Raw genomic sequence first — 72,089 nt, forward strand, 5'->3', positions numbered from 1 at the left:
ACATGATTGGCATACCTTTGTCAAGATAAGTCATGTTCTTTATTTATAGTATATTTGTAAAATTGAATGTACTGCCTATTGCATTATTTAATAATATTTTGAAATTATCATTTTTTAATTATTGTAGCATGTCGTACCTCTATCCCTCCCACACCAATTTGACAACAATATTAAACAATTTATATATGATCTTGAAAAATACACGAGGTTAGAAGTTTTTTTCTTAAATTTTTTGCACATATAATATATTTATGACTTGATTTACTTTTTATGTAATCTATTGTAAAATCTTATCTAAAATCTCATTTATATGTTCTTACGTGTTGAATCTCTTTTAGGTGGTTATCATCTTAAAAAATTGATAGTGAATTTACAATGATTAATACAAGTTCATTTGAGCCAATTGGAGATGAGCCCTATGTTCTTCCAAGCCAATGCAAGCAAGTGTTTTACTTTGGTGTTCCACACAAACTAGGTTGGTCATTTGTTGTTAGACATGATCCAAGAGGAAGGCCAGTAAAGTATAATGTGATGGAAGACGAAGATACTAAAGAATTAGAAGATGAAGTAAATGATGATCATGAACAACTATTACCCAATTATGAAGAAGAAGAAGAAGAAGATGGTGATGATTTTGGTTATGATGTTGATGATGATGATGATGACAATGATCATGATCATGCTGATGAAGATGGTGATGACCATGGAGATGATGGTCATGATGATGATGGTCATGATAATGGTGATGAATATGAAGATAATGGCAATGAAGATGGTAGTGGTGATGATGATGATCAAAGTCACAAGTATGATGATGGTGATGATGATGACATGGATGAAGATGATGATCAATGAAATGTCTGTTGAGGTATGATCAATGTCAAGTATGATGAGGGCATAGTTTTTATTTATAGAAATTTGTTTGATTTCGATGAATGCATCATGTAATTTTTTTCTTCTATGTAATTTTTAGTTTATAGAGTATTGTAATTGGACAACTTTTCATTCATTACAATATGGGTGAATTTGATAATCGAGGTGACCAACTTTTTCTTTCAAAACTATATGTGCAGATATAAACATTAAGTACAACATGTCCAATATTTTTTTAGATATACACATTAATTAGACCAAATTTTTTGCTAACATCAAATAAATGATTAGCATATGCAGGCTATTTAATGCCTTTAACAAGGATCTTGCACAGTCACATGAATCGATAGGTATATGTTAATAAACCCTATAGATACAATTTTTTATTTGCATATCTTCTCTTTACTATCAACATAAACTTTTGTCCTAGTGTGTCTCTTATTTTATGGATTGCAAGTATCACCAAATAGGTATTTTTCTAATCTATTTTCCTCAACTGAGGAAAATGTGATAATAGAAGACAAAAGTGAGACATCGAGTAGGTTTAAAATAGGGAGATCAACTAGAGGTCAAAAGACTAGAAGAAAATTCAAAAAATGAATATATTTTTTTCTTACTAAGGGGGATTCATGTTCTTATGATAATGAGAGTGAAGGTGATAAGGAGGTTCCCTTAAGGTACACACATTTTTAGAAAGAATGGGTACCCAAGGAACTACCTCTAGCTAACACTGATTTTTCTATTAATGAAAGGATATATCACATAGTTTCATCTTCATTACATGGTTTGGGCCTATTTTTCATGGATGGTATAAAGTTATATTACAATAAAGTTATTGAATTGATGGTGCATATAGGACATTGTTACAATTACAACAATTGGATGCAGATTGTGTAATATATAAAAAGTATGTGTAGGTATGCATTGTCACCAAATTATATACAATCTAGGTAGATTGATGGAATGCCAAAAGAAATAGGGAATATTGTAGGATTTATAAATATTTCTCAACCTGTGTCAACTAATAATTTGGTGAATTTTATATTCAAGGCACACAAGGGAAATCGTTTTTTTATATGTGCAATAAAATCAATAAGTACAACAAAAGAGCTTCTGATAGATTACAATTTGAATTGTGTAGTTACAAAAAAATTCCCTATCATGGGATTGGTAAGTATAACATTTAAACCAATTACCTCCAATTAATATTGACTCCAATATTCAATCTACTTTATTATTAATGTTTTTTTTGGGAAGTCTATTACTTTCATTTTGTTGTTGATTGCTAAGAATTAGTAATATTTTTCATAGGGCAACATGGATAGACCACCATCTATAGGCAAGGATGCACCATCTCACACACCTTTAGTGAAGGTAAACCTTGATTATTGTAATTGTTCAAATTATATAGCAGCAAATATCATATTATTATGTTCTTTTCTTTATGGCTTTGGAGTTATTTTGATAGAATTTTACTGATATTGAATTTTGCAAATATGCACATTAGTTACACCAATTTTTTCTTTGAAAACCATATGTGTAGATATTAACATTAAGTTCAACATGTCAAATACTTTCATTTCATTTTTTATTGCTAAGAATTATTAATCTTTTTCAAAGGGTGACATGGATACACCACCACGCACAGATGGGGGTGCACCATCTCACACACCTCTAATGGAGGTAGACCTTAATTATTTTAATTGTTTAAATTATATGGAAACAAATGTCGTATTATTATGTTCTTTTCTTTATGGCTTTACTATTATTTTGATGGAATTTTACTGATATTGACGTCAAAAATGATAGGGAAAAGGTAAAATGATAGTAGATCAAATGCGATCTAAAATATGGGTGTTATTTCTACATGGCATCGCCCTTAGTTCTAACCCTACATTCATAGTCCAACAACTCAAACAAAAAATAGTGATGAAATTGTTAAAATTATCATTGAGGGTGACACAAGTGAGGAGAAAGAGGCACTAAAAAAAGAATTGGGTCATAGGGTCGATACTTTGAAGGTAAGCAGTAATTAATCTCAAGTAAGAATAGAAGTTCAATAGATGTGTATATTTTATAGTATCTTATAGATCATGATCTAAAATATTATATATTTTTCTACAGAAATATGTGACAATTGTGACCTTGCGTGATGAACATGGTGAGGGTTGTAGCGCACAACCTTTGTGTAAGTAACACTTTCTTTTTACAACATCACTTATAATTATAGTACCATTGTACTATTGAGTTATTCAAGGCAATTACTAAGTGTTGAAATAGGGCATCTAATGTTGAAAGTGAAACTGGTGCAACATTGTTTGTTTTCATCAACATTATAGCACTTTAAAAAAAAATTGATGCTTCTAGCTAGTATCCCATTTGATCTTTATCCATTGCAAATGTCTTTGCTAACAATATGTATTCTTCATCTCATGATGAAGTGTGGAAGCATCCTTCAGTTAGCGGCCTGATATTGCTAAGTGCATTGTCGGCAACAAGGAACATGAAAACATCCCCTTCTATGCCCACTACAACTAGTAAAACCTTATTTTGCTAAATTTTGTAATGTGCTAGTCGTGAATTTTTTTTGTTGGGTGGATTTTATACTCATGTACCTATTTTGTGCACTAATAAATATACCTTTAGTTGATAGAGCAACAGAGACCAATACTACTAAAGTTGATCCATTTCTTGGAGCAGTCTGTGTGACTAGTATTGGTTCATTTGTTGGGACATTATTGCTAAACAAGAAAACTATGTTTCTGTTAAAATTATGAAAGCTTCTAGGTGCTTAAAATTTTTATTATTTAAAGTGTAATTTTAGTTTACTTATACATAACTCATTTTGGACTAATAATCCCTTTATATTTTTGTAGGAGATAATGTTTTCTTTGATCATCTTTTTGATATGACATTGAGGCTATTTGGACCCACCATACATAAAAGGTACATAGTTTCATATCATTTCTACAATTTTTTTTTCTTCCATTTATTTTACTATATTAAAGTTATTGATCTAGCAATTCTTTTTTTTAAAAGGTGGAATGAACAGGGTTCTAAATTAAAAAATCAGTTGATTACATCTTTTGAGGACCTATTTGGAAAAAAAACATTTTTGGCACTGCCCTACTTTTGAAAATAACATCAAGACATATAAAGATTGTGAGGGATTAATATAGAAGGGGTCTAAATGAGAACCCAAAGTATGATCATCCTTCTATGATTCCACCGATAAAGTGGAATGAAATAATAGAAGATGTAAAGGACAAAAGGCTATGTGATAATAAAGGAAATGAACCAAAACAGGGCAAACGAAGGTATATCATGATAGTATTAAGTAGAATGTAATCATGAACTAATTAGTGATCTTTGTAAATATATAATATAACATGTTTCAAACTATTCATAGACTACAAGACACATCAATGGCTACAAAAGAGAGACTAGAAAAGGTTGGCCAACACAAACTTGGTTCTAGTGGCTAGATGAATCTTTAGTCTTGACTTGTAAGTAGCAGCAATGGAATTTCATATAATTTTTACTATATAATTTTGCAAACAATTTTGTTTAATCAAACCGTACATGCAAAATTGATGATATTAAGAAAAAAATACAAGGCACAAAATTCAATGTGGAGCTCAAGGATGGAGATAAAAAAAATTCCTTGAAGGAAGGCTATAAAGTCGTGGCTACATGCCTATGCCAAGAATCTGAAAGCCATACCCAAAAATCTAGTGCACCAAATGAGACATAGGTAAATTGGTCAAATGAAAAGTAAATCAAATTGAATAGTTGAGAAATTTCCTTTTTGGTGTTAGTTTTGAACATAAACTGACTACAATGCGCATAACATTGCACTATAGCCTCCATATCCTATCATAGAACCTTCTTAATTTTCTATTGGAAATTCATTATGCAATTATGAATACAATTTAACATCTTCAATTACAATTTGGTTTGTTACCTTTTTTTAAATATTTTAGAGCATGTTGAACATCATGGTGAAAAAGTGGAGCATGTTCCCAGTGTTTAGTATGTTGATGTGGCAGAGGATCAAAATGTTAATGTACATGATGTGGCATTGTCAGGTAAGAAAAATGCATGTTATGTTCTACTACTTAATTAAATACTTGTAAAAGTTAAAAAAAGAAAAAGAGTATGCCAATTTATTCCATTTACTTGTTCTTACAATAGATACCCTTTAGTGCAACAACCTCCTACTCCTCCAAATAAGAGGATGCATCATAATTTGGCATAACATGTGCCAGAAGAGGAGGATAATGAGGAATATATCAATGCTCCTATCAATCTTTTTTTTAACAGAGCTAGGAAAAACAAAAAGAAGAAATGATTTTTTTTTAATGTTGTTTGTTAAACTTTGTTGATAATGAAAGAACTTTGTTTTGAGTAATTATCTATGAATGTTGTGTATTAATATGATTTTTATTTCATGTTAATGAATAATGTTATGTGTTAATGAAGTCTTGATTAGTATTGTGTATTAATGAATTTTATATCATATTAATGAATGTTATGTGATTGTATTGATTGAATTTTATAGTTCATAAATGGATGAATGAATGATTGAATTATGTAATAAGATGATAATGGGTAATTTAGATTAATGTTAGGGGGGATGGGGTGAGGCCAGATGAGCTTTCACCTTTACATGTTTGGCCTTGTTAAGTAGAGAATATTAAAGTATTCTTGAAACCAAGTGAAGCTCAAACTAACATACCAAGGAATCTTAAACTCAATCTATCTACCTCTCATCTTCTCATCCCACTAAGTCATTTTTTCTGCCACTTTTTGCATATTCAATATTCTATTATTCACAATCTTGATAATGGCAGCCTCCATCTTGTTGGTAAGTTGTTACTATCCTATCCTTTTATTTTAAAAAAATGTGTCTATTTCTCTCCTACCATAACTCCCATATGACAATAGATGGCATTGCATTCCACAAGACACCATACAAGTAGTCCTTATTTCGAAAAGAACAAGCTTGAAACATGCTTAGGATTGATCTTAGTACTGTTGAGTTTCGTCCAAGTTTGTTATGTAACCAGCTCCAACATTGGTGAGAGTATTTGAAGGTTAGTAATATGCACCTTCTTGGACCTGCATATCCTTTTTCTCTGAATGTATCAACTAAGGATTTTATTTTGTAGTGTTAGCTATGAGAACAATCTTGCCTTTAGTAAGCACTTTTTATCCCAATACAGTCACAATTAGATTTTTGTCTTTGGTCTTAGTTTTTCCTAATTAGGTAATTATAGCCCTCCTTAGTGTTCTAGTTTCCATTCTTTGAGCCATAAAACCAATTTATCCTGCCTTGGATGAAATGTGAATTTTTTAGATCCTAAGATTCTGATCAACTCCTCTTTTTCTCTGTCTAGGATATTGATGTTGTCTAGAGACTTCCATCCCCATACTTTCGCAATGCCCCCATCCACTACCTCAACAGTCTGACCAAAATAGGTCATGTTCTCCATTATCAAAATTTTGCATCATTGATGCAACAACAAGGCTTGCTTCCTTACTTCCTAGTTCTTTCTAGGTGCTTACTAGATCACTTATATGACCTTGATGGTGATTTTTGGCTCACCAACTTAGGATCAATCCAAGATCCTTTTCTTTCACCTTTCTACCATCACATGCATACAAATATTTTGGAGTATCTTTAATATAATTATTACATGGAAAGATTAATGTTGAGATTCATGGAAAAACCCATAATTATGACCTGTACTATGTTTGTCTCAAGTTCTACACCATAGTTGAATTGGTAACCTTGTTCCACTTCCCTCTGACATGGTTAATCTCATTGAGTGATGGAAGATAACACTATTTTGAAATAATAATAACTAATATAACAAAGTGTAATTCTTCAAACTTCTATTTTTCTTCCAATGCATCATCCTCTTATACAAAATCCATTCAATTTCAGCAACAATATCAAACTCAAAACATAAGTTAGGTTATTGGGTCCTCATTGAAAAGTATGTTGAGTGCCATATTTTCTCTATAATATTCTATACATACATGACTCATAAATAATTCCTATCTATTCTTCTCACAATCATTGTTTCAAATTTTTAATTATTAGTTATAACTTAAATAGTATCAACATCAACAAACACATTGGAAATAATGACCTTTCCTAGGCCAATTCTCCAAGGGTTTGACTTAGGATCCCTCTTTAACCTACTTTCATAAAAGATCCTTATTATCTTGGATAGGCCACAACCTCATCCAACACCATGAGGCTTGTCCAACCTTTAATTTCATCTCACTAGGTTAATAAATGTACGGGTCAGTGCTTTGAATACTGATATTGTAGTTAGCTACTCTGAGTACTTGTTGATATTGTAGTTAGCTCCATCTATGGGAGCAGTAAATTTAGTTCCTCAATTACTTTTTATTCTTATAATATTTTACTTGTCAAAATCAAAATTTATTCTCTCTGATGAAATCAAGTTAGCTCATAGATTGCTTTAGTAGGTACATATTGAAATGATTATTGTTGATGTGGTAGTAGTGGAAATGATCTAGTAGCACAACATGTTTCAATGGTTGTGATAGTTCAATATACTACTAATGGTTGTGACTATAAAGTAGTAAGTGTTGATCATGTCATGAGTACATTACTACCTGTGAATTATTTTTGCAAAGAAGAGGTATGGCAAGAGATAAAGCTATTGGCATTGCTCTGGGCACCACCTATAGTTGTGTGGGTGTTTGGCATTTTGATAGAGTTGAAATAATAACAAATGACCAATGAAATAGAACTACTCCTTCCATTTTTGCCTTCACTTAAACCAAGAGACTCTTTGGGGAGGGTGTTGGATGAGGTTGGACAAGCCTCATGGTGTTGGATGAGGTTGATCCTTATTATCTTTTTGCCTCAAGAATGACTTGGGATCCCTTTTTAACCTATTCTAATGGTGTTTGCATGCGAGAAGGAAAAATTAACATTAGACGTTAGTAAGAAGCTTAACTTAAGCTAGTGCCACAATTTTTCATAAGCCTAACAAAAGTGAACAGCTTCTATAACCTATTGGTATAACACATGAACTTGTTAAAATACAAAGATGTTCATTAACCTTTTAATTGACATTTGTATTATAAAATGTATAATTAAAATGTATTCATTTGATAGTTTCTCTAAACACCTCATGTCCTCCATTGGTTCCATTTACCTCAACCCTACCAGAAATCTACAAACCATAGTCAATGAGGACTACTGGAACAACCTTCATTACTGCATCCAAAAAAAGGTAACCCATTTACTTTGTATTTATATACCATGGAAAGACTTGTAAACTTATATCCATATTCCAACTTTATTAAACCATTTTCTCCTCTTTCTCTTTTGGTGCTCAGAATTGGTATTGTTATTCAAAGTCAATAGCAAAGAAAGCAGTGTGAGTATGTGATGTTTAAAGGTAGCCTTCATTTGATAATGTTTTAAATTGCTTTTAATTTGAACAATGGGCATATTAACCCATAATTGGGTGACAAAAATTTTACTAAATTTGTTCTTAAAACTAGATTTATATGACACATTTTAGATTTTGATTAGTTCAGATGATTATGTAAAATTATACTAATTAACAGGTTTTATTAGAGAAACTATTATGATTTCATATGAATTGGTTAAACAAATCAGCTTAAATTTGTGTATTTCTAATAGGAACTATTGTTTCCTATCTCACCATTAGAAAAGAACAAATATTTTTTATCATTTGGTCAAGTGCAGGGATTAATCACCTACATGAAGAGTGCAAGCCTACCATCATCCATAGAGACATTAAGCCTAGCAATATCTTGGTGGACAATGAAATGGAAGCAAAAGTATCTAATTTTGTTTATGGGTCAACTTGGACTGAGGTGTGTTGAAAGAAGTCCTAAAGATAAACCCATCGTGGGGCAAATATGTGAAGAGTTAGAGTTCCATCTATACTCTCAAATACTGCAACCTAGTAGATCCTTAGTTCATAGATAAGGAGAAAATGTTAGCGATGAGGGGGATGAGAATGAGAATTCTATACATAAGCTAAACTAATATTAGTTTTCTTTATCTAGGAGATCCTTAGTTCAAAGACAACCACATTAGTTTTCTTTCTTTAATACAAAGACAACTATCTTTAGTGATTTAGATATATTTAATATTTTAAATAAAATTTTGTAGAGAGCAAATTGTTTGTACATAAAATCAGTGAGAATGGATATATTAATTATAGACAAATATAATTTTTTCTATCTTAGAAGGTGCAAAAAAAACTTTGTTAAGATGAACATTATTATGTTTGATGTGGTTTACTTTGAGTGCATGTTCACATAGAGAGACATGGTAAGCAGTTGTATTAGTATAATATTGGTAAAGAAGTAAGCTATTGAATTGGGATGAATCAGAAAAATTTGATGAAAATAGTAAATATATTTTTCAAGACATAATACTTCATCAAATCTTCAACATCATCTCTTAAATGGAGGCCATAATTTTTTGCAAAAAATTAGGGATCCATCACTGCTAACTCTTCAATATCCTTCTAAGAGAGGTGACATTATATTATCAATCAACTAAAATTTGAGTCCAAAAACCATTCTTCGTTGCATTTGCAATTCAATGTGTTCATAAAATGAATAAAAATAAAGATCATGTCACATTTTAGGGATTTGTCCACCTTTTACATGTTTGGAAGAGTAGAAAAAGGTCATAATATGTGTGGATGGTCTAAATTCAGATCAAATTTGGAACATTTCATACTTCGGTGCAATAGGTAAAACATCTGATTTGGCAACATAAGATACTTGTAGTCATTTACAAATATTTAGAAATTGCTTGAACTTGGGGCAATATACTTTTTTCCTAAATTGAGTTAAAAGGTGGGCAAAAGGTAAAGGGAAGCTTTATTTGCATCAAAGGGAATAACTATGGAAAGCATTTTCTAATATATAGAAATTGGTCAATTTTTTATCTTTGGCAATATACTAATGAAACTAAACTTTCAGTCTAAATAATTTTTAGAAGTTGATTGAAGACTTGATTGGTGGGTGGGGAAAGAGTAATAAAAGATGGAATGAATGTGGATAACAATTTTTTAATATATAGAAATTGATCAAGTTTTTCAGGTGTATTTCATTTGTCTCATATATTCATTCATATGCATTAATAAATTAATTATAAATTATTTAATAGTGTCTACTTCTTGCCTCACTTCTTAATTCCATAAAAATTTATTGTTGTTTTGAAGCTTGATGTATAATTGATCAGAATTTAGAAGGTTTTCAAGTTTTTGATTACTTGTCACATCAGATCTTATGTTGGTTAAAGTTTATTATACATTAATCCTTATCTAGCTTTTCTGTTATCCTTAGCTTAAGAAGTTTCAAATGACAATTTTTTTTGTTGCACTTTACATGATCACTGCTTCCCACCTATACAAGTCATATTCCCCACTTTCTTTTAAATGTCATATGAATGCTATGTACATATCTTTACATAGATTTTTTGTTTTCATTTTCTTGTAGTATAGTCAGTCCAATAGTTTTTCTTTGTACAAAAACGTCCCAAATAGAAGTATCTAGGAAGAGTAACATACATTCAAATGAGTGTTGAAGAGGCTTGTGTGATTAATCTAGGATCAAGGAAAGATGTATGCATCCAAATTTTTCACATTAATAATCAAAATAAGAGAAAATAGGGGATTATAGAGAGTACAAATATCCTGCTTGGTTTTGTATTTGACACAAAAGAAGCAGTTGATGAGCAGGCTTTGTATAGAGATAGTAAAACATTCTTGATAATTTCAAGTATTATTATGTCATCTAATTATAGTACCATCACATCTCTTCCAAGAAATCTTGAAAATAGAGATGAGAGTGTTCTTCAGGGTGTACTAAGAACAACCATCTTATCTCTAATGACAACATTATTTATAATTGTTGTCCAAGTGATCATGTCCATTTTCTATTTTAGGAGAGTGAAGATGTTAATAGCCCTATGTATCATTTTCACTATTTATAGCTACATAGGTTTTGCTTCCATAGAGTTGGGTCCAATCTCTCAAGGTGCGATTGTTGCCATCATCATCTCTATATATGTTTTTCCTAGAAATTTTATTTGTTTTCCTTAAATTTAAAGTTGAGACTTTGACATATATGTTTTTTTTCTTTGTATGAATGTTATGCTAATTTAGTACATAGTAATATGTCAATATTCATAAATTTTTTGGCCATGTATGCCAAAAAATAATGATTTATGTTTCACTTGGCTTGTTCATTCAATTATTTGAGCATTGGCTATAACCTAGAATAGAAGATTCTTCCATCTTCAACTTCAACTAATATTTCCTTCATATTCTAATTTTAATGCATGGACTACTCTATAATTTGGATAATTATTAAATAACATATGGTTTAGATATGAGTATACATGGAATTTGGATAACTATTAAACATTATATTAGTACATTCAAAATAATGTGAATTTGTTTTGGTGCATAGAAATAATCTATAATACATGAGACCCATGGAAATATGACTTACCTTTTGTCTTTTCAATCATGTAATTTATTAAATTATTTTATACAAATACTATAATGGAAAATGTATTCTTTTAGTATCACTCAATCAGTTGGATTAACACTAATGGATGATACATGTTATGTACACCAATAACACCCATAATTTGCATAAATGTCTATTAAGATGGTTCATTATAGTTACTAAAAAGTGGGGAATATGAAAATTTTGAATCAAATAGCTATGAACATGTCCTACCTACCAGTCATGGTTGACAGAAAGAGAGGAAAAGACATTACAAATTACTTACCTCGATCAACGTTAACACCTGGCTCATAATACACAAACTACCATTCTCTCCTTCCATCAATCAAAATCATGGTTTTATATAAGCCATGGTGCAAGGTTAATAACCTATACATATTCCATTTTCATCATCTGAGGATGCATATTTGATGCTATTATCAAAATTTGTCCTTTCAATTGCTCATCCTGTCAAGACTCAATCAGAAACATGAAAAATGCCTCTCTTTTTTATTTATTTGTAGAAGGAATTATCCTACATTATGTAAGGCTTGATTGAGTCTTCAAATGATCTCTTATGGAAAAATTGTGTGGTATTACTTGATACAAAACCCTCAAAGTCAGAATCCAAACTTATAATTGGGTGTTGCATGTTTGTGGACTTTATACTTATAGGTGATAGAGGGTTTCTAGAACTTTTGTTATTGCTTGCACCCTCTTTATTATTGAGTGTCTTACAAATGATTCCAAACCACTTATGTATACAGCTAGTAACCTCTTCTCTTAGGACATCTTTCGTTTAAAGGGATAATCTCATAGAACCATAAATATAAATATCCATTGGTGGTGATTTATTCAATCATTCTTCTAAATTTAAATCACTCAGAGGAGTGCCTTTACCTCCAACATTCCATGTTAATGTAAAAATACCCTAAAACATTGCACAACTATTTCTTGGGAAACATTAGTTTCTATTCTTCCATGCTCTATTTTCTCAAAAGTCTTCTTCAACCATTTTCTTGTATTGTCTTTTTGAAAGGAATATGAGTCCTTCTAAAGAACAACTCCACCTTTATCATAAAATGCTTCTTCCCTACCTCTTGTTGTGTATCCTTTTGGAATATCATTTGAATGGAATTCATTACCTGTTCTCTTTATATTTAAATATTTCTTGACTAAAATTTGTGGCAAGGAAAACTTGTTATTCTTCTCATTAGCAACTTCCATTGTTAAGCTAGCATTTACAGATCCCTTGTTACCATGTAGACTTCAAATTTGAAAACATTTATGATAATAAATAGAGTACGATCATGCCAAGGAATCTTATACACTATTCCATTATAGAAAAGGGCAACCAAGCCTAATTTTCCCAGCAGGAATAATAGATAAAGAGAAGGAAACAGAATAAGGGAAATCTAAATCCTCATTTTTGCATATTTGTGTGCTCCCTATCTCTATGGTTCTCACTTGACCTCCATCCTACTACTAGAAGACAATGACTTCTTTGCCTTGTCAATGTTATCCAATGACAATCTAGTAGCTTCAGTCACTAGATGTTGTAGAATCCTTGGACTCATTGATGTCTTCAATTGGTGAAGTGCCCTTAACTACTTCATTGACATTAACATTTGTGGGCTCTATCTTTGGAGGCTCAGAGATAATTTGCACAACTTCTCTCATTGTTGGTCTCTCCACACTATACTCCTCAACACAAAGCATTTCCACATAAAAACACATGAATCATCTCATGCAATGGAACACTAGAGAGCCTTGCATCTAAGATCTTGGGAACTCCTTCAATTGTAGATTATGTCATCATTTTCACCCATTGAACAATGTTCACTTTGTCACCAAATTTGTCAACATGCATTCTTCCTATAACCAGCTCTAAGAGAACCACATCGAAGCTATATACATCACTCTTCTCATCCACTTTCAATACATATACATACTCTAGATAAAACATGCATGAATCAATAATTATAGACTGACTCTTAAAAAAGATACATTGTACATAACTAACCAAGACTTGATATATTAACAGTATTGTACATGAATATTTCATGAACCCATAGTTAAAAGTGTTGTGCATCAAATCATAGTTCATAAATCCTACAAGTATTAAAGATCATGAAAGATAGGCAAACACATTTGGAAAGAATATGCGAGTAAGTGTCATGTGAAACACTAAAAAAAAGTTACCTGGTGCAATGTAGCCATAGGAGCCTACTATTGCAAACATGCATTCAAATGCTCCAAAGTCTTGCAAAATTGAAGGTAAATAGAACTTAGCACATTGAAGCCATACGTGTTGATTCTATCACAGAAGAAAGTAAAAGTGATGAATTTGGTGCAGTGTTGCATCAACCACAGCTAGCAGATTGTTATGTACAATAGAAGACATAGCTATGAGGGTCACTCTACCACTTTCACCCTCATATTTGAAAAAATGGGAGGCATTTGGTTAATAGATTAATGACTCACTTTAGTGAAGATGATGTCTCCTTGGACAAATAAGGCTCAATAAAATAATTTGAATATTATTTTATTGTGGTTTACAATGTAATATGCATGAGATTAATGTAATCATGTTGTTTACAATGTGTTAAAGATTGGAACACAAAATGTGATCAGATTGTGCAAGACAAAAAATTGCGACAGTGAATGGAAAGTTTCCTAGACCCACTAGATATGTTCATGAAGGGGATAATCTTATTGTTGATGTGAACTATAATGGACCCTATAATTTTACTCTTCACTGGTAATTATAAAGTACTATGCTCCAAATTATACTACCCATGTCCTCATTATTTTTATTTTTATGAACATTAGATAGATCTTTTGTTGAGATTTAATTATTTGTGATTATTGTAGGCATGGGGTGAAGCAGTTGAAATCATGTTGGGCATGGACCTTTGTACATAACACAATGTCCCATTACACCAGGGAACAAGTTTACATACAACTTTACAATCACAAAACAAGAAGGGATGTGGTGGCATGCACATATTACATACTTGAGAGCCACAATGCATGGAGCTTTGGTCATTAAACCCCAGCTTGGAAAGGCTTACCCTTTTCCTGAACCGGCTATTGAGTTTCCCATTATTTTGGGTAGGTTTTTCTTTTCATATTGTCTATACAAAGATCAAAATGTGTACTAACCCCTTTTATTGTATTCTCGTTTAGATAATGTATTTTCATTTAGTTAATGAATAGAAAATTTCATCTCTACATATGCATTACCTCTTTCTTCAATGTAAACCTCTTTTACATTTTATGTTCTCTATCTAAAAGCTTTACCTCGCTAAAAGTCATATATTTTTGTTATTCATTTGTTTTGCCAACATAATAAATGATATAAGAGATATTGTATTGTATAACTATCCCAATCATTTTAGACTGAAACTTTCAACAAAGTCTCCTGTGAATATCAGCTTATGAAATAAATTTGGTTGATTGTTAAAGTCCTTACCAATGTTGAATTATAAAGTAAAATTGGTTTATTGTCAAAGTCTCTTATTGAATGTTGAAGTATGAGCTAATTAAAATGGTTTATCTATGGTGTGTATAGGGGAATGGTGGAATTCAAATGTGGATTAATGGTACAAGACACAACAAGAAAACATTTCAATGTTGATTAATGGTCATGTACAGTTAGATGAATGTGCATACATTTTCTATCTTTGAGGATATGCTGAGAGCGGGTTTTCAACCTAATGTTGTGATTTATAATATCATTATCAATACATTTTGTAAGCTTGGTAATCTTGACCATAATGTTAGAATTCTTGAACGAATGTGCAAGTAAAGGAAAAAGCCATTAGCTCAAACATTTACCACCATAATTTATGGGTATGCAAAGTCTAGAGATATGAAGATGGCTTTAAAAATAGTTAAATAGATGAGGGGATATGGTTGCATTCCTACTGTACAAACATTTTTTGTTCTCCTATGTGGTTTAATTCAAAAAAAGCATGTAAGTTCCCATTCACCTTTGATTATTTGGGACACATTGGTGTTAGAGTGTAATATAGTCAACCCTTGATTCAATGTTATTGCAGACAAGTACTAGATATTTACATAATTGAGTATTGACATCTTCTCATGTAATACAAGAGACAAACGATTCATCTTATATTTAGGATTGCCACAACTTTTCTCTTTTGTTTCAAATAGGCAAGTAATTAAATTGCCTTTGATAGATCATTGAAATTCTATTTCAAAGCAGATGGATAATGCTCTCAAGATTATTGACGACATGTCATTGGTCGAGGTATCTCCAAATGAGCATACATACACCACTATAATGCAATGTTATGCATCTGTTGGTGAGATTGGTAGAGCTTTTGAGTATTTTACAAAGATAAAGAGTGAGGGTTTGAAGCTTGAGGAAATATCATATGGAACCTTGCTTAAGGCATGTTGCAAGGTAGGAAGGATGTAGAGTACTCTAGCACTCACAAAGGAAATGAATTTGGTTGGAATCAAGAAAAATACCTATATTTACAACATTCTGATTGATTGGTACTTAATTTTTATTCCTTGTAGTCCTTATTATTTTAAAATTGATTTTTTTAGGTTACTAGAAAGACAATGGCATTCAGTTCGCATTGTTCTAGATAGTACTTTATAAACTTCTTAGAATATTATCAAATTTTGTTATATATAATTTTGTGAGGAGGGTATTTTAATGTCATCTAGGACTCATTCTTTTGAAGAAGTTTTTCTTGGTGAAAAAGCATTTGGACTGTGGCAGTATGGGAAAATAAAAGATGTTGATAGTATCATTATTTTGTTACTACATTTTTTGGATTTCATTGGTAGCATTCACCTAATATTAGTTGGGCATATATAGTTTAGGGAAGTTTCATTTAGTCTTGTTCCAAATTCTATTGATGTGATTCCATATCAATTGTTTTTGTGCTTTTCTAGTAGGAAAGAGTTAAGGTCCTTCTAGGGCCATTTGCAGTGCCCTGGGAAAATAATTAGGAAGCATCTACAAATAGGAAGAAAATGCTTTATTTTAAATATTTTTAATGAACTTCTTAAATATTGGCATGATAAATTATTACCATTGTAATGCACCTTTGTCAACAAGATGAGCTCTTATTGCAATCAAGTGAAAGCCTACAACCTATGATCACAACAATTCCATGAAGGCACATGTCTTGCAGATACATTAGCCTAATAAAGACACCTAACCTAAACATGTAGTGATCCAATGAGAATTTAAATTTTGAGGATTGTGATAACAATGATTCCATTTATGTTGAAACCTTGCTCTCATGGAAGATCTTCATGTGCATCCTTGTGGTAGTTGATTCTTTGAAGGGACTCCCTGAGAATATCAAATTTGACACCCCTAATGGTTTGTGGATTCAAACTCTTCTCTTAATGATTCGTCTGTGGTTGTTGATGGTGCCAATAGCTCTACTCTGTCTAACCAGGCTTGTACAATAGAAGCTCCCCTACTCACTTGCACAAACATGCCAAGTGCTAGATGCAAGCTCTACCCTCAGCATCTCTTTCCAGATCATTGCAATGAAACATTGGAATGACAATTGCTATCGAACTACATTCCTAAATTTGTGCCAATGGAGTGAGAAAGAAAAGCATCTTTAGGGAGCCAAACATAGCCAATAGGCTACTGCTTCATTTTGCTCTTACAGATCTAATGTCATTGATTTCATTTGGAATCTGGGACTCCATTCATCCTTTTCTCACACAAGCAATGGCTTTTTTTGATGGCCATGGGGAGCTTCCAATAACAAAAGCTCCCTGTCACTCATGATAAGCATCCCAACTACTAGATGATGGCTCGCCCTTCAAATCACTTTCCAAGAAACCACAATGACATGTTGGAATGACAACTATTATCAAACCATTCAGTAGATTGTTCCAAAGAAGTTGCATAGAGATGACTTTGGGGAGCCCTCACATAATAATTAGGATGCTTCACAACCCTTCAATAGAAAGGATGTTAGTGCCAATATTCAAAATCCAAAAAGCATGTCTTTCTTGAACACCAACATTGATTCTATTGGAGGGTCATTGGGAGCTTTTATTATCAAATCTCCCATTAGCCATGATAGGTTTGTAACAAATTTATAGAGCACCAAGCAATGACCTAATGCTAGATGAAGGCTCACCATTAGATCAACTTCAAAATTGCTAAACAGACATGCTACAAAATGACAATCATTGCCAAGCCTCTTTTGAAATTGCGTTGGTTGAGTAGTCAAAGAAGATGATCTAAGAGAGAGTCCACACGTAGGCATTCATTGGGAGATTCACGCATATAGAAAATTTATATAGTAGCTACAACCCACTATTTTTTTTTTAAACAAATTAGTTTGGTCAAAATTTTGACCAACCCTTTGGTCATGACCATGGAATCCTGGTCGTTGGATAGACTAGAATTGGTCAAAATTTTGAACAACCCTTGAAATTTTTCCACAAAGATTTGGTCAAAATGTCGACCAACCCTTTGGTCATGACTATGGCATCCTGGTCATGGGATGGGCCAGAATTGGTCAAAATTTTGACCAATTCTTGAAATTTTTCCACCAAAATTTGGTCAAAATTCTGACCAACACTTTCGTCATGACCATGGCATCCTGGTCGTGGGATGGACAAGAATTGGTTGAAATTTAGATCAATTCTTGGAAACTTTCCACCAAGATTTGGTTAAAATTTTGATAAATAATGACAAATCAGACTCAAAAAATATATAATATTTTCAACCAAAGTGTTGGTCAAAATTTCAACTAACTTGAGTTTTGGTCAAAATTTTGGTGAGAAAAATTGTGACATATTGCTTGGTTGCACTTTTGACCAACATGGGTTGAAATTTCATCCAAAAAAATTGGGTCAAAATTTACTAGTATGAGATTATTGCTAAGACATTCTAACAGATGAATCAATTAAGCCTCTTAACAAAGTAGTCCTAACAAGTTGTTGTAAATCCTTTAACAAGGTGCTTGCTTCATTATAAGTTTAAGTCCTTTAATGAGGCACACTTCTAACAAGGTGTTGAAATCCTTTAATAGGGTGAGATCTAACAATCTTGTAAGCCTTTAATAGGGTAGACGTTTCATAAGATAGATCATAGTTTATGATCAAACATTGCAACCTTCAAATGGGATCACTTCATCCAATGGATCAGGTGATCACATCACCTCCAACTAGGAAATCAAGAGGTATGTGTGGGACTGATATTTCAAAGTTCAATTATACATCAATTCCAAGGATTCAGTTCTTAAAAGATCATATATGCATGAAGTAAGATGCAAAGTATTGGTTAGAACTTAGAAGAAATCTATAATTTTCATTGTTGTTGTATAGATTGGAGAATACATAGAGTAACTTGGAGATAATTTTGAGACTATAGTGACAAGCTATTTTAAAGACTTTAAGAAGTCAATGAAACAAAGACTAGGAATAGCAGTATCACTAGTAGAGAAACATTTCCATGATTTTTGTTTTCTATTTGATGTTGATTTCACTTATTTTCAAGTTGTTGTTCCAAGGGTCAAATGGCTCAAACCATTGCCTTATGAAATTAATGCGGATGAGGCATCTATAGTCATCACTGCTTTATTGGTAGAGGAAGTAGATAAGAAGGCTACTACATTTGGAAATTATGATGTAGCCAAGTCTAGAATCACAATGGACTTGAAGACAACTTTTGTGATGAGGAAGAAGAACAAAATTGTGTAAAAAACTCAAAGAACAATTTGGTGAAGATGTAGAAGGAGATGAAGAAGAGGATAAAGAAGATGATGAAGAAGATACACCTACCCAAGAACCACTTGCTCTCACACAGGGTCAAGGTGAGGACCAAGGAGAAGAAGAAGCAGAATTTGATGAAGGTGTTGAGGGAGAAGAAGCCAATGAAGCACCTATTGCTACAAAAAAAGAAAAAGAGAAAAACAAAGAAGCCAATAGAAAGAAAACCCAAGAAAGTTGTGAAACCTTCACAACAAAAACCTACACTTCCTATCACCAAGGCTAGCACAAGAGCTACTGCAAAGAAGACTCAAAAAGTTGAGAAGCCTAAAGGCAAGAGAGCTAGAACAGCTACCAAGGAAGATGAACCTGGGCAGAGGCAAAGGAGGAAATATATATCTCTAGCTAAATCAGATGAGGAGAGGACCTAGTCAGATGAAAATAGTCAATTTCAAGTAGTAAGCTACAACCCCTCTTCTGATTTGGACAACTTGTGTGATAATATCAAAAACAATGTTGATTTATTAGGGTTCACACATGTTGAGTTTGACAAACTTGGTAAAATAGATATGAATAAGGTTGAAGAATCTATTTATAAAATGATGGCCACATTCAAGAATACCCCTATTGAGTTTTCCAACTCTTTATCCAAAAGCCTATATGACAGAGTTGAAAAAAGATGGCAATTTAGTTTAAATACTAAAAGGAATATTAGGGAGACTACTCTTGCTAGAGTAATGCCAAAATTAGATAAATCATCTATGACTAAGGCCATTAATAAGTATAAGGGGAGATCCACTCCAAAATATAGAGCCTTCAACATTTTACAGAACAACATTAAGAAAGCTGTCAAACAGAGCACCCAAATATGGAAGGTTATCAATGGGTTGCAGACAGAACAAGCTATTAAGCAAGCACCTGTGGAAGTAGGTGAAGACAAAGTTGAACAAGATGTAGTTGAGATAACAAAATATGAATCGGTAAGGGAAGGACATGAGGAAGGCACTATAAAAGAAGAAAATATAGAGGCTACAGTTGAGGGAGAGCAACAAGATTATAATGTACCAGAGGTACATATGTTGAGTGTCAGTCCCCTTCATGTGGACAAAGTGGATCAACAAGTAGAAATAGTACAGATCAAAGATGTATCTGACAACTCCACTCTAAACATCAATCCCTTAATAGAGAATGATATCAATAAGATATTGATTGATAACACCACCAAGACAAAACTATGCAGTCATCCTGTATTGGTGAATGTGGATGAGATTTAGAAGGCGAAATTGGCATCTGCAAGGGAGAAAACTCAAGAATTGTCCATTGCCCCTCCTCAATCTCTAGAAATGCAATCTACCATGCCTATTGCAGTATATCAAAGGAAGGAAAATGTCATCACATGTTAGCACATTGGTGCCAAATGTTTTAGTACATGCAGTTTCAATAGTTGAGAAGGATGGGACACCAATCCAAAAAGGTCAGGAAGTTAGTCCTTCACCTTCAACATAAGCACAAGTTGACACAGATCACAAAAAAGGAGAAGGATAGGATTGAAGATTTAGTCTTGACTACAAAACTAGAGGAAGTGATACCAATTTATAAATTGTTTATCCTACCAAATACTACTTCTCTTATTCCTTGTCAAGCACTTCATAGGCCGAGTATAGAAGCTACACCCTTATAGTCATCAAGGCCTAGTCCTAGTACATCTAAGGTTGATGAGGTTACATCTTATGGTGATATCAACTTAGATGAGGTGATTGAACTACCAAAGTTTGATCTTACATCAATTGCCATAGAGAGAATGAGCATATTACAAGATGCTCTAGCCAGAAAGAAACAAAAAGAATTTCTTAGAAGGGAGCATAGGTAGAAACAAGAACTACATGACACCAAGGACATATTTCTTGATGCATTCAACTTACCTACACCTGATGAAGCAAATCCAATCATTAAGCAATTATAAAACATAGAGAAGGTAAATGATGAAGATCTTGACACAAATGTCAAATTACTAGAATGATCTAAGAAGAAATTTCATGCCAAGGTAATTGAAAAGATATCTAGTGTCATTGAACTTAGTCAGGTTGAGTTATAAACCAAAATTTATGGTGTGAAGAAAGTCTTGGAGAATATTTTCTCTCTTTAAACCAAGTTGTGTGATGTACCTTTGTTCACACAAGAAGTTCAAAGACACATTGACCACCTAGAGGGAGATTTGAAATCAACATGGTAAAATCCTAGAAGAATCTCCTGGTCAAAGTTAGTCTCATTCTAGAAAGTTTCTGTTAACACAAGGTTAGTTAACAGCATTGCAAGCTCAAGATGCCAACATTCAGGCTACATTGATCAACATCTAGTCCACATTGATCCCTCACATGGAAGTGTTGCACAAGGAACTAGCCTTTACAGAAAAATTGAAGAAGAAATATCCCCATCTTTCTACTCATGAAGGCCTATTTAACCTTGCTACCAAGTAAGCTATTCAAATCAAATCTCTAGAGGTAATGTGTGACAACTGGGATGCAGCACTAAAGCTCATAATGGAGGTCCATAAATCATTCTTGGACAAACACACTATTCATGTATCACCCATGACATAAGTGTCAAAAAGGGGGAGAATGAATGAATTTTGAAAAAGGCAAAAGGGGAGAATGCATAAGTTTTGGGGGAGACCAAAAAAAAGGGATGTCAGTATAGAAACAGAGAAACATAGCCAGTACAGCAAATTTACTCAGCAATAGTATTCAGATTTAGAAAAGAACAATCAACTCAAGGGGAATTATAAAACTTTGAGGTATGACTGATAAGTCACAAGTTTTGCAATTTTTGAAGTTTTTTTGAAATTTTGTATGAAAGCCAAGTACTAAATAGAGATTATCTGAGTTATGCTCATAAGAAAAGGTTATTCATGGATGACCAAGTGTTTTTGCCACTCATATCAAAGGGGGAGATTGTTAATCTCATATTCATTTTGACATATGAGTGATAATACACTTAAGTCATTTACAAGATAGAACTTAGTTCATTTGGAACAAGTAACATATGTCGAGCATAAGTTGTCAAATAGTATATGTCGAGCGAGATATGTAGTATGTGTCGAGTAACTAGTAAGTGTCAAGTCACTCAAGTGTCAAGCAAACAGTTGATGTCGAGTGATCAATGGATGTCAAGTCATTCAAAGGCCAAGATATAGCATTGAAGATATAGTAGATGTCAAGCATCAAAGACTTCAAGTGCCCAGTAAAATAGTTTTGGACATAATTTTTTGTAATGGCACAAACTTCTATGTAAACCATATTTAAGCCAACTTAAGGATTATTTTTTATTCTAGATGGTAAGTGTATACACTAATATGTTAGCAAGAAACACTAATCTATTTTAAAAATAAAGCATTTACTAACAAAACTAATATAAACTTTAGATGAGACAAAGTGAGGTCCTCAAATGAGAATATGAGCCATGGATAGGCTCTCTCAATGAGGATGATCACTTGATTTGTAGAGGTGTCCTTTGATATGGATTTGGGATGTATGCTTAAGCTTCAAAATGCTTCAATGGAGGTGGATTTGGGATTTTTGGTGTGGGTATATGTAAAAGTATGGATTTGGCTTCTCAAACTGACATGGTAACTTTAGCTTAAAGATTGTGATCAAAGTGGCTTGGGAGGGGATTCCTTAAATAGGCAAAGGACTTGAGGGATCAAGGGCTAGGATGCAAGGATGGGAGAAAGCTTATGGAAGGTTTAGATTGAATGAGAGGAGAGCACATGGATTGTACTTCCTTACAGCCAATCAGGGAGTGACACGACACAGGGTCATTGGTTAGAGCAAGAGGGTTTGAAGAGTCAACAAAGGAGGCTCAAAGCTCATAAAGACCCTCATAATGGCTTGTAAGAGCAATGAATGGGCTTGTAAGAGTCATTCATGGATTTGTAAGAGCTTTTATGGCTTGGTGGTTGGGATATTTTGAGGGGAGACTTTAGCTTGGTTTAGGAAAGTCTTAATCTCATTTAGGATTGTGCAAATGATTAGGGGATGGGTTAGGCTTGGGTTAGGATTAGATTAGGGATGTTAGAGATGGGCAAGTGGATGGTATTGATGAGGGTGGGTGAGTTAGTGGCTAAGCTTAGTTAGTATGGGTGGATGGGGTGGATTAGGCTAAATGGAGGATTAAGGATAGGTTAGGGGCTATTAGATTTGAGGGCTTTATTTATCAAATAGACTTATTTAATAAATTAGGGTTTTGGAATTAGATAGGAGAATAGAATTTAATTGATAAATGATGGGTTATTTGATTTATCAATTAGGACTGTAGATGATTAATTAAATTAATTAGCTAGGAGATGGAAAAGGATTAATTAAATAGGAATTTAATTAATGATGCCTTTAGAGATAGCTAAATAGGATTACCGAAGTGGTGTAATCAAATTTTGGTGTCTACAGTAAGAACGAATCTACATTAAGGATCCATATGCAATACATGCAACCAATCAATTAAAGAAATGGATTAAGTGGAAAAATGGATGAATCACAATCGTTGATTCATACCTAACCCTAAGTCACCTAGGTCTTCTTAAGGAAAACCCTAAAACATTGTATGTGCGAAGAGAGAAGTTTGTATGTGCAGACAGAGCATTTATGGTGGCTAAGGAGTTGTGAATTTAGATATGAATTGCAGAATCGATTAGAGGAGAACAATAGTTAGAGGAAAGAAGTTGCACATCTGATCAAAGAGGATCAAAGATACATGCAAAGATGTGATCTATTATCTAACAGTAGAGTGCTAACTGCAAGATCATTGCTAAGACATTCGAACAGGTGAATCATTTAAATCTCTTCACAAAGTAGTCCTAACAGGTTGTTGTAAATCCTTTAATGGGGTGCTTACTTCATTGTAAATTTAAGTCCTTTAATTAGGCACACTTCTAACAGGGTGTTGAAATCCTTTAACAAGGTACGATCTAACAATATTGTAAGCCTTTAATGGGGCAGACCTTTCACAAGGTAGATCATAGTTTAAGATCAAACATTGTAACCTTCAATGGATACAATCTATAACTGTAGGAGTGAAGATTTGTGGCTGTCATCCCCACCTAGTTTTACCTTCTCATTGGAGGGTTTTTGGGTAACCAAATATCTTGTGCCATATATGTGTTGAATGTTAATTTGACTTCATGCTATGGATGAACATGTTTAGTTTGGTATTTTAGTTTACATGCAAATGGTGAGATGGATGTGTGGTGAATGATTTTATGGTTAATGTTTTGAAGGACTAATTCACCCCACGCCAACCCCCCTGGAGATTACTTTCCCTATTGTATTTCCAACACTTCTTTAGGAAAATTATTTAATGGGGGAAAATATATTGTAAATGGGTTCTTCTCTTTATCATAGGTGAGTGCATTTCTCTAGAGAAAGGAAGACATTTTTAGGGATTAAAGATTGTAACAGAGAAAAGGAAAGGGATTGAATTTTTAATCTACAAGCTTGTTTATGGTGCAAGGGCAAAGTAATCATATCGCTATTTTGTTTATTGGAAATGAAGAGAAAATTATTTTGAGATCTGTTGGTTTGAATTTATTTTTCTCAAGTTGGAATTGATCTTATGGCTACTCTAGTTACATTTGAAATAATATCTTTTTCTCATTTATTAAGGGTTTTTATGTGTGATGAAATCAGTTGGTTTTATTCATCCAAAATGTGCAAAATGAGTATCAGATCTCCATTTCATTTCTCTGCAGATGGGAAGATTGATTAGATAGTCTGTGTGCCATATATTTGATTTTCAGTTTAAGTTATTTAAATCAATGTTCACATTCATTTCATGTTGATGAATGGATGTTAGTGTTCCTTCTTTCCCTTTTGGTTAAAGGCATAATCAAAAAATGATTTACTATAAATCAAAAGAAGGGAGTTATACCTTCATTTCAAAACTCAAAGAGCACTTGGCAAGATAATTGCAAGTGACTCAACTGTTCGTTTTAGAGTTTGTCTTTCCGTTTGGGAATTTAAGAGTCATTTGTGAAGGATTCTTAAAAAAGACAAAATTGTTTAATAACAACAGTACTAGAAAAAACTTGGTAAAGAAAATGAAGTTGCATATTTTCTCTCCAAATTGACCACTACAATATATGACTCCTCTCATAGTGATAAATTGTTTACATGAACTATGGAAACTCTTTATCATTCTGACATTGCCAAATCTTTCATTACAAGAACACCTTCTCATATTTTACTAAGAGAGAAATATTGCAGAGTAAATAACTATACCATTTTCTACACTACATGTATTATAGAAGATATGGTGTTTGATATTCTACATGACTACCATGATGAGTTGTTAGATTAATGTTCTGTTGTGAACACCACTAAAGATATTAAATACTAGCTATTGCTATCTCATATTGCATAAAGATGCAATCAAATTTACAAGGTGCAACAAATGCCAAAAATGGTTATCCTACTTGTATTAACAAGTTACCCTTGCAACCATAGGCTATCCCACCTTTTGATATGTTGGGCATTGACTTCATAGGCCTAACAAATCATGCCAATCAAAAGGAATACACATTGGTTTAGAAAAACTAACTTACAAACTAATGTCAAAAGCAAGATGGTGGCATAACTTAAATATTATTATTTTTACTTGGTATGGAATAGATAGAAAAATATTACAAAGAATGACCTCAAGCCACGTTAAATTTGGCTAGAGTATCAGCTAATGAATACAACACCATCAAACATAAAGCATGTACTCAATATCACCCATAATCTAATATCCAAGTAGAAGTCGCTGACAAAAAAATGATTAGTGACTAATAAAGTTGCCTCACATTGTAAAGTTTGTGTGGTTCACCATCCTAAAGAAACTTGGAAAAACAAGACTACTTGAAAATTTGCAACAAGTGTTACACCCTATGAGATAATTTAAGGTATGAAAGTTGTCCATCTAATTAAATTTAACTACACGACCTTGACGATGGCACTTTAGTGTACTACTGAGGTATTGTTAATATGAGTTTTGTTAACCTACATGTAGAATCAGACATTCAATGTTTCAAGATGAAACACCAAATGCTCAATCCTCTCTTGACTAAGGTCACTTCTAATGCTAATCTTGCAAGGTAAGATCATGAAATGACTTCAAGGTTCCCTTCAAGTGTGGTTACTCACTTAGTCAAATAATGTGATTCGTTGGGATCATTGAGGGGACCTACAATATTCACTCAATGGTTGTCAACTTACATCTATAGATTTGGCTTCACAAAGTGCAATTAAGTATAGTTTTTTTAATTTTCAATGTTGAACTCTCAACTTCAATTTAACCTTTATTTCTACTTCTAACTCTAAATTCAAGGAAGTATGGATGATCTTGGACTCTACTAGATAGAATCTTGTTAGCGACTTTACCAACCTAGTGCAAGCTTCTAAGGCATGCTCGGATGATTTTCAAGTCAAAATCTCTTCTCTAATCTCATTAAGGGATGTAAAGTAAAGATTGAATACCAATTGAAGTTAAGTGCTTTCAATCAGTAGTTAACCATGCATGTCTGACATTCAACAATTGGCTAATGGTCCAATTTTGTTCAAGTCAAGAAAGTAAACATCCACTGTTCATTTCCTCCAACTAAACTACTTCTAAACAACATGAACTGAATTCTACTACAAGGGTTGGAAGAAACTATGTAACACTTCAAGGAAACATTAAGTAATCCACTATGACAATCAACAATGAATCATCAATCACTTTAATATCATTAGGGCAGTAATTTCAACAAGTCTCTCCCTTAGCTAGCCTAGTCTAATGAGTTACAAATGAGAAAGCCTTGGACTTTTATAGTTGTTCAATTACAATTAAGGGTCAAGGCCAAGGGCCAAGTTTACCCCTACAAACTCCAATCAGGGTTTCCACACTATCAATAATTTTCATGAAGACACCACTTTGTGGACCAATAAGAAAATTACAATGCTCTTGAGAACTAAAGAGAAAATTGTACACTTGGCATAATATGATTGAAACATGTGCACTAGAATTTCCTTATTAGCAGAAGAAAAGTGTATGTCATATCAACATTTTGTCTTGTAGACTTGATCAATCCTTTGTGATGAGAAAATATCTCTTAATACTCAACATTATCAAGCCTTCAATTATGATGGCATATTCTAAAATTGTTTCATCTTCTCAAAATTTCTCCTTCTTCATTCTTGAAAATTTCTTCATTTCCATGGCTTGAACTTGCTTGTACTTATAAACTTGATGTTTATTTCAGTTCTTCTTGAGGTGATAAGTCCATGTAGCTTGGGTCCCATCTTGATCTCGATCTTGAATTTACTCTTCGATGATCTAAGTTGAATCTTCCTCACATTTGAAGTCTTTGGGCTTGAGCTTGAAGCATCCACTTGAAGTTTTGAATATCTCTTTGCTCTCCAAGATTCCCCTTGCTCCAATGATTACCTTGCAAAACAAAAGAGAAAAGCATTAAGTTTACAAAATCAAAGAGATCTTAAAACTTTCTTAAAATAAGTTTCCTCTAGATTTCACTTTTCTTTAATTGCAATCAAGGAGTTTCCCTAACATAAAACCAAACATCTCTTCTCCTTGGAATTTCTCTAAAGTTTTGTATTTTATTAGTCAAATAATTTGATCTTGTACCCTTATATTAATATCACTAAAATCTAGAAAATAAACTAGTTTTTTTATTAATAACATACATGTATTTCACTTTTACTACCATCCTCCTTTTAGAGTACTGAGGATAAATTTGACTATAACTATCTAAATTGGAAGCCCTTCAAGAGAATTTATCTTTTCTTCAATGTGATATGTTGTCTTATACACAATTCACTACCCCCTCTTAGGAGGAATTCAATGCCAATTTAGGAGTCATTTCCAATTCAAGAAGATCTGGTTGCTCTCAACAAGGATAAAAATTATTTGATTTAATATTTAAATGAGCTCCAATCATTCTCCTTATATGGGAAATTCAATGTTTGAGGAGATGTATTTCTACAAGAGGTCGAGTTAACTATAACTAGCCAATAAAACTCATTTTATTGAATTGATTCTCAACCACATAGTATGACATGAAAAATGGAAAGACAATGGTTTTCTTTAAACATTTAATCCTCCTTCAAAACCATTTTTTATTAGTGTGTAGGCAAGCCTTCATGTAGAGGTGAAAATTGAATCTGGGAGGATAATTTATCCGTGAGGGACAACGGAATCTACCATCCCTCGAAGAGTTACTTTATCTTAAAACCTTGATCTCAACCTCCAAACATTCATCACCTTTCTCCTTGCAAATTTAAACATGTTGATCATTGTTTGGAAGATCTATACCAAGGGCATAAATTTGACTAGTAAGAGGAATCATGGTTCCTTTGAAGGTGGTAGGATCCACCACTCTTAGATGTTTTCTCCTCGTCGCCTTCTCATTTCCTCAAACTATTTCGGCCTACACTTAGCTCCTTGTCTCACTTGACTCACTCTGATGTTTGAACTTTGCATCTAAATTGACTTACATTTCCATATAAAGGAAAAGAGTGTGAGTCTAGGAAAGGAAAGGGGATTCCTCTTTGGGTAGTGGAATCCATCAACTTTAGAGGATTTTTCCCCTCTACTCTATTTTTTGCCAACATAGTTATTCTTACCCAAACTTGTTCAATCACCTCGAGTCATCAACTCCTTAAGGCAAAATTTAGCATCTTGAGAAGAATTTTGACTCTCTCATCTCTCCTCGGTCTCCATTTCATTAAGAAAACTCGGTCCAATTCTTAATTCAACCAAACTCTCTCATTTGTTTGCATCGAATTGTCATCAAATCATATTTTGCTCAAGTCTAAGAGAGGAATTTAGGATTGCAGAATCTACTAGCCTTGAGGAACTTTCATCGTCATGCTTTACTTTGTCACTTTGCCTCAAAATGTCACTAAATCATGCCCACTCCCCTTTTGCTCCTTGCATGCCTCATTCTCACTCTTTGTACTTAACGACCCAAGGTAAGTCATTCAGCTCCATCTTTCCAAGAGCCAAACTCAAGGATGTTTAAGGATTTCTCAACCCATTTGGGTGAAGATTAGATGTCATAAAAGATTTTCCTTTTCACCCACAACAATTTGATTTAACTGTGCCTACCCTGAGCTTCAAACTTGCTCCTTTCGCACCAAATTGAAGCTGAGTTGAATTTTCTTGTATTTGTGATCTCAAGTGGTCTCCCTTTAGTCATGCCTATGAGAAAAAATCATGCCCCTTCCAAGATTGGGAATCATAGTAGAGTGGGAAAATCATGGAATGTGTCACCTCTCAAGGATTATTTCTTTACCTCAAAATTCCATCTCTTGATCTCTTGAAGCCCCTCAACTAAATCTTGGATGTACTTCCAAGGTGAGTTGAAATTGCCACTAGCTAAGACTCGTATAGCCATCCACTCATGCTAAAGCAAATGAGGGGGTTCCCATTTGCATTGGGGCAATGATGCATTGATTGATACATCTCTTTATGACTCGGGCTTTTAGCAATATTTCTTACCTTTATCTCTATATTCATTATATATTGTATTTAAATATCACAATTATCAAAATTATTGATTGTTTTCTTGGATATGCCATCTCATCACAATAGCATACTTCTACAAACATATTATATTTGACATATCCATTTTAGATAGGAAAATCAAATTCCATTATTAAAAAGGTGATATAATTCTATAAATATGCAATTTCAATTTCTTCTCTCATATATTAAGTTCATATTATTATTCCACACTATTTGCACTCTTCTCTCCCAAATTTGCCTCCTTACATGGCCTCTAAAAGCTTTTTCATGACATCAATTCTAAACAACACTTGATTATCCTATTCCTATGAGTGTTTTTTCTATAATTTTCTACATTTTTACGTAGCTTACTTTGGTATATTGCAGGTGCTTAAAGGTTATTTAAGTGAATATTATGTCACCCTATAAATGACCCAAATGACACCTATGGTGCCTCATAGCCTCCATATCCTACTCACATTCTCCTCAGACCTAAAAACATTGTCTTTCCTTGTATAACCTTGTAAAACCAATTTTACCCTTCATGATTAACTTTCTGTCTATGGTTCTTCCTTGATAGAAACCCGCTTTACATGCTCAACTTCTCAACAACGTCCCCTTGGCAGGCTCTATTTCCACTCAAATTTAAGTTTTTTTAATTGTTATTGATTTTCGCATATGAATATTTCTGCTTCAACGATACCTTATTTACATGTGGTACCTTTTGCCAATTGGATCCATAAATTCAATTCACATATCATTAATTCCTCCCACTTTTATGGCAGCACATTTTTTAAAATGCATTATTAGTGTGCAAATATTAGAAGGATGAAGATTCCAACACCGTTCTTTTTATATCCTTTCTATAACAATTAGAACATTGTATTTCTTGCCTAAATTTGTTAGAACTACTTGTAACATCATCTTCTTTTCCATTCCCTCACCTACATTATTTAGCCCCGCTTGGTAAAAATAAGCTCCCAAATTTTTCTCTGGCATATCCCACTCTTCTTGTGATCTTAAAATCAGATCTTTCGAACATCATTTATCATTATCATAAGTATCAAGATTTATAGATTCATAATACCATTAACGCCAACCATTTTTTTCAATAGAAGTTTTAGCTATCTAATATTTAACAAATAACATAAATCATTTGTATGACATGAACAATACAGTGCAGCCTGAGACCTTGGGCATTGATTGTCCTAATATATTTTTCATTAAGTTTGGCGGCCTGGCAAGGGGGCTGACCTTTACACAACCACAGCCAAGAGGTATTAAGAGATCAACAGCAGAATAGCAAAGGTGATGCCTATTACAAGTAAAGAATTTACAAGGTCAAGAACAAACCATTAACACCACACTAGCAGCATAGCTAGTAACCCTTATCAAGAGTGGGAAGCCAACTCACTCAACTGGGGGAAAAGGAGAAATAAAATGACTCTTTCTTCGCCAACATACAACTGTCCAAACAATACTCTCACTAGGGTCCCCTCCACACAGTAGTGGAACCCCCATTGTGAGACCATCAGCAGTAGTAATAGAGTGTCGGCAACACTAAACGTTAGCTGCCACGGGCTGGAGCAAATCAGGATCAGGCTGCAGCAGTTAGAGAAGACCAAAAAGGACTGCATCAGCAGCATGAGGCGGAAACAAGCCCACCCGATCAGAGGTCAGTTCAGCAGGAACATCACCTAGTTGTGGGGGCAAAGGGAGAATCAGAAGCTTGGATGGTCATGGATAGTCAAATGATCGATCAATGATCATCAATTGCATCCTTCTAATATGTTTTAACTAATTGATCAAATTGCTTATTTTCTTCTTTCAACTTTAGTACATCATCCTTCTCTAAATATTTCTCCTCTTCCATCCTATTGAGATTTTCTTTCACTTCTATCTTCTTTTGAACCACCTCATTAAGTGTAACTTTCATTCTCTTGTAGTTCTTGGTCTAAATTATGAGTCACATAATGGTTCAAAATTATCCATTCTAAATACCTTGACTGTTCTATCAATTCTAATTTAAGCATTTTATATTTCATAAGAATAATTACTCTTAAAAAGCCACTACAAAGCAAAGCATGTGTTGTTTTTCTGCACATAATTAATTCAGATTCATTTCCAGATGTAAACAGAGATCGAAACTCAACACTAATGATGCAGTTTTCAACAGTGCTGAAGTATCTTTCAGCAATTCAGGATTGATCATGCTTGACAATCGTCTTAAAACCAAACAAACAAATAATCAAAAAATTAAAGGCCATATTTCTAAGCAGGTCCATCTTTGGTACCATTGGGATTTTAAGTTTTGTCCATATGCCATGGCAGAATCCCCTGAGAAGTAGTCCTAGAAATCAGACTGTGCATGAACCAAACCTCGATCCCGGCAATGCAGGGGATGAACCAATGACTTAGAAATATAATGAGTTTCAATTCTAATATAATTTGCAGCATGACAAAAAAATAAGTGGGTCAATTGAAAGAGACACGTTTATTTCTGTCAAATTATGATTATTCATTTGTAAGAACTTCAAGCAATAGTACCGGTGCAAGTCAAGAAATCTGCCTACCATAAAAAATCATTTATTTAGCTCCAATGCCATGAAACAATGTTGGCTTTAATGCAACCAATGGCTTGTAGTAATGGTGTATTTAAACCGATAAATCCAAAAAGAAGAGCTGTTATAATGCTGAATTTCAAATTGTCTGACATCTAGCCAAAAGAATATGGACAACAGCCCATCTTTCAAACTCAAGCAAAATTGAAAATTTTCAATGGTCTTTCTTCTGGGCATGATATTAAACATCATATCCTGTAAGTGTGAAGCCTCGTCCTACAATCTCACCACAACAAGCCCATGCATAACATTCTAGTGCAAATAGTACACCAACTCCAACCTCCTCCACTTTTAATTCATTTCTGTTCTTCAATTTCTGCTTCACAAGGTCCACTTCCTTCCAAAATGACTCATAGCGGCCTGGAAGGCTGGATAAAAAGTTGATTTGGTCATCAAAACAAAAAATAATGACTAGTTCACAGAATATATATCTTGGCTTCACAATAAGATATCTATATCTTCTAATCTATTAAATACAATATAAAGTAATCAATAGAACTAATTGAAAGATCAACGAGCATCAAAACCACATGCAGTCATTGGGTGAAGCCTAAAAATGATTCAGTCTCCCAACAACAAATTTAACATGAAATAGCATGTTAAAGAAATTAAGAACATGCAAATAGTATAAAAATGATGTAAAATGTATTTAATTTATAACAATTATCTCCTTTACCATTGCAATAATCAAGAAGACATTTTTCTTTTATTTCAACAAACCAGAAACTTTAAAGCAAAAATTAATGGTACCATTGATAATGTTGATGGTCAATGTTGTGCCAGCATACACAATACTTACCAAAAAAAGTAGTCTGGCTCTTGTCGTACTGCAGTTGGAGAAAAATGTCAACTGTGGGAAATATAGGAGTTATAGTTCTACAGTAGATATTTGATTTAAAATCTTCCAATAACAACTTTTTGTTTTTAACTTCATCTCAAGGTATGCTCATTACCTTCAACATAGTGCATACTTGGGCATGACCGCAGATTGTGTGCTTCTTGGAAATCAAATCAAAACCACTTGAAGTTCAAATCATTCTTCAAGTTATAGATATCCTTGTTAAACAATTCTTTCAATCTTTTCAGCACCACAAAAAATGTGCACACAAGCAAAAAAATTCATTGTCTGCTTTCTGACTGTTTGATAATTGAAATAGCTGGCGCATTTGCATTCCAAAAGCACATTTTGATTTTGAAAAGCATCATGATGGATAATTTCTGGAATCAGGGGTCAGTGGGGAAGGAGTTCAGAGGTTTTCCAAAAATTTGAAGATGGCTATTAAAAATACTTACAATCTAAAAGCAGCTGAAGTTTTAATACAATATGCTATATTTGCAATGATAATGACCCACTTGAGTTTTTCACGGCTTATAACATGTGATTGAATGCAGCTAGTTAAAAAGTAGTGCAATTGATTGCATATGTCTCAAGCCTCTTAATTTAAGGTTAAGTTCTAAAAAAACAAGCAGCGAAACAACCGCTAAGCTGCATCTGTTATTTATCCTTAATCACTTCAAAACTTACATAATAGCGTGCAACAAGAATACCTTCCCTGTAAAAGGCATACATGAACATAAGCTAAAACTGGTTCAATAAGTAGACCCTAAGATTGCAAACTCTCTGAGTACTCTCTAAGTTACGAAGTACTCTACTTTTTTCACCAAGCGAGATATCACAAGTTTTATCTCTTGCGGTTTTATAAGCACAAATAAATGCAGGTAAAAATGTTGATGCAGGTAAAACACTGGTTAAAATGCATTTTTCAATTGTTCCTTCTGCCATAAAACCATGTGTTTTCTCTTTCAAAATGTCAATTTTCAATTTAACATTTCGTACTTGAACTTTACCAAAAATCTCTTTTTAGGATATTTTAATTTTTAGTACTTTCTAAGTTGCCGAGTTGAAAATTTTGGGCTTCCTGAGTACTTTTTGAGTCCGAATGTGTGAACTATGATTAAACAGAGCAATATTGCTACCACCAACTTATGCCATTGATAGCAATGCATACACAAGAAATACCTTCAAAAAACTGTAAAGAAATCACCTTAATCTACCATAGTAACACAGGGACATGCCTGCCCCCCTTCCCCAATGCACCCGACACAAGGACACACCTGAGACACGGGGACAGCGTTCTCACATCCCCAGTGGCGCCACCATTAGGCTGTCATCTTGCCAAGGACGAGGGGACGTCCCTGCATCCCTTGTGGGGATAGGGGGGCAAGAACAAGTCCCCTGAGGAGGCAGGGGGACTGGAACAAGTCCCCTGACCCCTCCAAGGGTCAACTAGGTGAGCCCTATCCAACCAAAAAAATTTAAAATGTTTTTAAAAAAAAAAACGTGTTAATAGTCTATTGGGTGTATTGGATATCATATTATGTTGCTCAATGAAATCATCTCTATGATGAGATACTCATACTTTTGATATCTATGACTATTATTATTTAATATTTATATAATAGAAGTTAGAACTCTTTTGTTTGCTCAATTGCGTATTTAAAAATTTTAATATCAAAAAATGGGGTGATTTTTGTCCTTGGAATTGAAATTTGCCAAAATTTCATCCATGCCCAGGAGGCATTCAATGCAATGTTCAAGACTCGAGTATTTAAATTTTAGTAAATTAGTATTTTACATCTTTGTCTTATATTTTTATATATATTTTCATTTCTAGCACTTTAAGTACAATATAAGGCATAAAGATGTAAATTGTGAATACTGAAAATATGTATAAGACACTTCTATAAACCATTCTATGCTAAAAACGTGAGCACACTTCTATAAACCATTCTATCCAAGGAACCCCATTGATTAGGAGCCTTGAATGGCGACTTAAAGCTTCCTACTTATAGGGTGCATGGGAAATGAGTGAAATGCAAAGCTTGTGGCTCTCAAATGAGCCAAGATGAGTGACACTTGCAAGGTGCACTACACAATGGAAGATTCAATGAAGTAGGAGCAATGGGAAGCTAGTATCCAATCATTCCTAAACGAAAATGCAATGCAAATGGGAGTAAATTAAGATGATGCAAAAACTAAGCTATGATGCAATGCAAGTACAAGGATAGTAAAGCTAGTCTAACAAGATGTGAGTTCAAATCCTCCTAATTAGACTATAAGATTTAGGCTAAATGCAATAAAGAAAGTACTAAACTAGTATGCAAGTAAGCTAGATGAGAGCGCAAGTGTAAGTGCTCAAATGAAAGTGAAGCAACATAACAACAGCATGAAACTCCAAAGATGAGGATAGCTTCCTTTTAAAGAGCAATAAACAATTAGAGATTAAGAGGCAAAATCGAGGGTGGAGAATGATTCTCATTTTGACTACGGTGCACAAGATTCTCAAGAGGCAAAATCAATGGTTGAATTTAAAAAGCAAAAGATGTATGGAGGAGATTAAGAGGCAAAAGAGATTAAAATGTCTTCTTTTTAATTTTTAATAAGGAAATTCCTTTTTTATGTGCACAGATAAGGTAAAGGGGATTTTATTTAATTAAAAGGATAAGGTGTTCAAACCATAAGATAAAATCAAATAAATGATTAAGTGATGATTTGATCAAGGATAATTGATTGATAAATATGCAAAATTGATTAAGCATAAGATGTAGTTTAGTATAGGTATTAAAATGCTGACAAGGGGGCTTGTAGTTTACCAGACCAATTTTGGGTAATTACACCTCTTTGTTCTCTTTTTGCAATCAAGGCTTCAAGTTCATCCATATTTCTTTCCTCTTCTTGAGTTTTTGCCCATTCACTTGCATATTCTCCAAGATTTCTACTACTGGTGCTTGCAATCTTGGTTAGTACTATATGATCCTTAAGTGCACTAGCTCTAAATGCAGTCTCGATTCTAGGTAATGAATCTTTCAATCTTCCAATTTCAAAAGCTAGTAACTAACCAATCAACATTTCCCTGGTAAAATCTTTGATGAGAGGAATGACTTCCTCAACTGCATTTACCTAGTTCTCATAGATTGGTGTTAAGGATCTAAGAATTTTTTGAACAACTTCATCTTTTGTTATAGTTCCTCCTATGCTCTTTATCCATATTTCAATTTCAATAATCCTCTACACATTCAATAATAGTTCCATCTTCCTGCATTCTAGAATTCTCTAATCTAGTTTTCCAATTATACACCTTTGCTTTCTATTTATATTTATCACCTTTATATAACTTTTCTATTTTTGCTCAAATATCATGTGCTAGGTCAAGTTCCTTTACCTCAATGAATTATGATTTAGATAGGGCATTTATGAAAGCTTCTCTTGCAATCATGTTGAACTGGAATACCTTCTTCTCCTCATCAATACATGAAGACAGATCTCTCTCTATTTTGACCTCAATTTTATCCCTTGTGATCAACCAATAATCAATTCCCATTTATATCGCATCTGTTCGCATCTTGTTCTTCCAATTGTAATAGTTATCAAATTTAGGGCTCCTTCAAGTAAGCATAGTAGATCTCCTCAAACTGCTAAGCTTCCCTATCAAAGAGGACTTGATGCACTGGTACCAATTGTTAAGTAAGGTCCACACACAACTAGGGGGGGTGAATCAGTTTTGAACAAATATAATTTAATCCAAACTTATAAATCTGATCTCCAACAATTAGAACAATGATGCACAACAATAAGAAACCATACACCATAAGATTTGTTGACTAGGAGAACCCTTGATCAAAAGGAAAACCCAGATGGGGATGGTACCCACAAGAGAATATACTAATATATAAATTCCTTATGAAAAGATGTGACCATGTTAGGAGTCAAATACACTCCATTTAGCATAACAATCTCTATTAAAGGACAAATCCCTGTTAGGAGACCTTGAACCTTTGTTAGAAGGTTCTGACTCTGTTAAAGGCTAGAAAGAACAAATAGACCCATTGTCTAAGTGCGTCAACAAAAGTGAAAGACAATACTTTCAAATTGACATAGCCAATGAGCATGAATTGTATAATTTGCAACTTACCTGCCAAAAATGTTCCTTTGAGGTCCACTTAATCAACCAACATCATCATTATTTTGCTCTGATAATCTACTAGCAAAGCTCGTATTATACACCTCTCATACCTTCCATACATACATCCCAAACAAGGAAAGCATCTTTCCTTTATACCCGTACAAATAATTAATAAGGTCAGCTTATTAGAGCTTCCCCAATATACAATTATTTACATAGAACCACGCTAAGGCATACATGCCTTCATAAGCATCAAAACAACCATTACATTAAGTTCCTCACACGATACAATAAGAATATTACATGTCAATGATAAACAACACATTAGATATCATAGTTGACTGCTAGTAGAGTATACCACACATTTCACACTAATGACCCTTCCAATATAATCCAAATGCCTCGCAATTCTGAAAATACGCATGGACAAGTCTTCGATCATCTTTTATGCTCGCCGGCATTGATTCCTATTTGCCAATAAGATACAGAAAAAAAAAAAAAACTCTTGCAACAACCTCTATCATTATTTCCTAGTCACCAGTATCTACCAGTCATCACTAAACAATCTATAACTTAACCAAATCATCTCATAAAGAATAGTGAACATAGACATGATGTCTGCACTCATTCTACTATACATATGTAAGCTCGCATATCTAATTTTGTCAACTACTACTTTCGCTGATTTGAAAAATAACCTACGATGTATAGAATCTGAGTCTATCATGAACATAATAACATATGTTGTCATCAATGACAAAACCTATCATCAATACAACTCATCCAAGTACCAACAATGTCCTTAATTCCTAGCAATCTCCACCTTTGGCATCAATGGCAACATTGTTGGAAAACCATAACATCTCTACAACTCATCCAAGTACCAACAATGTCCTCAATTCCTAGCAATCTCCAACTTTGGCATCAATGGCAACATTGGCGAAAAACCATCAATCCAAAAGTAAACAAAATATTACAATTTTTTGAATATATACAGTCTTCAAATTTTAAACTTCTTATACATATATGTTCCCTAAATATATTTGATACTTTCTTGCAAATACCTTCCACAATGAAAGGTTTTTCACACATCAATGGCAAAGGTGCCAATATGTCAAATATCAAGATTCTCTTGCAATTTCTGAAGTTTCTCTCCCCCTTTGATGATTATCTCATCAAAGTGCCTACATTGGATCAATCAAATCGACAACTAAAAATGTCAAGTACCAATGAATTCTATTATGTCAAAAATCATTATATAAGAGCTTTAAGACTAGCTTTGTGCCATACGACCACCCCCCAAGGAACAATACCCAACATCTCATCTAGATGAATGCATGTGCTCTGAATATACTGGACTGATGCATATCTACATCAATTACTTTTCCAGTTGGGCCATTACCCCAAGCACACCTCTGAGGTACTCAAAAGTGTATTTACCCAAAAGTTTAGTGAATATATCTACTACCTTCTCTTTTTATACTCACATATTCCAATCTGATTTTCTTCTCAGTGACTCTCTCTCAAAAAATGATACTTAATTGCAATGTGATTAAACTTTGAATAAAACTGAATTCTTAGACATGTTAATTGTACTTGTATTATCTCAATGTATGATAATAGGTTTAGATAATGTTATACCAATGTCCTTTAGCATTAATTCATCCACATCAACTTATTATAATTGTTTGTTGCTGCTACATACTTTGCTTCTGCAACAGATTGTGATATGAAATCTTGCTTCTTTCTCAACAACGAGACTAGTCTTCCTCCAAGGAAAAACATTCCACCACTAGTACTTTCGCTGTCATCAACATTTCCTGCTCAATCAGCACCAGATAAGCATATAGTGTGAAATCATTTGATCTATCATACTATAAGCCAAATTCCAAAGTTCCCTTCAAGTATTTGAATATTCCTTTTAATTACTACTAGATGTGATTCCTTAGGATCTACCTGATACCTTGTCACAATACCAACTACGCTAGCTAAGTCAGGCCTAGTATGAGTCAAATACTATAAACCACTAATCATAGATATGTATGTTTTCTGAACAGTGCTAGGGTAATCATCATTATTAGACAATTTAAAACTTGTAACCATAGGTGTTCTAACTAATTTGCAATTTTCCATGCCAAATCTTACTAAAAATTCCTTGAAATACTTAGTTTGAGATATAAAGATACCATCTTTTGTTTGAGTCATTCGCAATCCCAGAAAGTACTTCATCTCACCTATCATAGGCATCTCAAATTCATATTTCGTTTCATCGGAAAATTTATTGTTCACCTCATCATTTCCTTCAAAAATGATTTCATCCACAAATGCTATAATAATCAAGTAGTCCATCTAAATTAACTCTAAGGTATAGATTTTTGTTTGTATTTCTCTTTTTGAATCCCAAGTTTAGCAAGTGTGTGTCTAACTTCGCATACAAAGCTCTAGGTGCCTTCAATCCATAAAGGGCTTTGTTCAATTTACATACCATATCTTCTTGCTTTGTTAATTAAAATCAATCATTGCTCAATGTATACTTCTTCCTCTAATTCTCCATTCATGACAGTTGATTTGGCATTCATCTTATACACTTCAAAAAAATTATTAGTTGCATATGCCAAAAAATAATCTAAGTGCTTCTAATCTTGTTACAGGAGCAAAGGTTTCCTCAAAGTTAATACCTTCTTGTTGTGAATAACCTTTATATACCAATCTTGTTTTGTTTCTCATCACTTCTCCATGCTCATTTATTTTATTTCTGAATACCCACTTCATTCAAATAACGTTCTTGTCATAGGCCTAGGGACTAATTCTCATGTATTGTTATTTTCAATCGATTCAAGCTCTTCTTTCATAGCATTAATCCATGATTCATCTTTGCATGCTTCATCAGTATTTTTAGGTTCAAACTCTAAAATCAAACAAATTGCATTCCTCATTCTTCCTCTTGCCATTATTCCATTACTTGCATCACCAATAATCTGATTTTCGGATGACTTGAAGAAACATCCCTCAGTGTTCTTCTCTAGGTTCATCTAGTTGAATATGAATTCCATTATCAATCTCAAAGAATAGTTCTTATGAATTCTAATTTTGTACTACCCTTTGACTTGTACTTGCTTGGTTTGTATCATAATTTCAATCATATTCAAAAGTTCTTTCTTGTACCTGAAATCTTTCATCAATTCTTCCATTTGCACTTTCAACAATCTTGTTATACTATCTGTAAGCCTTACTTTTAGTAAAATATCTAAGAAATATTCCTTTGTCACTATCATGCCCCTTATATTTTGATACTAATAACTTTTTAATTTACATGTTTTAAATTTAGTGAAATGAAGATTTGTTCTAATTAAATGGATTTGTTTTAGTATTAGATAAAGATAAGTTAGTATGGTGTTAAACTAGATGTTAGTATAATTGAGTTTAAATATTAAAAAGGAAAAGAAAAGAAAAGAAAGCATTATAAAAATTAGTTGTATTAATTATTATCTAGTTTAACTTGAGTTTATAATATTATTGTTGTAAATGATCCTTGTTGAATTATTTATGTGGTAAGTACAAAGATGCTAAAATTGGTTTAGATTAACGTTAGAATCGTAGTTATGTTTTAGTTAACTATATTGATCTTTTAATTCTAGTTTCGATCGAAGAGATGTTTAGCTTATGAAATTTAACGAGTTAGTATCCGAATGTAAGATGATTTTATTATTTAGTGAAGTTTATGTTTAAGGAAGGGTAGTATCTTTTTTTGGTTAATATGTTGTCTAAGAAAGTTAGTTAGTATACTTTTATTCATCTCAAAAGTAGTTTAGATTTATTATGTGAAGTGATGACATCTTTCTTAAATCAAAGGCTAGTGTTAATTTAACTTAAAGTGTTTTAGATTAGTAAAGTGTAGTTAGTGATATTCTTTTTTTGGTATCGATAAATGTTACACTCATAATTAATGTTAGTAGAAATTTGGTTCAATGTAAATTTAGTTTAATTATTTTAATCAACAATGAATGTCTAAGTTTAAAACCTCTGAGTCCTGCAAGATGTTTCAAAATTGAGTTGTAGTCTTCAAAGTTTTGATAAGAGGTTTTGGCATCCGCCTTGCAATGTAACTTCATAGATTATGAACCTATCAACCTTGCGAATTCAAGTTAATTATTATTAAAACAAAAACAAAATTGTGTGCGTTTTTGCGCCTTATATTTTGGGCATGACAATCACTTCTAAGATCAAATTTCCTTATTTCATCATCTCTCTTGATATGGCATTTGCTTCCAAAGATTACGCTATATTTAATAGTAGGTGTATGACCAAACCAAAGTTCATAAGGTGTTTTACCTATTCCTTGTTTAATTTGAACTATATTCATTATGTATATTGCTTCTCTCCAATGTAAATGTGTCACTTTACCTTCAAGTAACATTCCTCTTCCTACCTCACAAGTTGTTTTGTTTCTTCTCTCTACTACTCCATTTTGTTGTGGTGTTTTAGGGGCTGAAGTTTGTCCGCGAATTCCATTATCCTCACAACATGCATTGAATTGATTAGATGTAAATTCTTCACCTATGTCAGACATTAAACATTTTATCTTTAACCCTGATTCATTCACAATTTTTGCCTTGAAGATCTTAAACTTATCAAATGCCTCAAATTTCTCTCTTAAGAAAGAAACCCACGTCATCCTAGTGAAATCATCAATCAAAAGATTAAAAATCTCTCACCGTAGAATGTTCTTGTTTTGGTAGGTCCACATAGATATGTGTGAAAAATCTATAACTTCTCTAAAGTAGCAGCAAATGGTTTGCTCTAAAAAGTACTCCTTTCCTATTTTGTCATCGCACATTCCTTATACATCATGTGAAAGTTTCACAATCTTAGGTAGATTTCTAGCTGCAATGGAATTACCGACCTTCACTATGTTATCAAAGTTATTAAGACAAAATCTCCTATACCATAACTAATTGTCATCAACTTTTACAATAAAACTACTTATCTCTGAGGGGTTTAACAGAAATACATAACCATTGGTTCTAGTATAAGTTGCAATCTCGTTTCCTTCCTTATCCTTGATTGAACATTTCTTATCAATGAATTGTAAATGATAACCCTTGTCTACAAGCTGGCCAGCAGTTGGCAAATTATATTTACGTCCATCAACAAATAAAATATCATCAGTGTTAGTCTTACCATCAAGTCATATTGAACCTTTTCTTTTTATCAAGCAAAGTGCATTGTTACCAACTCTGACAACACCTCCATCATGGCTTTTCAAATCAAAAAACCTGTCTTGGTCACCTGTCATGTGATGTGAACATTTAATGTCTATAACCCAATCTATTTTCTTTTTCTCGACATGTGAAAAAGTGTTTTTTATTTTGTAATAGGACTTTCATCTTTAATAGCAACAAATCATATATCATCCTCATTATCATTGTCCTCAAAGTTAACATCCCTAATCTCAATTTCATCATCACTAACATGCAAACATAGTTAACATCCCTAATCTCAATTTCATCATCACTAACATGCAAACATTCTTTAGATAATTCTGATAGTAGGATTTAGGTCTAACATTAAATTCTCTTGTACGACATCTTGATGCAAAATGACCAAATTTGCTGCAATTATAACAGCGTATAGGTAGATTCTCTTGTAGGACATCTTGATGCAAAATGACCAATTTTGTTGCTGTTATAACAGTGTATAGATAACTTACCTTTAAAAACTCCTCTACCTCTTTGTTCTCTTTTTGCAGCTTCAAGTTCATCCATCTTTCTTTCTTCTTCCTGAAATCTTTGATGAGAGGAATGACTTCCTCGATTGCATTTACCTTGTTCTCATTGGTTGGTGCTCAGGAGCTAAGAATTTTCTGAGCAACTTCATCTTTTGTTATAATTCCTCCTGTGCTCCTTATCCCTGCTGCAATTTCAGTAATCTTCTGCTCATATGCTCTTAAAGTTTCATCTTCCAGCATTCTAGCATTCTTGAAGGACCCGTTTGTTTGTTGGAATTAGATTCGAATTGGGATTGTCAAATTCCAGAATTGCCATTTTTGATGTTTCCATTCAAAACATAAACTAGAATAGAAATTTGCTAATTTACATTTACTCCCAAAATCAGCATTTAAATCTTCCCTCTAAATAGGTGGAATTGGAAAAATAATTCTAGTTCCACTTAAATGGGAATTGGGGCAAAGTAAAATTCAAAATGTTTTATAATTCACATTATCGTTTCCACATTTGGGATAAAGAACACACTGGTCTGGCTTGTTGGACAAGAAATAGGAAGAAGACGTGTTATTTACGATGTAAGGTTTCAGATTTCAGAATTTATAGAAAATGGGAAAATAGGTTTCAGAAGTCATTAAAAAAAGACGAGAAGTTGCAAGCACTTTTCAATTTTGGCTTTTCCAGAATACAGCTCGCAAACATTGGAGACAGCAACAACAAGATTTGATTTGTGGTTCTGGTGTTGGTTTTAACGGCAGAATATAACCAGCTCTCAGGTTCGATTCCCTGAGGCCTTGGTCAGCTTCCCCAGATCACAAATCTGACTCTGGCCTGTAACAAACTCACTTGAGCATTCCATAATCTCAGTGAGGCTTCTAAGCTCTTTTGGCTTGACCTAAAGCAGAATGCTCTCTCGAGATCACTGTCATCTTTGCCATCTTCTCTACAATATCTCAACCTTTCTAATAACTAGTTGAGCGGGGAAATACAGAATTTGGGGCATTTCAGATCCTTGAGATACGTTGATCTTCACTTTAACAAATTCACAGGGATTATACCCAGTTCTCTATTTGGCTTCCACATCAACTATCTACAACTGTAGAGAAATTCCATTTTAAGTCTTGTTCAGTTGTTAATATGCCCATTGTTCAGATCAATTTGTAAAGCATATTTTAAAATTCATCCTGGTATAGATGGGTCTGTCAAATGGTTGCAATGAATGCAAGAATTTCACAAAATATTTTTTGCTCAATGGAACCAAATGCAGAAAATGCATTTTCTCATCATGAATTCTAGGTGAACCAAACAATTCCAACTATATACCCAAAATCATCTTCCAGTTAAAAACTTCCTGAATTGTCAAATTCCATTATTTGGCAATTCCAGCATTAACTAATTCCAACAACCAAACAGGCCCTAATCTAATTTTCCAATTTAGCAACTTTGCTTTCTTTGTATATTCATCACCTTCATATAATTTGTTTTAATTTAGCCCAAATATCATATGCTAGATTAAGTTCCTTTACCTCAATGAATTCTAATTCAAACAGGGCACTTATCAATACTTCTCTTGCAATCATGTTGAACTGGTATATCTTCTTCTCCTCATCTATACATGAAGACAGATTGCTCTTTGTTTTGACATCATTTTAATCCCTTGTGATCAACCAGTAGTCGATTCCCGTACAGATCAGATGTGTTTGCATCTTGTTCTTCCAGGTGTCATAGTTAGTGAAAGGGTGTAACCCTGTTAGGAGTCAAATACACTTTATTTAGTACAACTGTCCATGTTAAAAGACAGATCCCTGTTAGGAGACCTTTAACCCTTGTTAGAAGGTTCTAACCCTGTTAAAAGCTTAAAAGAACAAATAGACCTACTGTCTAAGTGCCCCAACAAAAGTGAAAGAACTGGCTGATCTGCAACTTACTTGCCAACATCATCATTGCTCTGCTTTGATAATCCAGCATCATATAGCTCTCATACCTTCCACACATACATCTCAAACAAGGAGAACATCTTTCCTTTATAATCTTACAACTAATTAATTAGGTCAGCTTATTAGAGCTTCCGCAATGTACAAGAGATAACATTGGACCATGCTAAGGCATACACGCTTTCATAAGCATCAAAACAACCATTACATTAAGTTTCCTATACAATACAATAAAAATATTACATTTGCCTATGATAAACCACACGTTAGAATATCAGTCAGTTGTCAGTAGAATATACCACACATTACACACTAGCAACCTTTCTTGAATAATAAAAATGCCTTGCAATTCTGAAAATACACACACATACAATTCTTCTATGATTTTTCATGCTCACTAGCTTTTATTCCTGTCCACCAATAAGATATAGCAGAAATACTGACAACTGTCTCTATCATGATTTCCTATTCACTCATTTGCTACCAGTCATCACTAAACAATCTGCAACTTAACCAAATCATCACATAAAGAATGGTGAACATAGACATGATGTCTACACTCATTATACTATACATAAATAAACTCGCATATCTAATGCTGTAAACCAATTGTCTTTGCTGATCTGATAAAAAACCTGCAATGTAGAGAATCTATGTCTGTCATGGACATAAGAACATATGTTGTCATCAATGACAAAACCTACCATCAATAGAACATCTCTGCAACTCATCCAAGTGCCAACAATGTCCTCAATTCCTAACAATCCTAGAGATAATTATCTTCCAACAACGAAATCACTCTGTATTTTTGCAGAATGAAATTAATGCACATTTGAAACTATCCTAGGCTAGCTGATGCCGATTATAAAAACAAAAAAAAATCAAAACTCCCAAATATACAAAAATAAGCCACTCAAAAGATTTTGAAAATGCCTACAAAAATTACACTAGCCATGAATTTTTTAAATAATTTATCATCATTGGTTTGTAACCCTAGCCACCAGCTGCAAAAACCAGCTCAGAAAAAACTGTAATTGAAAAGAAAAAAAAAAATGCTTCCTGATTTCCTTTAAAAAGTTGGTATGATTTCATCCAAATATCATACACAATTTGCCTAAAAAATAATCTTCGAATTCTTCCCACTTTTAGCTTTGATACTATGGGTTTCAACCAAGACATCTAAAGTCCTAATGTTCTATAATCTAAATTAATCTTTCAACCGTTGAAAGTTCAAACAACAAAAGCGTAAAAACAATATACAAATAATTACAACTTCAAATCAGTTTTTCATTCTCTTTGAAAAACTCACAAGGAAAACTATACAAACTGTTCACCAGACAACTAGATGGTAATTATATTTTATATGTTTTTTCTCTCTTCTGCTTATCTTATACTAATTAGCAAAAATTATAATCCTCAAAGAGCTCCTTCTCTTGCATGAGATAACTTGAAAGTTAAGCCTAAATTGTTAATTGTATATTACATTTTATTAGACTTAATCAGCTAAATATATGATTCACTTTTTATTAGAAATGAAATTGCAAAATAGATTAACTCAAGTCACTTCCAACACATTCACATTGAATTCAAGTGGAAGTTCCTACTGAGCTGAAAACTCAACTCATGAAGTTTTCAAGTTCTCAATTCTAAAGTATAAGACCAATGTTCCATAAGAAGTGCATCCCCTGACCCATAGGGATCTAGAGGATATCCACAATCTTAAGAATGTACGCATCAGAACAGAGATGATTAATTAAGCTGCTCGTTCCATGCTTGCAACTAAAAAATTTTAAACTTGTCATGGTTGAAACAGTTAACTGCAATTGTTCTGTCTTGCCTTCCTAATTTTAATTGTCATATGAGATAATGACACTATTATTTTGATGTTCACAAAGCAATGTAGTAGACGTTATCCGAAACACAGTTCTTTATACTTGTGCAACTCAAAAAATTCAAAAATATTTTTTCCAATTCTCCTGTATGTATTATTATAAATGTTATATATGTTTCTTTCACTCTCAGATCCCAGTACACATTAGAAAAATAGTGGAAATATTCCTCCTCAAACCATGTCCCTGCATCCCTAAGTGTTAAAGCATGTAGCTTCAGTCTGGCAATGACTGTGATCAGATCTATATATACATATGTTTATATGTATACCAGTATGATGTACATACTGCTATGTATACATACATATGTATATAATGGCAGTATATGTAATCCTGAATATGATTGATAAAGTTGAACCGATGAACATATATATTATCTGAGATCACATTTCAGCCATAATCGAAACTTATTCTGATTCCTTTGATTTGAAGATCATTATCGATCTATATAAATATCGGGCTGCATATGAATCGAGTTCATTATGATCAGTTATACATGTTTAAGACTTGTGTTAAGTCTACTATAATCGGGTATGATAAACAAACATTGAACCAGTATGACTCCGTGTAATATGTATACTCGATCTGCCTGACATAACAAGGCATCGAAATCAATTAATGCAAGTATATCAAAGGATCAATAGCATCTCAAGTTAAAGAACATTTTTGTTATCTCTGTTATTTCTGTACTAACTTATATAGATTCTGGAGCAATTCAAATTCACTGACATCAGTGTTCAAATCTGCAATCAAAATCATACATCAGTCAGCCTCACATTGAAATTTGGTAAGAAACTTTACACTAAGGGTCCGTTTGGCTGCAAGAATTCCCAGATGCCGCATTCATCTATGCTGGAATAAGCTCTCTTCTGGTATTCGTGCATTCTTAAATAAGTTATGGAATATCATTTGGACCTGTTTGGTTGACCTGGACAAGGAGTCTAAAGATGCATATTCTATGTTTGGTTGCAACAATTGAAATAGGAATTGGAATAAGTTTTGTTTTAAAATTTTAATAATTAAATTATTTTTTAATTTGGTAATATTTTAAAATAAGCAAGATTTTTTATTTATAAAAACTGGTTGTTTCATTAATTTTTTAAAAGCCAAATTATTTTAATTAGCTTTTATTAGGAATTCTGCTATGCTCATTTTGGGGTCAAATTAGGATAGGCGAATTCTAATTCCGATTTTGTACTTTGCAAACAAACGTCAAATTGATGAATACGAGCATTTAGATTTTCCTATTCCTGCCCAATTCCTGCAACCAAATGGGGCCTAAGGATAGGAGAAGAATCGGAAAAAAATTCCTATTCCTCTTATATTTGTTATTATGTGTTGGTAAATATATATTTCCTTAACTCACATGTCCCAAAATCCATGAAATAAAATATTGAAAATTCTTCCTCAAGCCAGGTCTCTGCCTTCCAGATAATAGGCGAAGCATAGGATAAGACTCAATTTCATCTAGGCCCTGATGATATAGCATTCTGCATCATTGTATATAGCAGGTAACCTTTTAATGGATTGAAAAATAATTGCTATTGTATATGTTGACACAAATTTGCCCATCATCTTATTCTAACTTGTCATATTCCTAGACTACTGATGGTGCATGTTGCTAGGATGTTTCAGAATTTGGTATTTGCTAGGACAATTTGGTGATCATGCATGTACACATCATCAAGAGTGTGGTCTCAAGACACTTTCCCTTCAAGGTCATTATGTTAATATGATGATTGATCATCTTGAGCTTGAAAATGGGCAATCCATGCTCAACTTTGCGGGTTCCTTAAGCTTTGCTTTGTATTCAATAGGAACCTTTGATACACATAAGATTAGAGAGATTAAGCATGAAAACCCTTACTTAGCTATGTACATCGGTAAGAATGAAGCTCTGTTTCCAAAAAAGGGATAGTTCAAGTTAGATTTTGATGGAGCATCGAGAGGCAACCCAGGTAAAGCTGACATAGGATATTGCATTCACAATGACAAAGGAGAGGAAATTGCCAATATAGCAAGGTACATTGGGAGAAGCTACTAATAATTGGGCAGAGTTTTCTGCTTTAGTAGGACTCTTGTTATGCAAACATTTGGGATAAATAAGTAAGAAATAGGAGGAGACTCGGCCACTCTTAGGAAAGGAGCTCTTTCTAACTGGAAGCTAGATGCAAAGTTCTCGACAACTTTAGAACTATGCAAAGCCTTCAACAAAACAATAATTAACCACATTTATCGGAAAGGGAATAAGAGAGCAGACAAGCTAGCTAATATGGGGATTGATAAACAAATTAAATAAAGTATTAATCTTCACTTCAGTCCCCTTTAGTAATTATTTAATGATAACTTGGCATACTTTTGATATCCTCGTAAATGTTTAAATTATTTCCCTTTTGTCAGTTATCAATTCCTTTTGAAAGCTCTTAAATCACTTTCTTATGTTTATTTTGTGTTTCTTTCTTCTTCTTTTTAATATATGTTGTTTCCTTGATGTCTATCTTTTTAGGATCTCAATGTCTTTAGCAGATTTACGTCTTTCTTAGGATTCTCTAACCTCCTAACAAGTAGTATAGAGTTTTGTTGGAGGTTTATCTGTGCTAATTCACGTCACACAAACCGAAGGGATAACTAAGGAATTAAGGAATCTCCAAGGGTTTTGATGGAAAAAGGGCAATACTAACAGACCAACGCCCATCTTTGTCCTCTCCATATCCCTTGAGTGGGATTGTTTAACTATTTCTCTATTAATATATGGCTTCGGCCTCTTGTTTATCAATAAAAAAAAAGTAAATAAAAAATAAAATAAAACAATGAAGATCTGTTCAAACCGATAAAAAAAAATGAAGATCTTTTAATGGTTTGAAGGCACCGTTCAAAACATGGTGAACTTAATGATACGGTAGTTTGCTCAATTTTTGATTTCTGTCATGATCGAGAATTTATTTGATCTCATTGATCAATATCTAGGAATTATAAAACACCTACAAAAAATAGTTTCTTGAAGATCTCTTGTTTCCAGAGTATGTTGAATTTTATGAAACAAGTCAACAGAAATAGTTATTGAAACTCCAACAAAGTCATGACCAAGGATATTGATCATTTACTCAATGATGATGTTGGCAAAGACCTCAACCTTGGTATCATTCTTCACAAACAGAAAGTTGACAGTAACGACATGGTAAAAACTTTGCTCAATATGTATGGACATCATCTAACTGTTGTTGAGAAGGAATACAAAGCAGCAAGTATTCATTCATTCAAGGGAATCAATACAAGTGAAGGACCATATTCTGAATAATATACACGGATAATTGAGCACACATGGGCAAAAAACCAAGTTTACCTCTGCTGTTCTTCCACCAAAAACATTTTGTAGATTTAGTGGACATTCTAAAACCAGTAAACTGTTAATGTTGCATTAAAATAAAATTCGTTTTTGTAGAATATAAGATAGCTTGCACAACATGGAGCACTGGAAAAGTGAGTATTAAAAACATGCTGCAAACTTTTGGAAATCCAAATAGTCACCAAGCTAATTTGGTTGTCAATTATTGAGATGAAGATGTAACAAAAATAGTCCTGGAAAATAGTACTTAAAAACTATTTGGGATATGTCTACCTTTGGTATATGAAAGATGTCATTTAGGAACTCGGTACAGAACTCGAAATTATCCCACGTGCATTAAGGTGGACATTTCATGCCGGGGAAGAATTATGAATAGACCTCAAAGAGTCACTATACTGTGAATGGAAATTGAGCACAAGTCTACAATGACTTTTGGCTCAAGAGTGGTCTCTGCACTGCTCCAAAATATTTAAGCGTTATTTGCCAACTGTGCTTTCTCAAGATAGTTGTATCTTGAAAAAACATTTTCCAAAAATGCCATAGCCATGTTCTTGCAACAATATTACAGTTTTCTCTCTTTCTTAATATTAATTTCCAGATATTCGGATTCAAATAAAACTCTACAACATTCCTAAATTATTCTTTGAAAATAAAATCATTAATAATAAAATTTATATTTGGGTAGACTTCTAACTTTTCTGGAACTCTAGTCCCCATTCTAACTCCAGTCATCCTTCAAAGAGGCATAAGGAATTCTAAATGTTTGAGAGAAAAAGACTAATACATTGCTCTTACTGGGCATCGTGTCTCATCCCTAATTGTAGTCTTGACAACATTTAATTGATAAAATTCTGCCATTGTGAGCATCCTTTCCAAATTATCAACTTTCATTATATTTTCTACGATGAAATTCTGGAACATAGAGAGCAAAAAATCAAGCCAGTATTGCTGGCACAGGCTGATTATCATTTCTGCCTTTTCCGCTCCGTATTCCTTGAAATCATTTGTATATCTCACCATTATAGAAGAGTCTTAGAAATATGAAGAGTGCTTCCATGTTCACCTGTGCAAATGAATTTCCATGTTCCTTGATTGTTATCCTGGGGTTCAGCATTGACTTAAACACGATGGATCTTCCAGAGAGAATAGACTGATGCACCAAGAAGCACCCCCCATCAATAGTATACAGAGTAACATACCCAGAGGAATCATAGTCAGGCACTGAATCCTAAGTTATTAAGATGTGAATTCTCTATCCCAGGGACTTGACTGCAGATTTGAGACATTCGTTCTCATCTGCAGCGTTTTTTGCAGCAGATGTGAGGAACTGTTTTTACTGATGAGTATCCTGAGGCTAATCTCTTGAGAAGCAATAAACCCACTAAGGGGCATGTCTTTGTCTATAAGCCTGGATGCCTACTTGTGATATTGCCATGCTTTTCTACAAAGATTGAAGTAGTCATGACTCATGTTAACAATAGCACATGATGTTGGGATGGCCAGCAAGGCTAAGCCCTGGCATCCCACATGTTTCTCTTGTGAAACTTGTGTCCACATATCAGCTATTGCTTGCACAGATCAAATGTGGTCATGCTTCAAGAAAATAGCACAGAAATCATTGGATGGCATCCCTAGTTCATAGCCCTTGAGATATATAGGCTAGTCTCTTGAAAGTTATAAATTTATGGTTCTCAAGAATGCCAAACAGCAAGTGCAAAGATTTGTTTATGATTCAGATTATTGTCCTCATTTGCATCCACAAAGGAATACTGGTTTATTATGTTAGTCTCTAGAAAGACAGATCGTTAACAAGACAAAGCCATAGGTCAAAGGATTTGAAGAGTTATGACTCAACAGGTTTTACTAATTCCATAAGTGTTTTTAAGTTTGAAATTTGAATGTAAAGTAATCTAGTGGAGGACTAATATAATTCAAGGAATGACATAAGACAGCTATGGAGTGGAAGGATGAGTCAATATTTCCCTTCATGAAGTAGTGTTGATCTCCAATTGCTTTAATGATTTCATGAATGGCCCAAGGCTGTATTCCACCATGGCATTTTCTTGAAGATCTCTAAGGCCTTTTCAACATATTCATTTTGCAAGTATCCTGCAATCATTACATTCCATGACATCGATATTTCTTTGAGGCATATTGTCAAACAGTTTATGTGCACTCTATAGGCTTCCACATTCTGCAAATATATTTATTATTTACCAGTGAGCACCTCACTGATGGAGACCATACGTTGCTCCAATTCAACGAATTTTGCACACCAAGAAATAACTCTTTACTTTAGCACAAGGATGGAGGATTCTGGCAAAGAAAGTTTCAAATGCCATATCAACAAACCCATAGTGTGCAAGCTTAGCAACCATTACATGGCATGAAATATCAGTGGTGATGTCATATAAAAACCATCCTCTCCAAACATTTTGATGAATGCCCAATGAAGGCACATTCTGTTAAACAATTTCAACATCTGACCTGCATTTCCACATTTTATATTAATGGATATCCATATACTATCCCGGGCCTGTCTACCTGCAACACTTCAAGTCCACATTTCACATTTTGAGGAATGTTCAAACACTATTCGAAACCTCCCATTCAATCATGGTGTAGCTCTGCCTATTGTGTTCCATTTCTGGCAGGAAGGATGTTGAAAATGAGCATGGCATTTAGTCCTTTACACCTGCAATTGCAGTGTCTGAAGGTTTTTTAAGCATTTCATGATGCAGTCACAGCTAGGACCTAAAAGAGATCTGTCCAAACAGTGTAGTCTGAGTTGACACAGCGGAATCAATCAACACAAGATCAACAATAACTCATGGAAGAACTAGAAACATGCAGTCTCACATCTTTGCATTAACACAAATTCACAAATTTACATCAAATTGGCCTGCAACATGCAGCTTACATTCAAGGCATGCATGCCTGCTTTACAAACAAAATCCAGAATTCTAAATCCTCCAAACCCTCAAAAGTATGCCACCAAGAAGCTCCTGCAAACAAAGAACAAAGCCTAAATATATAGAGCCTTCGCAAGAAACATGTCAGCCCAGATCAATTAAATTTTCCAATAAGAAGAAAAAGTAATACAAAAATATAGGTCAGGGTCCAAATCATGAAGATCTCAATGCCAACTTGTTGAAATGAAGCACAAGCCGAGAGAGATGCCGGCCTCTGGTCAGGAACATTGTGAAATGTGCCACAAAAACTTTGCCAATTGGGAAATTACTTCACAAGATCAGAAAACTCTAACTGACCATAAGAACATAAAGAACACACAGTCCCAAACAAGAAACTGAGAAAGTATCAAATTGAGGTGGGAATCTAGAAATAAGTAAAACATGATCTCCAAAACAAGCCCTAAGGTTTGCTGCAGCAACTAAGCCAAATCAAAGGAATGCCACAGGAAACTCAGAAGCTAACTGAACAGGAACAAATAGAAAAGAAATATTTTTGGGTGATGCAAGATTGCCAACAACCCAAGGATGCTCCTACATCATTTCAACATAATTTCTAAAATTTGTTGTTAAGCTATTCACATACCTATTCATGCTTCTCCATCTGCATACATGTTTGCTATGGCAGAATTTTTTACAACTTTTCCGACAAAATCCTGCAAGCTCTGATAAATGTCAATATGTTGTTCCAAGCTCCCACTTAAGGCACACAAACAATCGATTCCATCCTTCTTCGTTGATGGCAGAGAAAAGAGGCTTTGAAACTTCTTTTGGCTCCCAAAGTTGGTTATGCAACTAAGTGAGAGTGCCAATAAATACTTACACCTCCAATGCTGAAAATTTTCCTTTCAGGATACCGATACGGTTGTAAACAATGTGTCAGGCTCTGACAAGGTTATAAAAACCTTGTCAAATGTCAGTAAAGCTTTAACTTTACAAAACCTGTGATGCCCGATACATATATTGCTTTCATTGCGCTTCTAAAGTACGTTAGGAGTTTAATTAGGTTTTATATCCATCACAAAGTGCCAATGTAATGTATTTCAAAAATGAAATTCATTTTAAAATCTTTTGAAAACTCCAACTTGTTGTAATTTGGAATTTTAGCAAGGTTATGTAACCTTTTTAAAGCTCAGACTAGGCAATATAAAATATTAGGCCATAGGAGAGATCTATCTTCACAATTTTACTGAGATGATCTCCAAACACTCCTGCATACAATTTGCAAAATCTTCTTGATGAATCAGTAAATTTTTAGATTAATTCATATCTTTTGCCAGTACTTTTTCATTCCAAACTTGATCATGCCGTTCATAATAACTACAATAGAGCCACGTTAATTGTTTTGCTCCAACCTTTCAAAAGCTTTTGTTTTAATTGTTTCCGTAAACTGTCTGCCGAAATTTTGTAAAACATGACCTCCCAAATGGCAAGGAATTTTGACATGGAAATTTGCCATAGCATCTTGAGACAACTAAGGCAAATAAGCATCTTCAGTTTGACAAAAAAATTGACACTTGATATGATTAAAAAATTAAAAATCTTGAATCAGCAGTTCATTACATAACAATAATTGCCACTGTCAACTCAAAAGTTCAAAAATTTGGTGGGGTCCAAAACAGGGGAAACAAGAAGCACAGATGTCCACTTCAAATTCCCAAAAGTGATGAACAATTGCAAATATAATGCAATTAATTTATAAGTATAAGATATATTGCAATTGGACTATATATGTCCTATAATATTCTTTAGAACTGCACCAATTTTGCGAGTATTTCAGTTGCTAATGTTAAGGTAACAGATCAAAATACTATATAACTAAAAACGTTCAAATAAGTGATTACTTTATACACCCCAAAGTCACGATTGCAAGAAAATCAAGACCGTATATGGGTAGACCAAGAAACATGGTGTTGGTTCGACACAAAGTGACTTGGCTTCTGTACTTGTTTACCACTGAACAAAAATGTTTAGAGATATTAAATAATAAAGAAATAGCATATAGTAGTAGATCAACCTTGCCAGCCGAGTGTATAGCAGGCGTTTAGAAAGCTCATTACATTTCTCCACAGTTGCTGGCTCTTGTATGTAATGTTTGTTCTGCTCCAACAATTGCTTATAATAGGTGCAGGCATGCTTCATGACAAACTGTGAAGCCACATTTGCTTTACTCTGCAATTGTACCAGCTTTGACGTCATCTTTGCTTTCTCCTGTAGCAAAATTTTAAACAAGCACTTAAGATATACGAGAAGCAAACAGTGTATAAAAACCTCCAGCATAATCCAGACTTAACTCAAAAGAAAAATAAACTTAATTCCTACATATCTGTACTGGCGCAAAGATAAAATAAAGAAGACAAAAAACAGATTCATTCGACCCCAACATAATTTCATGATCAATGGCAGAGTTGACTAATGGCAAACGCTCGTCCACTGAATTCCGTTTACAAGGTATCCCTCTAACAATGTATGGTATGGTCGAGTTCCGAAGTAAGACGATTTCTTTATTTATTAAACAAGAAACAAGGAAGAAATTGAAATCAATTAGATATAAAAACAGATACATTTCCATCCCATCCAAAAGGAAAAGGACTGACCAAGCAACGGGTTACAGAAGCTATACATAAATCGAAGCCTCTAAAGAAGAAGAGAAAGAAAGAGATTCAGTTCATCGTTTGTACGGGAAGAAAAAAACTCTGAACCCGAACCCTGACAAATGCTTTCAAAATGCATATCAACGTAAGTATTTCAACAATACCAAATGTCAGTGAATAGATTTATCAGGGCAAAAGCGAAAATGTGTGTGTACTATGGAGTTAACTCCCCCACGCAGAGTGATTAAAAAATAATTGAAACTGCTTACCGATGCGACGAAGAGCCGATGATCTGATGAGATCCGATGCCCTAAGACGACACCACAAAACCTGGTTTCCTTCCTCTCACCTCGCTGGTCGTCTTATTTCCTTCGGAAGAGTTTAACTAACAATTAAATTTCATTATAATTCATTCATTCGTCCAAATCCCCAACAACTAGACGTGTTGGGCCCCGCATTTGAGGAGTACGGTGATACAGGGAGAGGGAAGAGCGAGAGGTGGTGTTTGAAGGGTAATTCGGTAGTGGCATGATTATTATATTATAGATTTTGTTCTCATTAGGTATATTTACTAGCACTTGCGCTCAAAAGAGGTGCAAGGGATACGCTGATAGCTGTTTGATTAGAAATCATAAAAAAAGATTTAAATGGAAAATATACAAGTGTATTTAAGTGTAGATATCCAAACATTTATAAGTCATTCTTGTACATAGTAGCATCTATTTTGGAAGACTTAAAGTTATAGTAGGGTCCTATTGTGATTTTTGTTTGTCCTCCTAAGAAAGCGCAACAATCAAATGCATGGGAAGACATAAAAAAATATTGTATTTGCATCTCTAAATCCTCACTTTTTTATATTCTTGATCATTAAGTGTGAACCTATAGAGCACAAATTGATATAATTGGTTAAGCAACACAAAATTGATGAAATGAAGAAAGGGGATAATTTAGTCTATAGTACTTTGAAAGTGGGTGTACCAGTAACTTTAGTCCCCTATAATTATTGCAAGATCAGTGGTAATCAAGCACTTTTTTTCTTTCTAATAATGTTGTACATTTATTTTTTCTTTTGGAGTGGTGATCCAAAGCGAAGACATTCTCTCTAGAGTTCTAATAATGTTGTACATTTATTTTTTCTTTTGGAGTGGCGATCCAAAGCGAAGACATTCTCTCTAGAGAAGCCTTTTAGGGTTTGACTCTTAAGAGTGTTGTAAAGGTGGGACCTTGTCTTTTAGTTTCAACTATATCAATTGTGGCTTTATATACTATTAAAACTTGTATATTTGTATATAGTTCATTTATTTTACATATATAGTTCACTTTTGTAGTTCCTAACTACACAGCAAAAATTGTCCAACAAAAAGCACACTTCCATCATTTTTTTTGCATAAATATGAGCATAGGAATCATATCAATCACATGGAATGAACTATATTAGTTTGTCTCTATAATGTACACAATTGCTAGTTTGAGGAATTTGATAGTTTGGTGAATAGGATAGGTAATATCTTTGATGGTACATGTCTCTATCCTTTTCGGATTGAATACTAAAAGGAATAAAATAGTGACCTAATAACTAGTTGTAGATTAACAAGCTAGGGAAGAATAATTGCAAAAATTGGAGACACGTATAATCAAATGGGCAAGGACTTTCTAAGTGACTATTTTCATAGAAAAAGAGAGAAGTTTGAACTAGAAAATTATGACATGTTTATGAAATAATATGAAAAGATGATTAAGGTTAGAATAATTATAAAACAACATGTGTTACAAACTTAATGGTATGCATATTAAATGAATAAAATTATACAAATAGGAAGCCTTGAACGAACACTAAGTCATACAACACAAATATAAGCATGTAACTAAATAAAAGCGTATGCTCAAGAATGAATAATGACTATACGTAACATTCAACAATCTTATTGTCTTAATATGATAGAATTACCCCACCTATGATTTAACAATGATAATGTCCTTATAAAAGGCTAGACTAAAATATGAAATTATCAAAAATAAGGGGATGTTGAAACATGTTAATCAAACATGACACTTTGATCTTTAAAGTGGTGAAAATGGAAGAAAGGATGACAAAATTAAAAGGTGCATATAAGGTAGATTGGGTTGTAAACCTATGCATACAAGTTAATTCCTTTTGTTAACTATTATATCTTAAGTGAAATAATTTTAGAAAATTACATTTATCGTATGGGTTTTAATCCCACCTTGATTTTCTTTAACGAGTTTCCTCAAGAACAAATTTAGTGTTATTGCATGTTTTGTGCTATGATCTTGTATTATTGTTTATCTTTCAAATCTAGAATTTGCTTAAGTGATTTCAAATTATATTTAGCATGCAACTCATTGGACCTAGCAATTTTCATATTTCTTGGATAATTATGAAAGGCTCATGTTTTGTACCTAGTTTTCACTATCAAGTCACAAACTACCAATGCAAGGTGTATTCACTCTACTTTTTATTATTTCAATTAGAAAACATTATAAAATGTGTATGCATATAGTGATACCTTGTAGGGCCTATTATATTACATATAGATCCCCTTTACATTTTGATATTTGAAGAATTAATTTACATAGACAAACACTTGATTTCTACATAATTTGAGATGCATACTCATTCTAGAATTCATATAGTTGTTTGAGATTGTAACTCGGATAAACATCTTTATATCTAGGCATTAAATATTGATATGGTCACCTTCAAGTGAAAATTGAATCTATGCTAAATTATAATATTAAATATAAAGACATGCGCCTTACAACATATGTTGAGGCATGGAAATACGAAGAGTTGTATTTAAAAATAAGAGTCATGTTTTGAAAAATTTAAGAGACCTTCAGTTGAAATATGAAGTCTCATTCTATCTATACTATATATCACATCAAGTGAAAGATATTATACACTTGAATTTTTGTTATCAATAAAGTGATCTTTTGTTGTGTGGCTAGGTTGTTCCCTTCAATTTTGGAAGGGTTTTCCCAAGGTAATTTATGGCGTTTAGTGTATTTGTTTTAGTTATTTCTCATTGTTGTTTATCATTTAATTTGTGAACATATATTTAACAATAGCTCTATGTAGTTTTATGCTCATTTTTTCATAAATATCATCATACAATCAAAGAAGGTGAAGATGACAAAGGATGAGTTGATAGTTAACAACACCCCTAAGTCATTAAAAAATACTATTAATAAATTTAAATAAAATTAAATAACAAATTAAGTGAATCGACATAATCCAAAAAAGAGTTATAAACTTGTGAAAAAATGAATTTCGATATATATAACACTAATTTACCTTGAAATAATTTTAAATTAATATAGTGAAAACTATGTATTTCTATGATGCACTTAACTTTTCCAAAAATAAAAGGAAGCTAGTGTAATATATTTTGACCTAATTTAATGTAGAAATAATATTATTTTATTAGATCTAGGATGTAAGTAAATACTGTATGAGCACATCTAACACATACTTTTAAATTGTTTACATGAATGAATATTCTTTACAATTTTGTATCTTTTAAAAGATGTTAGAAACTTCAACTGATTTCTTTCCCTCATAAGCACATTAGTAGAACAATGGTTTGAACCTTGATGGACTATTATTTAAGAAAGTGTCTTAAATGTAACACTACATTTCCAAAGATGTTTCAATCAAATTAACTTGATAAAAAATACCATTTAAAAAAACATTATAAATAAATCCTATGGTATGAAAAAGGCTTTAAATTTTAAAGTTATGAAAATTGGTTTGAAATTGAAGTATGTTTTTTTAATATATTTGTTAAAACATACATATATTTTGTATAAGAATAATAATTACTATTGAAATTATAATAAAGAATAAATTACATTTTCATCTTACAAAATGTCACTTACAAGTTAAATTGTACCAATGATTCTCTTTGCTTTAAGTGAGAATGGTTGTCCCCACAATTTCAGAGCTCCAATTTTGGCACAAACAGAGAGGATGCTCCAATTTTGCCAACAACATTCGATTGAAAGTTTATTAAGTCTCTTCAACAATTATCTTTGTGCATATCTTGCAACTATTGCATCGGAAGACATGAATTTCTTTGACGCATAATGTCAAATGGTTTGCCTACCTCATTTGGCTATACCCAAATTTTGCAGGCACATTTACCATGTTGGAAATTTGGAAAGCTAAACCAATCATTCCATAGATGCATTTAGGTGTCTCTATTTATGCAATTGTTACAATCATATATGTACAATACTTATCAAATTTTCAAAGTTATGGTCATCCTCTATATGGGTTATCAAGTTAGGGAGAAGTTTGGGGTTTGTATTTAATCGTCCCTTTTTCCTCATAATCTCCTTACATGTCTAAAAATCTATCCATTGTAGACTCCTAGTAATGATCCACATCATTCTTATATTGAGATTCATTCTATTTATCTTCTTCATCATCTTCATTCACCAGTTTTATTTTTACCTCTTCAAATTCTCATTTCAAACTTAGTAACATATTTTTGAGCTATAGTTCATAAAAATCTTCAAAGAAAAACAACCCATTTACTATTAAAGTACTTAATGTAGGAGAATTTATGAGAAAAAAGCCCAATGGGGCTACATCTTCTTCACCCTAATCTCATCTTCCACTTCTTTGTCTTCTTCACCCCAATCTCATCTTCCACTTCTTTGTCTTCACGACTATTATATGGCTGCCTGATCCAATACGCAGTAGAAACAAAGCCTAGATGAGAGGGCTTTGGTGCTTTTGCATTTGATAAGCATTTTGCCTAGAAGTTGTCTATTTCAGTCATTATATCAAATAGTTTGTAGGCGTTGTTTGGCTATGTCCACGTTTTGCAAGCACATTTACCATATCACTTCCATTACAACTTGATGGATGTTCATGCATTATTCTGAAGCTCCCATTGTTCTCAGCGTAATAATCATTCGCACAAATAGAAGCCATAAATCACCCTCTTATAGGACAAAATCACTTGATTTAAAATGATGTCGGTAGCGTCTCAAACATAAATCTCCATGGAGGTCATAATTTGAGTTGCAAGATTCTTCTATCATGGCAGGGCAATGTAGGGGTGAATGCAAAATAAAGATGAAATCAAATGGATCCACGTACCTTCAGGCTAGTTAAGTCAAACCCATTGACAAAAAGCAGACACTTAAACGTGCATGTCACCTTCAACTTTTAAGTCACTCAAACCATGACGCAAAAAAAATGACTGGAAACCATTTTCAAGAAATTATTTTTCAGTGTGAGACAACTTCTGGTTGGAGCCAATTCCAATAGGAAAGCCTATCGGCTAATTAATAATGAAATAAAAGTTTATTATTTACTAAATAATGTAGGGATGCAGAAAGAAAGAATCACTTTATTTTCGGAGATCTAAAGGAAAAAAAAATTAATTTTTGGTGCATTCTATCTGGAGCATAGGTGGTGCCATAAAGTAGGGGAGTAGGAGATCATTCTTTGAGAGTTAGACAAGTTATTTTAAAAATATATATAATAACAAAATCATGAGCTTTCAAGGTATTTCAAATTGCTAGCAAGGACTTGGGATTGTGTGATCTAAGAATGACAAGTAGAGGAGTTGCGATGTAATTGATGCTCACAAGATGCAAAATGTATGAAAAGAAGGATTTGGAGGCACCCTAGTAACCAATTGTACATGAGGCATTTCCCTAATGCTCCAAAAGCTCTTGTAAATGAGCTAACTCAAGTAGAAAATTGTTGGCTTACACTTGAATTTGAAGAATCTCATTAATACAAATATAGCTTTAGTAAAAAGTGAGATATGTATATGAATAGAGTTGTGAGGAAACAAAACAACATTTTTACCTTTCCATGACATGAAAATGATTTTCACCCTAAAAGCATACCATATCTATGTGAATTTGAAGGGAATATTAGAAGAATTCCCTAAGAGAATCATATGCCCAAAGAAATGGTTAGGCTAAAAAGGTTGAAAGAGATCATGAATCAAATTCCACAAGTGTTGGGTTTGATGGAATAACCCAAAAAGGTGTGTGAAGATTTTTGGTTGCCTACATAATGGGAAATGAGGATCTAGAGCTCTCAAGTGTTGCAAGCTAGTGCCAAGTGGTAAACTTTGCAAAATAATACACCAAGCAAAGTGAGCCAGCCTAGGTTGAAGAATGGAAAACCAAATGGTTTGAAATCTATGATGCTAGGTAGTTTGAGAAGACTACAAGAGCCACTAAAGATTCAAGGTTGGAACCATAGCCAAATGAGGCACAAACCAATGATGTCCCAACCTGAGCTTGTAGTTGTAAAGGAAGTGTTGGGAAACTAGAGACAATCCTTCCAGCATGGCTTTTAAAGTATTGTTTCCCATCTTATGAAACATATTTAGAGTCAATGTGATACAACTAAGTTAAATGTATGTCAATCTAGACAAATGAGTCCAACCTAGACTTGCATAACCTCCCAAGGATGGAGATTCAAGGTAGTTATGGGAAAGATCACAAGAAGTATGAATGTCGTGCTTATGAAAGAGCAGAGCATGAGCCAATCCCCTTATAGGAAGGCCTATTGTTCAAATATCTTGAAGAGATATAATATTTGAGAAAAATTTTCTAGAATTCATTGATAGTAACAACTTGAATGATGCATTTTGCAGTCAAGAAAGATCTTGCTTCTAAATGGGGAGAAATTTGCACCCTCTCTATTCCTTGGGAAGGCAATAAAATTCTCAAGCAACTATGTGGAAGCAAAGAAGGTAAACTCTTGAGACACAAAAAAAAATTCAAAGAAGATTCTCAAGTTTGTTATAAGAAGCTTTTGGAAATGCCCAACATGAAGAGTAATGCACATGGGTGGTTACAACATTCTTTGAGTGAATGTAGAATTAACCAGTCAATGAAAGTGGATTAATAATCTTGTGAACCAAGTTCTCAATTCTAGTAAGTATCACATTCCAAAGTTTCATAAACTTCTTGGAAAGCAAAAGGAATGCCCAAAAAATGAAAAACTTGCCCTTGCTTGATGTACTTCTACCCATACTAGAGAATCCAAGGTGGAGCTAAGAGAAAGGGTAGTTTGTAACACTAGGTTGTGTTCCACAAAATTTTCAACTCACAATTCAAACAAAAAGTATCAAGGCATTGGAGTGCCTCTTAGACATTGTGCATGTACTTAATAAGGGTAAGGAGAGAATCATTTGTAAATTGGCCATTGACAAGCTATGGAGGTGACTCGGGAAGGGAAATATTCTTGACTTATCCTATTGAAATAGTGATGGTGAGAAGGTAACCAAATTTTTTAATGGATAGAACATACAAATAAGAGGTTAGTGAGAAACCCTAGTGAATGGATTGAAAAAATCCAAAAGTCAATGTTTGACAACCATTGACAATGATACAAGTCAAAGAGTCTTCTAAAAGCATTTTCACGTATTGAATAAAATGGGGGCCAAAACCTATAGCCATAAGCATAGCAAGAATGGCAAGCCATTAATTTAGTTAATGGCTTTAGCAAAGTCAATCTTGAAAAACTAACATTTTGTTTGGAGTGGCTAGCCCACTCCATGCCTTTCCACACCACTACAATAATATCAAAATTAATTTTAAATTTAATGAAATTAATTTTCTTAGGGCGAGCTATGAAAGAAGGTGGAGAATCTTAAAAGTGAATGCTTTGGTGATTGTTTTATAGGAGACATTAGGCAAGGATGTCGATTTGCAATTGCAAATATCTTCAGGGTCATGTACTTTAGGTATGATTTTGATATTTCCCTTATTAATAATCTAACCAAGAGATTATGAATGAAGAGCTTCAATGTATATCTTATGTAGTTCAAAAGCAACAAAAGGCCATGAAGATTTGTAAAGCTTATAGGGAAAGTCATTGCATCTAGGGGTTTTGTCATTGATTGTGTAAAATATGGCTTCTTTGAGGTCCTCAAGGGTAAGGACTTGATAATAACATAAAAAAACATTTTGAAACTGAAAATGTCAAGAGGGAACAACAAAAAAACATTTTTTAAAGGCTCAATCTTGTTAGAATATATAGTCCACCGATGTGGTGGGGGGGAGGGCTACTCAATTATCCAACTAATATCACAGTTGTCAACCTTAAACAATATTAATCATATGAGTAATATAAACTAAAACCACAACAAGATACTCATACGCAATAACAATGGATATGTTAACTAGGGAAAATTTTGGTGGGGATGGTACCCATAAGATGATGTACTAATATAAATATTCATTGTTAGAGGATAGACCCTGTTAGGAGTCTGTTACAACATTCAACACGTATGATTCCCTATTAGGAGACTTTGAATCCCTATTAGGAGATTCCAACCCTATTAGGAGTTATGGAAGACAGCTGGACCCACTACCCAAATAACTTCAAGGGTAAGACCAATGAACCCACTGTCCAAATGATCTTTGTATTGTTCCTCATAGAATAATAGAATGGTATTGTTTTGTTCCTTCCTCTTTCTTTGTCCTATCAATCAAACCTCTACCCTTTTTGATCTTGTAACCAAATCATAAATCTCACATCCAATAATCCCTTGGATCACTTAGATGCATTCAGTAAGCACTCTACTTTTTTTCGCACTTCGCACTTCAACAATGATCTCAATACACATCGTACATTTACAATCAAGGAAAACATCTTTCCTTTATACCATATCTTCATAATAATTCCTTGAGTCAGCCTTAAGGCTTTCCCAATTAATTAAAATTAGATAATTAATTAATTACAATTACAATAACATTGTCAACTCATAGTCTATACAAAACTTCACACATGCGATATTAAGGCTTCTGCACTCACTGACATCATCATCAATGGATTGTTTTATGTCATTGTCTAACTTTGCATCTCTTCATTACATCTCAAATGTAAGATAGCAAACAAACGTCAGGAACTGCTTTCCCAATATACTATCTCTAAACTACTCTCTATAAATTAGGTACATCTTCTACATGTCTTTGACTCAGACTCTACACACTTGACCACATCATTAGGACATTGTGTTGAACATGTCCATAACTATGCATGACCAGACAATCACACCATTGTCTGTACCATCAAGATCTCTTTCTGCTACTCAGCTAGTACTTACAGAAACCATGCTATGTTGACATCAATGACAAACACAATCATGAATGCAACATATCAATACTCTCCAATGCTCAGGATGCTCCCCAAAGTAGTATCATCAACATTCATGTTGACAATCTCCTCCTTTGGCATTGATGGAAACATAGATGAAAAACATCTAAGTTCCAAGAATACCAAGTAATACTTTGTTGCAGTTGTTGTTCTCATCCACTCAAATCATCTTCATCAAGAAAGTCTAAAATCCTATGGATTTAGAGACTGGTATCGGCTATCCACATGCTAAAAATAATTTCAAATACAATAGATGCCATAGGTGCATACTTCTTTTTCTTAGACATCAATTATTTACTTCACACTAAACAATTCACAATACATCAGGTACACATTCCTGCTTCCTTCCATGAATCTTTCTAAATCTCTTTAAAAGATATCTCTCCCCCATACTTAGGAGATGTTTTCATGCATATTCTCCCCCATTGACATCAATGTCAAAGACCTCAAACTCAATGTTACAATATACCAATTGCTAATATGTTGCACAAAATCTTTAGTCAACTCAAGTGTCCAAAGACATTGTTCAATACCAAATACCAAGAGTCCTTAATGACTCAGTCCATCATAGATTCTCCCCCATACAGGAAGCATCAACATTCAGTTTAGTCAAACAATAGTGTTCTATACCATTGGACTGATGCACTCTCTGCATCATCTACTCAAAAATAGGCAGGGGCATAACCCTAAGCATACATTTCAAGTACTCAAATGTATCTTTAGGCAAAGGCTTTGTAAAGATATCTGCAATCTAATCTTTAGTACTTGCATACTCCAATATGATATGCTTTTGTGTTGCTTTCTCTCTCAACACATGATAGTTAATAGATATATTCTTAGTCTTAGAATGCAATACATGATTCTAAGACATACTCAGTGTACTTGTATTATCACAATAAATGATAACAGGTTCTTCAATCTCAATTTTGATATCCTTCAGCATTTTCTTCATCCACGTAACTTGATTACAGTTATTTGTTGTTGCAACATGTTCTACCTCAGCTATACTCTACGAGATACAATCTTGCTTCTTGCTTAACCAAGAAACCAATGTTCCTCCAAGAAAGAATGCTCCACCATTGATGCTCTTTTTGTCATCCATACCACATATTACCTGCCCAATCTGCATCAGTATATGCAGATAGAGTAATATCACTTGATCTATCATACTAAATTCCATAGTTAAATGTCCCTTTTAGATATCTAAATATTCTCTTTACTGCTGCAAAATGATATTCCTTGGGATCAGCTTGAAATCTAGCTATAATCCCAACTGCATTTGCTAGATATGGTCTTGTGTGATTCAGATACTGCAAACCTCCTATCATTGATCTATACTTCTTCTACTCTACAGTAGGTGTCTCATCTTTGCTTGATAACTTGTGACCATATTCATGGTTGTACTAGTAGGTTTATAACTTTCCAAACCAAACCAAATCTTTGAAATGAATATACCATCATTATTCTGTACAATCTGTAATCATAAGAAAACCTTCATTTCTCATATCATGCTCATTTCAAATTCATTCTTCATCTCTTTAGCAAATGTATCACTAGCTTCATCATTACCTCCAAAAATGATGTCATCAAAAAATATTACAATAATCAACAAATCATTTTCAATTTCTTTTAGATACAAGTTATCGTCTGACATGCCTTTAGCAAATCCAAGCTTTGCCAAGTAACTATCCAACCTTGCATACTGATGCAAGTAAGAGGTGTAGTATCAAAAGGATATCCTACAATCCTTTCCTAGGACCTATTCAAGACTTGGGTAGAGGGGATTGACCTTTTTACATGCCAATTTTGCCCTCTCAATCCTTTCCTTATCTTCCAAGTAGCCTAAAGTCCTCAACAAGGCAAATAACTCTCTCACACCTCACTCCCTTACACCCTCCAAGATCTTAAGCTTCCTCACACCCCATTACACCCTTCTCCACCATTCCACCAAGTTACATGACCATTTGATATATTTTGGGCTTCTTCCTAAGCCAAATCCACAAGTTGCACTAGGAGGCCTCATAGGGGCTCAAACCTAGTAGCCCTATTTCACCCACAATAACACTAAAATTCACAGACTTACCAAAAATTCCCCAACTAACTTGAAAAATCAATTATGACACAAAAAACCATATCTAAATCCTCGAGATGGGTTATGGGTCTTAACTTCTAACCCCTTAACCCTCAAGCCCTAGTTTTTAGGCTTTAAGGCTTGAAATCACTATTTGATCTGTTCGGCTTCTAACCTCAAAATCCATGATGGATTTTCTTCTTATGTCACTAATAGCATCCTTACCCCTTGCTATCCACCAAATCTCCAACCTCTAAGACTCCTTATCTGCTCTTTGTAATGAAATCTTAGTCTATCAACACATCCAACAATTTAACTGTTGAGGCTCAGACATTAATGAAACTGGCACAGATTGTTGGAAACATTTAAAAAACAAACCAAATATTTATTCCCTATGCTTATACCTTTATTTTCACTAAGCATCAAAAGTTTTTACCATAGGAATTAGGAGTTATTCATTATTTCCATTCAAACCCTAGCTGCAAGTTAGGGTAAACAATAGATTGAAGTAAATTCAAATCTAAAACAATCTTCTCCAACTCAAGAAAAACAAGTTATCACCTTCACCAATATGAAAAAAACTCAACTTTCTAAAAATATAACCAATCACTTACTATCACCCTACAACAAAAATTAGAAAGATGTTTGTGTACAATTTTCCCTCCAAAAGATGTATAATTTTTATTACAAATATGTACCATGACATTCCAACCAAACTAGGTTGAAGATAAACAACTTGTAGGTCTCAACTCTTAACCTTAAAACTTTAGTTATCCATGCATGATCCAATACAAAGATATGATTGTTGGACTTCTACTTTGCAAAAAAAATTGTAAAAAGTTGCATGACAACTTTTATTGTAATTTTTGCAATTTTACAACTTTTACACCATCTTTACATAAAAACTTCAAAATGTCTACCAAGCTACACCAAAACATGTAAAAAGTTATAAAACATGAAAATGATGATTTTTGGTCAACTCCCAATGTTTGACCAGTCATTGACTACCCTTTGACTTGCTTATAACTCTATGACAACATGAAGACAACTTGCCTAAATGCATGATGAGATTACCTAAGCTATCTTGTGTCATCTTGGACACTTATTGACCTCCAATACTCTCCTCCTTAATGTTTGACCACCTTATTTAGGACCTAGGGCCCCTGCACCATACTCCCCTAGTTTGAAAAACTCAAGTCCTTTGAGTTGCCAAATGTTGAAGAGTTGTGCCATGCTTGATGATATCTTCCTTTGTCATCCAGATTGCCTCCACCTCAGGTAGGCCTTGCCATTTCACCAGATATTCCTTGTATTTCTTGTTCCTAGTCTTTTTTATTGTCTTGGTATCTAATATACACTCCAACTACAAAGGTTGGTTGGGTGGGAGATCCTTCATCCATTCTACTTCAACATTTGCCTTGTTGTTGCTACTAGAATCCATGTTGTTGCTGTCTCCTTTGTATAATTTTAGGTCTACAACATTGAAAATAGGTGATATCCTAGTCCCTTGTGGTAGTTCCAATTCATAAGAATTGTTCCCATATTTATGTAAAATTTTGCAAGGACCTATCTTTTTCATCTATAGTTTGTTTCCTAATCCTTTAGGTAATCTATCCTTATTTAGGAAAGCCATTACTAAATCACCAACCTTATAATAGATCTCCTTCTTCTTCTTATTTGCCTTGTCCTTATACTTAGTTATTGATTTCTCCAAATGATCCTTGACTTGACCATGTATTGTCTTCATTAATTCAACAAGTGTCTCCATTTTGGCTTTTCTAGACTTCATGTCTTGCAAATCCCTTAGTTCCATGGGTCCTCTTGGATGAAAACCATATACTGCTTCAAAAGGTGTTCTGCCAATTGATCTATTAGCTGAATCATTATATGCATATTTAGCTTGACTGATTACCTGATCCCAAACCAAACCATGTTGTTTTGTGAGACACCAAAGTAGATTTCCCAAGGACCTATTCACCACCTCAATTTGGTCATCAGTCTGAGGGTGATAAGCCGATGAACAAGCCAAATGTGTTCCAAGTTTCTTCCACAAAGTTCTCCAAAAATTCCCAATAAATTTGGTGTCTCTATCAATCATTATTGTCATTAAAAGTCCATGAATTTTGACTACTTCTTTGAAGAAAAGGTTTGAAATCTGAGATGCATCATAGTTGCTTCTGTAGGGTATAAAATGAGCCATTTTTGTGAACCTATCAACTACTACAAAGACCACATCTACTCCTCTAGTAGTTTTAGGTATCTGAAGGACAAAGTTGATGCTTATATTGTCCAAGGTTTAGTAGGTATTGGCAAGGGCTGATATAATCTTGCATTGGATGTTGTACCTTTGGCTCTTTGGAAAATTAGACAACTTTCCATGTACCTCCTAACTTCAATCTGCAATCCAGGCCAATACAAGTAGAACCTTGCAACTTGTTCCATTGTCTTGTCTACTCCAAAATGTCCTCTAAGAGCACTATTGTGTTTTTCCTTGATGATATTTTCCCTCATGGATGACTTGGGTATACATAACATGTTGCCCCTAAACAATAAATCATCTTGCAAAACATAATCAACAAATTCACCATGAAAAGTGTTAGCATACTCCAGACAAGTCTTATATGCCTCTTTGAAATCAGAATATTCTTTATACAGATCATTGATCTACTCCAAACCCACACTTTTTAGTTTGACTTCTTGGACTACTAGTACCCTCTTGCTCAAAGCATCTGCCACCTTGTTGGTTGTTCCCTTTTTATGTTTGATTGGAAATGTAAATGCTTGAATATGCTCCACCCACTTAACATGTCTATGGTTGAGTTTATCTTTCCTATTTAGGAAACTGGGGGCATGATTATTAGTATATACTATGAACTCCTTGGGCATGAGATAGTGTTTCCATTTCTTTAGTGCTTGAACCATGGAGTTCAATTCAAGGTCATAGGTAGAATATTTTTTCTTTGCTTCATTCAATTTTTCCTTAAAAAAATGCAATGGGATGGTTCTCTTGACTAAGGACTGCTCCTATAGCATACTTGCTAGCATCACACCTCACAGTAAACACTTTGTCAAAACTAGGTAGCATTAAGGTAGGTAATTTTCCATTGTCTTCTTTAAGAATTAAAAAATCCTCTCAACTATTTCAATCCACCTAAACTTACATTTGATTCCTCCTTTTATGGTATCAAGTATGGGAGTAACTATCCCACTGAAACCTCTAATAAATTTCCTATCGAAGGTAGCTAAGCCATTAAAGCTCCTAACATCCCCTATTGCCTTAGGACTTGGCCAATTCAAAATAGCTTCTACCTTGGAAATCACAAAACCAAGATAAACTAATTGACACTTAAAGAACTCACATTGTTCCAAATTGATGTGTAGCTTCTCCTCATGCAACTTTTTCATCACCATTTCAAGATGGTCCAAGTGCTCTTCTCTATTCCTACTAAATATCATAATATCATCTAAATATACTATTACAAATTTTCCAATGAATTATACCAAAATTTCATTCATTAGTCTCATGAATGTGCTAGGTTCACTTCTCAAGCCAAATAGCATCACTAGCCACTCGTATAGTCCCTCATTAGTCTTAAAAGTTTTTTTCCACTCATCCCCTTGTTTGATCCTAATTTGGTGATATCCTAATTTCAAATCCAATTTAGAGTAAACACATGATTCTCCTAAATAATCTATTAGATCTTCAATCATAAGCATGGGAAACCTATACTTGATTGTGATCTTATTCATTACCCTTGAATCAACACAAAGCCTCCATTTGCCATCCTTCTTGAGTGCTAGCACTGATGGACATGCACGTTGGCTAAAAATTTTCCTCACTAATCCTTTATTCAACAAATCCACAACTTGTCTACTTAACTCTGCATTATATTATGGTGTGAGCTTGTAGGCAGGCTTTTTGGACAAGGTTGCACCAGATACTAGTTCAATCTAATGACTTATGTTTCTAATAGGTGGTAAAGATTCTAGTTTCTCCTCTACAATTATGGAAGGAAATTGTTTTAGTAATTTTGCCACCTCTATAGGTATTGGTTCTTTACTTCTGACTTCCTCTTTTGGCTTAGCAAACAAAGCATATCCTTGAAAATATTTTTCTTCAGCCTATTGCAAGAAATCCTTACCTCTTATTAGTTTGATTGCACTATCATCTTGATCTTTCACCATATGATTAGGCAAAGGTTCTATCTTGAACTGTCTACCATTATTCTCTATCAAATAGATGTTTCTTTCACCATTATGTTTTGCCTTTACATCAAACTACCATGATCTTCCTATGATCAAATGACAAGTATCCATACCATGTTTGTTCTTCAACTATAAAACTTTGGTTCTTGTTCAACCATGAAATTTTATGGGGAGTAATGTGAGGTAACCTTTTAAGTTTACACTTCTCAACCATCTCTAAGGGTACAACATTGTCTATTGATCCAAAGTCAATAATTATCTTGCACAATTTGGCATATGCCTTACCTTGAGTTCTGAACAAGGATTTCCTTTGTGGTGGCTTTTCCTTCAAAATTACTTTCAATGTGGTCCTCCTCAACCATATTTTCCCCTTTAAACACTGGTGCTACACTTCCAATTTTTGTGGAACTACTACTGCAACAAGATTCATCAGTCCTTATCAATTGATTTCTTCTATCTATGTTTTGATTAGAGGAATTTGTGTTCTTGAGTGGACATTGAGCCATTGTATTCCCTGTTTGCCCACATGGATGACACTTAATGGTTCCATGTCCCCTACCTTGTCCACCTTCATAACCTTTGCCTTTGTTAAATGGCCTTCTCTACCCTCTAAATCCTTGATTACCTCTTTGTGAGCTTTCACCTTTGTTATTGCTTTCTCCATTTTGTTGATTGTCTTCTAGCCTTCTTTGGAAATTTCCTCTTCCCCTTTATTTATTAGTCCTTCCTCCTATACCTTTGCTAGAATTTTATTTTCTCCTCTTTTTCTTCTCTTCAATTTTTACTGCTAGCCAAAAACAATTTGCTATTGTGTTGGGCCATAGGATGGAAACTTCCTCTTGTATGTTATACCTCAGACCAGTCAGATATCTGGCCACCTTCACACTATCTAAATCTACCATCCTTGATCTAATGTAG

The 72,089-nt window shown here is 33.6% G+C and overlaps 1 protein-coding gene across 1 annotated transcript; it reads right to left on the bottom strand.

The window, feature by feature from the left end:
* Positions 1 to 32,257: 32,257 nt before the first annotated feature.
* Positions 32,258 to 56,086, bottom strand: LOC149567493 (uncharacterized). The gene is made up of 3 exons (XM_089820684.1): positions 56,001 to 56,086; positions 55,155 to 55,348; positions 32,258 to 32,680 (listed from the first exon to the last, which is right to left on the bottom strand). The coding sequence occupies exons 2-3, from the start codon at positions 55,334 to 55,336 to the stop codon at positions 32,494 to 32,496; spliced, it is 369 nt and encodes a 122-aa protein (XP_089676810.1). The 5' UTR covers positions 55,337 to 55,348; positions 56,001 to 56,086; the 3' UTR covers positions 32,258 to 32,493.
* Between the last annotated feature and the right edge of the window lie 16,003 nt (positions 56,087 to 72,089).

This window comes from Cupressus sempervirens, chromosome 3 (genome assembly GCF_028749045.1).
Source record: "Cupressus sempervirens isolate cs-2001-9-10 chromosome 3, ASM2874904v1, whole genome shotgun sequence".
Classification (NCBI taxonomy): domain Eukaryota; kingdom Viridiplantae; phylum Streptophyta; class Pinopsida; order Cupressales; family Cupressaceae; genus Cupressus; species Cupressus sempervirens.

Excerpts from the sequence above, each read along its gene's own strand:
- LOC149567493 (XM_089820684.1), bottom strand. The coding sequence starts at position 55,336 with ATGACGTCAAAGCTGGTACAATTGCAGAGTAAAGCAAATGTGGCTTCA. Across the intron at positions 32,681-55,154 it reads CTATACACTCGGCTGGCAAG|CCTTCCAGGCCGCTATGAGT; the intron begins GTTGATCTACTA and ends CTTTTTATCCAG.